This window comes from Bidens hawaiensis, unplaced genomic scaffold (genome assembly GCF_021521415.1).
Source record: "Bidens hawaiensis isolate Kalapana, Puna unplaced genomic scaffold, B.hawaiensis_p1.1 tig00010302_1, whole genome shotgun sequence".
Classification (NCBI taxonomy): Eukaryota; Viridiplantae; Streptophyta; class Magnoliopsida; order Asterales; family Asteraceae; genus Bidens; species Bidens hawaiensis.
In genome coordinates this window covers 307,057-378,407 of record NW_027491781.1, presented here as the reverse complement: position 1 = coordinate 378,407, position 71,351 = coordinate 307,057, and the positions used below count along the sequence as shown (strand labels likewise).

At 37.6% G+C, this 71,351-nt stretch overlaps 5 protein-coding genes and 2 pseudogenes across 8 annotated transcripts; 3 read left to right on the top strand and 4 right to left on the bottom strand.

The window, feature by feature from the left end:
• The first annotated feature begins 18,461 nt into the window (after positions 1–18,461).
• On the top strand, positions 18,462–21,969 carry LOC143534742 (transcription factor SRM1-like). The gene is made up of 3 exons (XM_077029161.1): positions 18,462–18,490; positions 20,467–20,893; positions 21,547–21,969. Exons 2-3 carry the CDS (start codon positions 20,505–20,507, stop codon positions 21,932–21,934), a joined length of 777 nt encoding a protein of 258 aa, XP_076885276.1. The 5' UTR covers positions 18,462–18,490; positions 20,467–20,504; the 3' UTR covers positions 21,935–21,969.
• Positions 21,970–22,941: 972 nt separating this feature from the next.
• On the bottom strand, positions 22,942–31,254 carry LOC143534727 (callose synthase 7-like; annotated as a pseudogene). Its single transcript, XR_013135596.1, has 16 exons — positions 31,132–31,254; positions 30,310–30,461; positions 30,106–30,215; positions 29,846–29,993; positions 29,735–29,790; positions 29,389–29,572; positions 29,210–29,312; positions 28,998–29,118; positions 28,619–28,737; positions 28,129–28,212; positions 27,920–28,032; positions 27,606–27,835; positions 25,744–26,541; positions 25,414–25,464; positions 23,966–24,151; positions 22,942–23,451 (listed from the first exon to the last, which is right to left on the bottom strand). The product of XR_013135596.1 is annotated as a callose synthase 7-like (transcript).
• Positions 31,255–42,428: 11,174 nt separating this feature from the next.
• On the bottom strand, positions 42,429–46,270 carry LOC143534763 (callose synthase 7-like). The gene is made up of 11 exons (XM_077029177.1): positions 46,141–46,270; positions 45,387–45,718; positions 44,821–44,873; positions 44,660–44,720; positions 44,428–44,509; positions 44,314–44,363; positions 44,136–44,222; positions 43,918–44,022; positions 42,923–43,017; positions 42,759–42,840; positions 42,429–42,678 (listed from the first exon to the last, which is right to left on the bottom strand). The coding sequence occupies exons 1-11, from the start codon at positions 46,253–46,255 to the stop codon at positions 42,514–42,516; spliced, it is 1,227 nt and encodes a 408-aa protein (XP_076885292.1). The 5' UTR covers positions 46,256–46,270; the 3' UTR covers positions 42,429–42,513.
• A 6-nt stretch (positions 46,271–46,276) lies between these two features.
• On the bottom strand, positions 46,277–50,707 carry LOC143534726 (putative callose synthase 6). Its single transcript, XM_077029149.1, has 14 exons — positions 50,518–50,707; positions 49,133–49,233; positions 48,949–49,061; positions 48,780–48,870; positions 48,282–48,389; positions 48,079–48,201; positions 47,891–47,980; positions 47,699–47,790; positions 47,491–47,614; positions 47,120–47,254; positions 46,955–47,031; positions 46,593–46,686; positions 46,331–46,453; positions 46,277–46,282 (listed from the first exon to the last, which is right to left on the bottom strand). The coding sequence occupies exons 1-14, from the start codon at positions 50,705–50,707 to the stop codon at positions 46,277–46,279; spliced, it is 1,467 nt and encodes a 488-aa protein (XP_076885264.1).
• Positions 50,708–56,054: 5,347 nt separating this feature from the next.
• On the top strand, positions 56,055–58,435 carry LOC143534741 (WD repeat-containing protein 26 homolog). The gene is made up of 3 exons (XM_077029160.1): positions 56,055–56,954; positions 57,498–58,124; positions 58,204–58,435. Exons 1-2 carry the CDS (start codon positions 56,088–56,090, stop codon positions 57,780–57,782), a joined length of 1,152 nt encoding a protein of 383 aa, XP_076885275.1. The 5' UTR covers positions 56,055–56,087; the 3' UTR covers positions 57,783–58,124; positions 58,204–58,435.
• On the top strand, positions 57,822–58,407 carry LOC143534725 (WD repeat-containing protein 26 homolog pseudogene; annotated as a pseudogene).
• A 3,080-nt stretch (positions 58,436–61,515) lies between the features above and the next one.
• On the bottom strand, positions 61,516–64,666 carry LOC143534740 (F-box/FBD/LRR-repeat protein At1g13570-like). 3 transcript variants are annotated; one of them, XM_077029159.1, is made up of 4 exons: positions 64,575–64,666; positions 62,278–63,076; positions 61,997–62,164; positions 61,516–61,922 (listed from the first exon to the last, which is right to left on the bottom strand). In XM_077029159.1, exons 2-4 carry the CDS (start codon positions 63,070–63,072, stop codon positions 61,653–61,655), a joined length of 1,233 nt encoding a protein of 410 aa, XP_076885274.1. In that variant the 5' UTR covers positions 63,073–63,076; positions 64,575–64,666; the 3' UTR covers positions 61,516–61,652. The 3 variants fall into 3 exon arrangements, with proteins under 3 accessions (XP_076885274.1, XP_076885273.1, XP_076885272.1); XM_077029158.1 differs by having other exon boundaries at positions 62,278–63,148; positions 64,575–64,660; XM_077029157.1 differs by lacking the exon at positions 64,575–64,666 and having other exon boundaries at positions 62,278–63,184.
• Between the last annotated feature and the right edge of the window lie 6,685 nt (positions 64,667–71,351).

Genomic DNA, 71,351 nt, shown 5'->3' with positions numbered 1-71,351 from the left:
TATACCTGCCAAGGTATGGACAAAATAGACAAGATCTGACCAAAGCAGCCCATGAACCAATCACAGGGTGACAGCTCACCGACAATAGTACGAGGAGGAGCACGCTCCAGTACAAAATGTCACTATCAGCCGCTGCTTACCCACCAACTCCCATCGTGGCACGTACATAGCCCGTAGTTGGTAGAAAAGGAATATTATACAGCTGGCCGTGCCTGCTTGGAAACCTACCTTCGGCTATAAATACTCCAACACCTTGGAACGGTAGGATCATCTTATCTTCTTTCTAGCTATTCCTCTCAATATACACTTATATTCAGAGCAATCTAGTCTGATTCTCACGCCGGAGGGTGGTCACAAGGAGGAACCCCCCCCCCCTTCTCAGTGACGAGCTCACGGTGTCTGTTTTGCAGGTCAAGAAGAATAACCATCTTTGCCGGACCTAACCCTCGTGGGAAACATCTACTTAACCCTAAGATTATCCGTAATCTGCCGGGGACATTTAGTGTTTCTTCATTGGCGCCATCCGTGCATTAAGCTAGAACTAATTCCTTTTTCTCAGTTTTTTCAAAATTTCTGGAAATATGGTTAAGTTTACTCCGAGGCCAAGGCCACCGAGTGACCAAGAAACCCCGGTAACCACAACCCCAGCTACTGGGGGGAATACCGGTGAATACACGGTTTTTACGAACACTACCCCAGCTACCCAAGCCGGGGCAAGTGCAGTAAACAGTCCTCCCCTGGGATTCATTGATACCCAGGTGGAGAAGCAACAAACGAGGCTTCCCCGCCAAACACTAGATCAAGTTAAAGCTTGGGCGGAAGCACGTCAGAAAGAATTCCAAGATGAGTTGGATGAACGTTTACGTTCACTCCAACAGGCCAACGACGAATTCGGAAGCACTCGACAACAGCTCAACACGAGCAATGATTGCGAGTATTCGAATGACGATTGGGAAGAATCTGACAGTGACGCAAACCCTCGTCATAAGGTGAAAGGGAAGCGTAAAGAAGTAGACTTCCGCTCGAAAAGAAATTTTGGAGAAACTTTCAAGCCAAAGAGCGCGGGGGGAAACCCACGTGACTTCTCCAAAACTTTCAGACCGACTGTTGCAAATGCGGAAACGTCCAAGTTTGCAAGAGACATTGCGGAAGCAATCGCTCCAAAAAGTGCCAAACAGATGTCCAACATAGGCACTTATGATGGCGTATCCGACCCAGACGATCACTTGAACAGATTCATAGCGGGGGCAACCGTCAGTAATTGGACGGAACCCACGTGGTGTTACATGTTCCAAATGACGCTCATCGGGGCAGCCAAAGCGTGGTTTGATCGTCTACCGGTCCACCACATCTATGATTGGCAGACTTCCAGCCAAGTTTAGCCAGCACTTCAGTCAACAAAGAAAATATACTGAAGAGCAGTGGACGATCCTCAACTGCGTCCGAGAGGAAGACGAATCTTTGCTAGACTTCATCACTCGCTTCAACTCAAAGAAGCTAAGTCTAGGCACTATAAGCGAAGATCTTGTTCGCACCGCTTTCATCCAGGGCGCCGAGTACCCAGAGCTTATCCGCACTTTGACGGGTAAAGATGGCATGCCATCTACGTGGGATGCCATCATGATGGCAGCTAAACGCTTTGCCGAGACGGAGAAGCAACTGGGTAGAAATCTTCCCCAGAGCATAAATCTCTACACGCAGAGGACCAGAGAACATAATGTCCGTACCGCCCGACATAACAAAAAGAGGAAGCTTGGTATTTGGCAGTCAAGGATAAACTTTGACACCTCATCTAACTCTCGCCCTCTATTAGGCGGAAGGGACAACACACACTCGTCCCGGAATCCCAGATGGACGCCACTCACAAAAAGCGTCACCGAGATATTTGCCACCGAGAAACTCCCGTTGCCAAAGGCTCCAATAATCCGGCAGCGTCATAACGCTGATCAGAGCAAATCCTGTGACTTCCACGGGACAAAAGGCCACCCCACAGAGGAGTGTACGTCTTTGAAGGATATCGTCGAAACATTCGTCAAAGATGGAAAACTTACACACCTCGTGGCGTCAATCAAGAACGGAGGGAGAAATGACAATCGGTACAAGGGCAACGGACGAAAGCCCGTCGACATCAGCATCCACATGGTTCATGGCAACGTCAGAGGAAGAAAACGACGAACGACAGAGCCAAGTGCGTGGAAGGAAGCTGAAGTGCGCTCCCCGCGTGTGCCAGGAGGGCCCAACAAAGAAGGCCCCATAGTGATCAAAAGCCAGCTGGGGCACTACATCACCTCCCGCACTCTTGCTGATAACGGCGCTTCGTCAACGGTCATGTATAGGCAGTTCTTCGACAAGCTAGACGACGAAGACAAAGAACGCCTGGAAACGGTCTACGCCTCAATGGAAGGGTTTGATGGCAGCACAAACACCCCCTTGGGTATCCTATCTTTCCCCGTCACTCTCACGGACGAGAAGTACTCCCGCACAGAAGACGTGGACTTCGTCGTAATGAGGAAGCCACACCACACATACGACATCCTCTTCGGGAGGGATGGGATGGCAAGATTTAATGCCGTGGTGTCTTCAGTCCATGGCATGATGGGGTGGCCAACAGCTGAGGGTGTCTCAATGATCACGGGTATTCCCCAGGTATGCATCGCATCTATCTCATCTAACCCCAAACCAAAAATGGCTAAACCAACCATTACCGAGCCAGAAGAATGGGCCTTCAATGGCAAATACCCTGACCAGGCCGTTACCATTGGCCCAACAATCACTGATCCCACACGTACCTTACTCAAACGCTTATTGCAAAAAATGCTGACATCTTTGCGTGGACACCAGCTGACATGACTGGTGTACCCCGAAGTAAGGCGGAGCATAAGCTCAAATGTGACCCGGCTTTTCCGCCAGTCAAACAAAAGCGTCGCGTAATGGGTGCGGAACAGGCTAACGCGTGTAGAACCCAAGCCAAGGAACTCCTTGACGCAGGCATCGTACGCGTTAGTAAATATCAAACATGGGTTGCAAATCCTGTCATGGTACCGAAATCAAACAAACAATGGCGCATGTGCATAGACTTTAAAGACCTGAATAAAGCGTGCCCCAAAGATTGTTACCCATTACCCGAAATTAACCTGAAGGTAGATTCGTTAGCACTGTTTCGCCTTAAATGCTTCCTTGATGCGTATAAAGGGTACCATCAAATCCATATGGCCGTTGACGATCAGGACAAAACCGCATTTCGGACGCCCGATGGCACATTTTGTTATCAAATGATGCCATTCGGACTTAAGAATGCCGGGTCCACATACTAACGCCTGATGGACAAAGAGTTCCATGCACAAATCGGGAGGAACTTGGAAGTTTACATGGATGACTTGGTCATCAAAAGCCTTGAGCCAGAAGCGATGTTGAAAGACATCGAAGAAACTTTCAACACGCTCAGACGGATAAACATGAAGCTCAACCTGAGCAAGTGTTCTTTTGGGATGGAAGAAGGGAAGTTCTTAGGAGTCATCGTTACCAAAGATGGCTTCAGAGCGAACCCTGAAAAGGTCGAAGCCATTATCAAAATGGAATCACCTACTACCATCAAACAGACTCAGACACTGAATGGACGACTAGTCGCACTTAACCGCTTTTTGGCAAACCATGCGGATAGGTCGTTCCCATTCGTGTCAACATTGAGAATTGCTTGAAGAAAACGCACTTCAGCTGAACACTAGAAGCGGAAGTAGCTTTTCAGGAGATTCGGTCATGCTTGATCGAACTCCCAACGCTCACAGCACCAGAAGCGGGGGAGGAATTAATTCTCTACCTCTCCGCCACAGACAGAGCAACCGGGGCAGTCTTACTAGTAGAACGAAAAGGCATCCAGATGCCCATCTACTATGTAAGCCGCGTCTTAACGGACGTAGAAACCCGGTACTCTACCCTGGAAAAATTAGTCTTAGCGCTTGTACAGGCTTCACGCAGGCTAAGACGATATTTCCCCAGGTATGCATCGCATCTGTTTCATCCAAACCTAAACCAAAGATGGCTAAACCAACAACCTCTGAGCCAGAAGAATGGGCCTTCAATGGCAAATACCCTGACCAGGCTGTTACCATTGGCCCAACGATCACTCATCCCACACGCACCCTGCTCAAACGCTTGTTGCAAAAAATGCTGACATCTTCGCGTGGACACCAGCCGACATGACTGGTGTACCCCGAAGTAAGGCTGAGCATAAGCTCAAGTGTGACCCGGCATTTACGCCGGTCATACAAAAGCGTCGCGTGATGGGGACTGAGCAGGCTAACGCGTGTAGAACCCAAGTCAAGGAACTCCTTGACGCAGGCATCGTACGCGTTAGTAAATATCAAACATGGGTTGCAAATCCCGTCATGGTACCGAAGTCAAACAAACAATGGCGCATGTGCATAGACTTTAAAGACCTAAACAAAGCATGCCCCAAAGATTGTTACCCGGTACCCGAAATTGACCTTAAGGTAGATTCATTAGCACCGTTTCGCCTTAAATGCTTCCTTGATGCGTATAAAGGATACCATCAAATCCACATGGCTGTTGACGATCAGGACAAAACCGCATTTCGGACGCCCGATGGCACATTTTGTTACCAAATGATGCCATTCGGACTTAAGAATGCCAGGTCCACATACCAACGCCTGACGGACAAAGAGTTTCATGCCCAAATTGGGAGGAACTTGGAAGTTTACATGGATGACTTGGTCATCAAAAGCCTAGAGCCAGAAGCAATGTTGAAAGACATCGAAGAAACTTTCAACACGCTCAGAAAAATAAACCTGAAGCTCAACCCGAGCAAGTGTTTCTTTGGGATGGAAGAAGGGAAGTTCTTAGGAGTCATCGTTACTAAAGATGGTTTCAGAGCGAACCCTGAAAAGGTCGAAGCCATTATGAAAATGGAATCACCTACTACCATAAAACAGGCTCAGACACTGAATGGACGACTAGTCGCACTTAACCGCTTTTTGGCAAACCATGCGGATACTGTAACATCTGCCCCGATCCGACCCGACCCAGGTACCCGTTTCTCTGACCCGATCTCTTTCTTTTGTGATTTAATATTTATTTATACTTATATTTTACTTTTAATAATAATAATATATTTTCCTTCCCGCCTCCTTCTCTTTCTTTCTTTCCGCCGTCCCGTCCCTCTTCTTCTCTCTTTCCGCCTTCTTTTCCTTCTTGTCGCCGTCCCGCCCTTAAGCCTTGAATCCTTGTCCTTTGTTCCTTCCCGCCTAAGGTTGTCTGCGCAGCTCCACGCGCCAGACTCCTTACAAGGAAACCTGCGTGAAGACCACCTGTTACTGCGATACGCGAGACGAACTGTCCCCGCAGCGCGCTAAGGATTTTAGTTCTTCCCGCGGCGCGCTATGGATACCGTTCTTCCCGCGACGCGCTAAGGAATATAGTTCTTCTCGCGACGCGCTTAGAATTGAAGTTCTTCCCGCGGCGCGCTTAGAAATATAGTTCTTTCCGCGGCGCGCAAAGGTTGGTTCTGTCTGCCTTCGCCTTCGCGCTCTCTTGACCTTCTGTGTCTGCCTTCGCGCTCCAGCTTTCTCGCGCTAAGTCTTGAGTCTTTTCTTCTGTTTAATCCAGCCGTTTACTTTTGTGTTGTCTTATCTTCTGTGCTGTTGACCTAATCTGCTTTATGTCTGAAAAGCCACTTTTGGCGCAGCATGCGCACCAACCCCATTGGTTGACAGAAAAAGTGACTGACATTATCTTTTGAGATCTGCTTTTCCATGCTTTGACCGGTACCTTTATCTGACCCGCCCATGCCTGTTTACTGTTACCTGTCAGCTTTATCTTGCCCCCTGCAGCTGCCATATCTTTTGATATCTTTTACTTTTGGAATCTTTTACTTTTTGGAGATCTTTTCCCCTTTTCTAGGGATTGTGTTCCCTAGGGTTTCTCTATAAATAATAATGTTAATTTCCTAACACTACACACACAAAGCACTTAAACTCTCCTGCTCTCTCTTGCTCCTTGCCGTTGTTCTTCCTCTGCCGTCTCCTCTCTCTCTTTGCCTCCGTCTTCCTTCCTGTTCTGCCCTGCTTTTCCGGTAATATATATTATATATAATAATTTACTTATTAATTATGCTAACTTATAATCAAGACTTAAAACAAATCATTAAAACAATAATCTTATTTATAGGTTAACTTGTGTTTGTTTAAAGTTGGTTCTTGCTTTATCTTACACCGCATCGTTTATCAAGTGAGTAATCTCGTACCTAATCCCTTTTATTTTTAATGTTTTGGGATGTTCATGTGTTCGTACAAACTTAGAGTCTTAAACTTGTTTATGAACTTTAGTCGCGCAGTATCCCATGTGTTGAGGACGTTTACTTGGCTGTTTATTTGTATGTGTGTATCATTAACCGCTTTGTTCGGCCTATTCCGCAGTTTTCATGGATCCATTAGATGAACACGGGAGACCTATCGTTTACGGTTTTCTTTGTTTACACTTGCACAGATGTTTTCTCGTTTTTGTGCTCATTTGGGAGCACGGATTGAACTATGAACTATGATCTATTTAGGCTTGATCACAATCTGTTTACACCCTTGTTAAACACCAGACATACACGTGTTGCGCGCAGATTTATTGTTATCTATGTATTGTATTAAACTTGATTTCTCACCAACACGCAAGTGTTTGACGTTTTATTTTAACACATGTTCAGGTTTGCAGTAGCTGTTTTGGAGTTCGAGGACACGTAGGAAGTTTTCTTTATTTTGGACCTAGATTAAAATGTATCAAGACAAGTTATTGCTGTTTTATTATTATGATTTTTAATATAATGATTTATGTTGATTTATGCTATCTTGTGTTTACTCTGCGCGTGCGCGAATGAATATATTTATTAAATATTGACACCCAATAGTGTCACGAGTAATGAAACAATATGTGGCGCCCCGATGTATAATCCGCCTTTGGTCGGAGTGTTACAGATAGGTCGTTCCCATTCGTGTCAACATTGAGAAATTGCTTGAAGAAAACGCACTTCCGCTGGACACCAGAAGCGGAAGCAGCTTTTCAGGAGATTCGGTCACGCTTGATCGAACTCACAACGCTCACAGTACCAGAAGCGGGAGAGGAATTAATTCTCTACCTCTCCGCCACAGACAGAGCAACCGGGGCAGTCTTACTAGTAGAACGAAAAGGCATCCAGATGCCCATCTACTATGTAAGCCGCGTCTTAACGGACGTGGAAACCCGGTACTCTACCCTGGAAAAATTAGTCTTAGCGCTTGTACAGGCTTCACGCAGGCTAAGACGATATTTCCAAGGCCACCCAATCACCATTCTCACCAACTTCAAACTTGCAAACGTTCTAGGCAAACCCGAGTTGTCAGGGCGCCTAGCCAAATGGGCAATTGAATTGGGAGAATACGCGATAAAGTACAAGCCAAGACCAGCCATAAAAGGCCAGGTCTTGGCCGACTTTATTGCAGAAGTCCCCGCTTCGCGGGAAAAAGAGTGCCAGGAAGAGGCTCAACCCTCTCCGGCACAGGACATGGATGATGTCTGGCGACTCTATTCTGATGGAGCAGCCAACAACGAGGGTTCAGGCGCAGGGTTGAAACTAACTAACCCAGCAGGCCAAGAGTACACTTACGCTATTCGGCAGGATTTCCCAAGTACGAATAACGAAGCGGAGTATGAAGCATTCTTGGCCGGATTAAGAATTGCGCGTAAGATGGGGGTGAAAAACTTGGAAGCCCACGTGGATTCCATGTTAGTAGCCAACCAGATAAACGGGACGTACACGGCCGTGAACGACACGATGGCCCTGTACCTCGCACAAGCAAAAACCCTTATGCGCGATTTTAACGATTGCAAAGTTATGCACATCAAGCGAAGCGAAAACAAATCTGCGGATGCGTTAAGCAAGCTTGCATCGTTATCCTTCACCCACTTGGGAAAAGACATCCGCGTTGAACTTCTTGGAGCACCATCAGTCCCGCACAAGGAAATCTGTGTCATCCAAACCGGCACGGAAACATGGATGACACCAATCATAAATTACCTTGCAGCGGGTATACTACCAGAGTCGAAGACACATGCAAGAAAGATACGCTGTAAATCACTGAACTATCAACTTGTTGACGACATACTTTACAGGCGTAACTTTCTTGGCCCACTCCTCAGATGCGTGGACGACCAAGATGCCGACTACCTCCTAAGGGAAGTACACGAAGGCATATGTGGAGTAAACGCAGGTCCACGCGCAGTTGTAGCTAAGCTAAACAACGCGGGATACTTTTGACCGGGGATGCACACGGATGCGCCGGCCTACATCAGAAAATGTAGATCCTGCCAGCTTTACGCACCCAACACGCATCGCCCGAAGAACGAACTTGTTCCAGTCACGTCGTCGTGGCCATTCCAGAAGTGGGCCATCGATGTGACAGGCCCATTTCCCGCAGCAGCAGGGAACGTTCAGTTTCTAGTGGTAGCCATCTACTACTTCACCAAGTGGATAGAAGCAAAACCCCTAGCCCAAACAACCGCAAAACATATCAAAAAATTTATTTGGGAATTTATTATTTGTCGTCTTGGACTTCCACAGAATTTGGTAAGCGATAACGGCACCAACTTTGCTGACCAGAAGCTGCAAAAGTGGCTGAAAGAACTTCAAATCACCCACACCTTTACCTCAGTGGCACACCCCGCAGGGTAATGGTGAGGTGGAAAGAGCAAACAAGAGCATCGTCGACGGCATAAAGAAAAGACTCTTGGAGCATAGATCCGGCTGGGTGAACAAAGTTCCACATGTCCTTTGGGCGAACAGAACGCTAAAAAAGGCAAGCACGGGCGAAACCCCGTTCAGCCTCACCTATGGAACTGAAGCCATGGTCCCGGTCGAAATTGGTCTACCCTCACCAAGAGTCATAACTCAACCAGAAGACAATGATGCGGAAAGACGGTTAGACCTTATGCTAACCGAAGAACGCAAAGACTTAGCCGCGGCGCGTGAAGAGAACTACAAGCGACAAATGCAAAAGTACTACAACACGCGGGTAAAACTCTGCAACTTCAATATCGGAGACTACATACTGCGTAACAACGAGGCTTCGAATCAAGAGCGCCCAGGAAAGCTGGCCCCGATCTGGGAAGGGCCATACATCATTAAAGAGGTTTTGGGAAAGGGCGCATACCGGCTCGAAAGGCTCGATGGCACTCCCATCCCAAGAACATGGAATGGAGCTCAATTACGCAAATGCTACATGTAGATCAATTTCAAACTTGTAAAGAAAAGGCCTAGAGCCACTTTTAATGAAAATGATTCTCCTTTATCACATTCTGTTGATAGCCTTACCTTTATACTTATGAACTGACCACACTGATATGCCGGTGTTCACCGCATAAATAAGTGTGGGAGGAAGTAAGTCATTGCGTGTGGAAAGCGGCACAACCCGCATAAACACAAAAACAGTAAATATTTCTAAGGGGAAGATGAGGAAAACCTTTACGCAGGTCAGATATAGGTAAAATTTGGTCATCCTACTAAGTGAAAGTGACTGGTGTACCCGCATAATCATGATAAAGGAAACAGAACATTAACCTATTATCCAACACGCGTCGAAAAGTTAACTTATTCAAAACACTTAGAAAATTGCTAAGTTAAACTAAAATATGCATGAGAAATCATATAAGGTTTACAGGGCAAGGCGTTAACAAAATATTTATATTCACAATAAAAATTCAAACATTACAAGAATGGCTAGGTATCTACCCGCCTACAAAATTACAAATCTATCCTAACGGTTGGAATGGATCTCAAAGTTCAAGCTTCAGGACCACTCCCTCCAAACCCACTCGAACCCACACCATCAGTTGTCTGCGGCGGTTCGAGGAAAACCTTGAGAACAGCTAGCCCGTCATCAGCAGCCGCAATTTCGTTCACCTTCTCCACAACCGGATGCGGGAAGGCAGCAAACTGGTTCACAGCTTGGTCGTAGGCAGCTTCAGTGTCTACATCGTATAAAGGAAAGTTGGAAGGCGGGATGCCCTTCTCTGCAAATCCTAGACCAAGCAGGAAACCAGCCTTCTCCCCGTCCTCATGAGAAGCATTGAGGGCTGCACTCATGGCATCGTCATAAGATGTGTTCGCGAAAATCCGATGCACAACCTACAAAAAAAATATATATCAAAAACTTTTCTAAGTATAAAGAAAAGTGTAAAGCAAAGAAATTATGAAGCTATGCGTACCTGCGGCAACGCTTCTCATAGAAGCCATTCCTTAGTGATCAGAGCTTCTTGGAGGGTAGCTTAAGCTTGATCGCGGGTGCGTTCGGCTTCATTCTTGATGAGGTTGGCAAGCAACACATCCTTAGCAGCAGCCTCTTCAACACCCTTAAGCTTACGCTCAGTGTGATCAAGCATACCCTTCTGATCCAGGAGCTCTTGGAGCTTCTTGGCGTCTTCCAGGCCAAAGCATCATGAGCCTGCTGAAGCTTCTCTAGTTTGGCTTTAAGCTCCTCATTCTCGGCGCGCAGAGGCTCAGCAATGGCTTCAGCTTTGGTGGCCCTCTCGGTCGCGTTACGCGCAGTTTCCTTGGCCAACCTAAGCTGTTCGTTAACAGCTTGGGTAGCCTTGGAACGGGCCTCGTGCCTGGCCTGAACCTCGACCTCAAGGTCCTTGAAGTCCTTCTCATTCTCTGCAGCGGTGGCAGCAAGCCTCTTATTCTCCTCCCGCAATGCTCACGGCTGAGCCACTTCCAGGCTACGCGCAGTCTTTAATTTGTCGTTTTCACGACAAAGCAACTCGACGCGCGGCTGCATCCGGGCAAGGAGGATTCGGAGCTCATTGGATAGCCTACCCTCTTGGTAGCTAGCCATTGCCTCCCCCAACGCACCGCTTGGGGCGGCATGGCGTGCCCAGTTAACGCAATCCGCAGCCGTCCTGAGGGTCGTTCCCCGGCGGATATTCCACCGTGGAGCATACACCTCATTGGAATCCGAAACTGCAAAAACAAAAAACAGTTAGAAAAAAAAAATGATAAGAAGGAATAATAGGCCAAAGTAACCCCACGCACCTGTAGGGTCGATAACAGGCCGGTAGCCGCCAAACCCATCACCCGAACCTAAGGGATATCCATCCAAGAGGTCAAGGAGATGGGAAGGAGGCAAATATTGGCTAGAGGTCCCAACCCCGAACATACCTGAAGAGCCAGCCATGGACGAGGTAGTCACTGGCGCCGGAGGAGGCATGGTAGAAGCCACCGTGGTGGAGACCATCGGAGGTGAACTCATTGGAGATGAACTCACAACCGTGGTCGCCGCTGTGGAGGAGCTTGCAGAAAAAGTCACCGCCGGCCCAGTGAAAAATGTGGTAAAGATGGCACTGACGGCCGGCGGAGATGACGTCATAACTGGAACAGTTGCCTCAACAGAATGAGCAACTGAACCAACACCAGAAACAGGCGCAGCCGCCTGGGTCATCGCCTCAGATAGGTTGACCAAACCTATCGTCGTGGGTCCGGAACTGCTCCCTCCCGCACCGCTCTGGAAGGCGGATGCGTCCACTCCTGCGTGAAGACAACAAAAGATAAAAAAAAAGGCGGAAAGAAATGCGGGAAAGGTAAACATTATACTTACGGGTTTTCTTAATCTTGAAAGTTCTGACGGGCGGAGACGAACCCGATGGAACTGGCCTCTTCACGCCAGTCACCGTTGCAACGCTTGGTTGCCCAGAGGTGACGCCGTCTCAATCTCCGAGACAATAGTCTCACCACCACCGAGGTTCCCCGCCGCCTCCTCACTTTCAGTCTCGGAATCAGACTGATTCCCCAGGTCGACGACGGAGGTAACCTTCGCCTTGCCCTTCACGCCAGGAGCCTTCTTCTTCCTCACGAAGAAAGGCCCGTCTGCGGATCCCTCAACAGAAGATGACAAAATTAGAGGAACTCCAGCAGAAGTTTGAGCATGAAGAGGGCGAGGATTAAAGAATCCCTTACCTGGCCGAGTGGCGCTCAAAATTTCGTGGCCCGGCGGGTAGATCTCTACGAATCTATCCGCCGTTTGCTCCAGATGGGCAACTCGTTCTCGTCAAGATCGCGAGTACCCAGCCGGGCGGGACCACCAAGTCTCCCGTGGATGCATGAGCGATTGTAAGTCGTTCCCCTCTGAAATAAAAAAAGATTAACAGTTAGAAGAAAAACCCTAAATCAACACAAAATATGGAGCATACCGTAAGGAGTAAAGTTCAAACCGTATTCGAGGATGATAGGTATTTGCGGCGTCTCAGAACCGGCATCCTTCCATACCCGGCTCATCCCAAGCATCACCATCCCAGACTCCGCAAAGCGGTAAACCGGAGTCTGGATCTGGGAGATCTTGGCGAACCATTCCGTCTCCTGGTAGTTGGAGGCGTGAAGGTTAGGGAGTGCCCTCCCGTTCTTGAACGTCATCGTGATGGGGACGACGCGAGCGGAGATGTAGAAAAACTCCCGCTTCCAAGACCGAAGACTGCGCTCGGTAGCGCAGATCTTCAAACCCTTGATCCGAGTGACCAAGGTATACCAGCCCTGGATACACCTCCAGGAGTAGAAGGTCATCAGGCGGTCGACGCGGGGCTCGATGCCCCGAATGTGGCACACCCATTCAAAATGGCGAACCTTAGCGATCGCCATCGGGTGCACCTCCATCAAGTGTACACCTTGTTTCTCCAGAACACGGTACACGAACTTCGTTAATGGGAATCTGAGATTCCCATATATGAAGAATGAGGCATAAACCCCTATCTTTCCCTTAGGGGCATCATACATCGTCTGGTGGGGCTCTGGAAACTCAGGCTCGTAAGGCTCGAGCATGAACTTCTTGACGATATAGTGATACAAATCGACAGAAAGAGTACACTGGCACTCGCCAGCAGTACTCTTATCGTCCTTATCAGACGTGGACGTCGGGTTCTCGAGGTATACATCAGACTCCTCGACGTTAATCTCGGGATCATGTGTAGAAGACATTTTTTAAGGTGTGAAAGAGAACGATTTCAGGAGAATGCTCGACGGAATAGTTAGAGTATTCGCCGGAAATCGCTTAGAAGAAGAAGAATGAAGTGAAAGTATGGAATGGGATACACCCTCTTCCCCCTTATATACTCATCACAATGAATGCGATGAATTTAATGCGGGGGGGAGAGAAAACGCAGGTGCAATGAAACGGCGACACGTGGAAAAAGCAAGCTAGCAACAGCTGTCGAAAGGACGCGTGCCGTAAAACTCGCGCCCACGCGCCTGAAAAAGCGTCCGGATTGACCACATACTGTCACGTCGTCATAACTTCCTGCACGTCCTGAAACCGTCAGAAGAAACCGTCAGGAGACGCCAACGTCACTTCAATCGTTGGGGCTGTCCTTATCCTTTCACCAACTCTTCGAATTTCAAAAAGGTTCAAAAAGATTCAAAAATAAGAGGGAATATACCCCCTTACCTTGGGAAGCAAAAAACCGTAAGACACGCGCGAGTATAGTGTCAAGGCGAAACCCTTCACATACTTAGCACTTGCAGGGAATTGAAGCCAAGAAGGATTTTATGGGCCATGCTTGCGGAAAGGGAAATAACACCTCCGCATGGCGGGAACGTTGAGAACTAAATTGAAGCTTCAAGGTGGAATTGGTGGTTTAACATAACTGATCACTATGTCCAAAACTACCAAAACCTCGTGAATAATCTGTACAAGTGAAACTCAACGCTCCCGACTTGCGAATGAGGTTAAACACCTACCTGCATCATAACCAAAGATCAGGCAGAAAAGTCGGGAATTTCTGCAAGTGACATTAGGAAAACTGCGGGAAGAATCCCCGCGGAAAACCTTAGAAAACAAAAACTCCTCTTTAAAACCCCTTGCTTAGAGTCCAAAAGTTCACCTCACTTATTGACAATTCATGAGAGGAACAATGGACTGGGGGGACTTGAAGAGGTAGGTCCCCGCAAAGCCCAGTTGGACCCGCAAGACACACCTTGAAGAGGTACGTCTGCGCAAAGACCAACTGGTTCCGCAGGACCCACCATGCTCAGAGAGATGAAGACCTTACACGCAGTAAGCCAGCTGTTCTCGCAGGAAAGCCTCCCTTGGTACAGTACCCTGCCTGTCCCCGCAGTTGTGGGTACAAGCCAAGAAGGAAAGCCACCCGCACTAACAGTAGGGCTACACGCATAAGGCACTAACTCTTAATACTTCAGTAATGTCACCTGAAGAAGGAATGAGCAGGGCGGGAATATTCTCGCCCAAAAGAGCTAGTCCGTACGCTTCTGGAAGATCTTTTTTACTATACCTGCTAAGGTATGGACAAAATAGATAAGATCTGACCAAAGCAGCCCATGAACCAATCACAGGGTAACAGCTCACCGACAATAGTACGAGGAGGAGCACGCTCCAGTACAAAATGTCACTATTAGCCGCTGCCTACCCACCAACTCCCATCGTGGCACGTACATAGCCCGTAGTTGGTGGAAAAGGAATATTATAAAGCTGGCCGTACCTGCTTGGAAACCTACCTTCGGCTATAAATACTCCAACACCTTGGAACGGTAGGATCATCTTATCTTCTCTCTAGCTATTCCTCTCAATATACACTTATATTCAGAGCAATCTAGTCTGATTCTCACGCCGGAGGGTGGTCACAAGGAGGAACCCCCCCTTCTCAGTGACGAGCTCACGGTGTCTGTTTTGCAGGTCAAGAAGAATAACCATCTTTGCCGGACCTAACCCTCGTGGGAAACATCTAATTAACCCTAAGGTTATCCGTAATCTGCCGGGGTCATATAGTGTTTCTTCACATGTTTATTTTTGGTATGTTTTACAGATTGTGAATACTTTTATTAGTGAATATTCTCATAAAGTTATTTCTAAATGTAAAAAACGTTTTGAATTTAAAAAAAAAGTTAATGAAGTTGTCATACCTTTAATTTAAAACTTTATTCCTTATATGTATATATTTGTATTTGTATTTTGTTTATATTTACTATTATATTCCCTAGTAAAAAAACGTATCAAAATAAACATCCAGTTTTAATTTTTACTGATAAATATTGACTAATTAGACCGTTTCAAAAACGTTACTAAATTCTTTTTGACACCAAGTGAACAATAGGCAAGTCATTACTTAGGCTATCAGGTTTTGATGCTTCTTTACTTCACACTTTACATTGACATGTTAGCGACACATCACACCTCACTCTATTTCACAATACCAGGGAAATGGTTACCAATTTACCACTATAATTCTTTTTTAAATAAAATAATAATTTTATACATTTAAAATATTTAAAAAAACGTAACATAGTATTACATATAAAATATTAAATAAAAAACATAATCTTTAATAATATTAAATTATATTATTAAAATGTTATAATATATTTAAAATATTAAATAGAAAAACATTATATTAATTAAAACACATAATACTAAAAACATATTCATGTTAATATATACTATCTAATAAAATATTAGATGCAAATGGTTAATTACCCACAAAAGTCCAAAACCCACCCACCGTCTCCTTCTTCCCCAAACTCACCCACCACCCCTATCAGTTCGTCACCAACCGTCTTCCACCATCACATATAGTCTTATAATATTACAAAAATGATATATTTTTTTGAAGATTGTTGAAGTGGAGCGGGGTTTTGAGCGGTGAATTTTCCAAAGAGATCTTGCCGTTGGGTGATCACGATGCCGCCGGCACCGCCTGCCATGTCATCAATTAAACGGTTATTTGGCATCCACACCCATCAGCCTTAGAATTTTTAGACGTAATGATACCCTCCAAAATATTTTGGTCAACATATTTCATTTAAAGATGCCACATGACACGATTTTAGATTGCCACGTACCCGTATAAGATGTACTTGATGCCCAAAATCACATGGCATTTGTTAAACGGTTCATTCAATAAAATTAAAAACTGAAAAATGAATATTTATTAGTGAAAAAAGAAACAAATGTTTATTTTGGTATGTTTTAATTTTGTGAATATTAAGTTTATCTCAAGTAAAATGAATATTAAGTTTTAAATTTTAAAAAACTCTCTGAAGTTTTCATACCTTTAATACAAACTTCTATTAAATATTTATATTTGTTATGTATTTGCAATTATGTCTATAATCATATTTTATTTATATTCATATTTAAGATTAAGAAAATTCAATAAAATAGACATTCATGATTCAACGGTTAAAAGTATCAAAATAAATATTTACTTTTAACTTTTTACCAATTTACATTAACTAAATAGACTGTTTAGATAATAATAACACCTGAATTCTGTTGACATTGTGTGTCATACAGACCGCGACTGTCAACTTGAAAACATGTTACTTTGAATCTTTAGACGTAATAACACCCTAAAGAGTATACCAGCCAATATACTAGCCAACATATTTCATTATAAAATGCCACTTGACATGTTCTTAGGTTGTCTATAGTACCCGAGAAGGTATATCCCCTAAAGGGATCTTAGATGTCATTTTCTTAATTGTTCATTTCAATCAATTTTTATTAGTTTAGGATAAAAAAAAGTTAAATATTTATTATTTTGGTAAGTTTTATCAGCAAAAAAATCTATTTATGTGGATTTAAGTAATTTTTAATTATTTATGCCAGGTATGAGTCTATATTTATTAATGAAAGAAAAATCAATGTGAATATTCATTAATGAAAGAAAAAATAAAAGTGAATATTCATTGATGAAAGAAAAATAAATGTTTATTTTGGCACGTTTAAAACTTGTGAGTCTTTTTAGTGAATATTCTCCATGAAGTTGTTATAACTTTAATTTAAAAATTCTATTTATCCAGTAACAAAAAACTAGATGTTGCACTCTAATTCTTATTCTGTAACTATTTATATATATATATATATATATATATATATATATATATATATCTATTTTTATTTACGCTTATATTTCTATTTTATTATATTCAATTGAATAGATATTTAACTTGTTAAACGTATAAAAATAAACATTAACTTTTAATTTTTTTACCTATATTCATTAATTAAATAGACCATTTAAAAATAACATTGAATTCTTTTGACACCGGGTGAACTACAGGCGTGCCACATCGACAAAGTGAAAACGTGTTGAAGTTTTAGACGTAACAATAGTTATAAAGAGTGCCCGATCAACAAATTTCATTAAAATACGCCACGTGACACGTTTTTAGATTGCCAAATTACACGTATGAGATGCATTTAATGCACAAAAAACGTGTCGTTTATCATAGGTTCGTTAAATAAAAAATTAAAAAGGGAATATTCATTAGTGAAAAAAATGTTTACGCTAGTATGTATTTTGTGAATATTTATTAGTGAATATCCTCTTAAAGTTACTTCTAAAAGCAAGAGAAATTGTAACTTTTGAATTTTAAAAACTCTTTGAAGTTGTCATACGTTTAATTCAAACTTTTATTCCTTTCATGTAAAAATTTATATTTTTTTATATTTACAGTTATGTCTATAATAACATTTTTTATTTACATTCATATTTAAGAATAAGAAAACTCAATAAAATAGACATTTAACTGATCAAATGTATCAAAACACACATTGACTTTTATTTCATCAATTTACGTTATCTAAACAGACCACTTAAAAAACAACACTTGAATTTTTTTGACACTAAGTGCCGTACAGGTCAGCTAACAATTTGAAAACACGTCACTTGAAACATTTAGGCACAGTAACAAAGCTTTGACGAAAACGTCGGTGGCCAACGTCAATACATATAAAATTTTTCATAAACCAAGGTAGCCGTGCTCAAAATTTTTGGACGAAAACGAGTAAATTTACACTACGTATAAATTTTAGGACGAAACTTATAAATTTACACTACTGAGCAAAAAACATAGGGGACCGAAGCCACCACCGGCCACAATACAAGATTCCCCTCGTTTAGGCATAATAATAGCCCAAAGAATACTCTCTACAAACAGCATATTTCACCAAAAGATGCCGCATGACACGTTTTTAAGTTGTCTATATTATCCGTGATCATAAATATCCTTTTCTTAACAATATTTATTAAAAGAAAAAAAAACAAAGTGTCAAATATTTACTTGTATAAATTAAAAATATATTATTATGGTAAGTTTAATAAACAAATAGTCTATTTTAGTAAATTTCATTATTTTTAACAAGTATGAGTCAAAGGGTAGTCAATTAGTCATACACACACATGAGTATATACAAAGATTCCATAATAATAATAATAAATAAATATCTGATTTGAGCTCTAGCTGACGTCAGCAATCTTCTCCTTTTTACTGCAAGTTCACATTTTTACAATTTATTATTATTATTATAATTATTTATATATAAAACCGATCCACCGCCTCCTTATTTTCTTCTTCACCAAAATAATAATTTCAATAATTTTTTTTAGGGTTTAATAATCAAAGGGTTTGCTGTTCAATTGACTGATTCATACATCTTCTGATGATGAACTGGTAATTCTTATTCTTCTTTATAATCTGTATAATCTATGTAATTTGAATCAGTTTTAGGGTTTAGTTTTGTGTTCTTAATGATTTTGATCATTTATTATTATTATTATTATTATTATTATCATTTTTCTCAATTTTGTTCATTGAATCTTGATTTTTCTAGTAATTATTTTTTTGTGATATTTTTTGGGAATTATTTGTCAAAAAGCTTAATTTTTTATTGATAAATCTTGAAATTTGGTAAGTATCAAGAACCCATAAATTATCTGTCAAAAACCCTAATTTTTCATTGAATCTTGATTTTTTTTACTAATTATTTGTTTTATTTTTTTTTACTAATTATTTGTTTTTTTTTTTTTAAGATTATCTGTCAAAAGCCCTAAATTTTTATTGATAAATTGTTGAAATTTGTTAGTATTTAAAACCCATAAATTATCTTTCCAGAAACCTAATTTTTCATTGATAAATCTTGAAATTTAGTATCCAAAACTCAGTAATTATATGTCAAAAGCCCTAATTTTTTAGTGATAAACGATGAAATTTGTTAGTATCCAAAACCCTATATTTTATGTAATCAGATGTTATTAGGGGTTTACATGAGGAATGAATCATCATCAAGTGTGCATTAATCTTGGATATTATTGTTATTATTATTATTATTATTATTATCATTATTATTATGTGTATCTGTTGCTATTATATAGTTAGCTCATCATTTTGTGTTATCAGCTTCAGTTGTTTACATGCTTTAATTTATTCTACACAAGTTCATTTCTCGATATATTATCGGTCGATTTTGTCCCTTTTGTCTAATGTCTTATTTGGTGTATTTCTAGATTCAAAAAATGTGTAGAACACAGGGTAGGTGGAATTTTTTGTTGTTTTTAATGATTTTGATCATGTTTCTTAGCTAAATCGCGCAATCCCATTAATCAAAATTTGATTATTTTCAGTAATTTTTTGTTTGATTAGGATGAATGTTTGCTGTTAGCTAGGACACAATCCAAAACCCCGTTTTTTTCCTATGGTGTCGGTAGTTTCGGTGCTTGGATTTATAACCGTCCAGCGTCAAACTTTTCGATCGGTCGGGTCGGGTTGGGTCAAGTAATAATAAAATATTAAAATGGCCAATAATCCCTAAATTTCAAATTTTAGCAAAATAAACAGCCTAAATAATTGGGCAGTAAACTAATGTTTGTAATACCAATGGGTTCGTTCGAAAATATCGTGCTATGCGCTCAGAAAACGCGAAAAAGATTGGTGTCGGGTGAACCCGGCACATATAGTGTAGCCCATGTAAAAATGTTTGCTTTTAGTTAGTATCCAAAGCCCTAATTTTCATTTAATCAGCAGTGGTCAGGGCTTTACATGTTGAATGATTTATTCCATCATGAAGTGTGTAATTGTTTTATAGGGCGCGTTAATCTTGAATATTTATGCTATTTGTATCTGTTACTAATACATTTTTCATCATTTTGTGTTATTGGTAGTTTACTGTTACTACTCACACTTTATGTTATCTGTTTATGGATCATGAGAGAACTTCAAAGATGTGAGAACACAACTTTTAAACAATATATTTTTTTTAATTTTCTCATTTTATAGTATCTTATTAATCTTTGCCAAAAAATAAATAAATAAATAAATAAAAATTTATGCGTAACGAGTTACATGTAATCTGTAAACTATGCATATGTACCTCGAAAGACATGCATATATGTAACTTTGTGAGCTACTTATTGTTATTTTTTTTTGTAATTTAACTTTTAACCTTTTTACCAACCTTATAATTAAAAGGAATAAATAAAGGTTTAAAAAAAATGATTGGTTGGTAGTATTTATCTTGGTTTTCTCGTAACGTTGTGATTTTCTTATGAATCCTACACTGTCTGGATACTATGCTTCACATGTCGTTTGTTTGATCTCGAATATTTAAGAGACTTTTAGACTTGTATACTTAATTATTATTCTTTTTGAAGTTAGGGAGACGTTAATCGGATTTAGCTAGTGAAAGATAATGAGTGGTAATAAAGTCAAAGAGTCAATATGGTCAAGAGAGCAGGACATCGCTTTTGAAAATGCGCTTACAACGTATCTCGACGAAGATGACGACGAACGTTTTAAGAAAATAGCTGCTGAGGTTCCCGGGAATAAATCAGTTGAAGAAATCAAGAAGCATTATGAGTTGTTGCTTGAGGACGTGGACCGGATAGAGTCTGGTGTTGTTCCTCTGCCTGTGTATAGTTCTCCTTTGGATGACTCCGAAAGCCATGCTGGCGATGTAGGGACCAGTAAGAAAGGCGGAAATGCGGGCCAAAATGTCAACGGGTCGAGTCATGGTGGTAAGGCGGCAAAGGCTGAGCAAGAACGTCGCAAAGGGATCGCATGGACTGAGGAGGAACACAGGTTATATATTTTATTCATCAGTTATTATATTATAAACACTAGTTTCTCGTTCGCATGTATCGATTTAATAAAAGATTTATTAAAATTTGTGAATAGGTATTTTAGTTCTAGCATAATATTTTTAAAAATTATAAAAATTATATTACCTTGATGATGATTTGAGTAAAATGATTACGAGGTTTTATACCTTTACGCGTTAAAATACACTTTTGGTTGACTTTTGACCCACTCCTTATTAGCTATTTTTTTTAAAATTAACGGGTTGACTACTTGACCCTTAGAGATAAAGCATGATCCAAATCGAACCGTTCATGGGTTAATGACGATATTTGCATGTTGACCCAAATTGACCCGTTCCCTTTTTACCTATTTTTAAAAAAATTAACGGGTTGACCCGGATAAAGCATGGCCCAAGTTGACCCGTTCGTAAGTTAATGACGATTTTTGCAGATCGGCCTAAATTGGCTTGTTCTTTTTTTTACCTTTATTTTTTATTTATTTATTTATAAACTGGTTAAAGAGAATTTTGCGGGTTGACCTAAATTGACCCGTTCACTTATTAGCTATTCGTAAAAAATTAACGGGTTGACCCATTGATATAGAGCATGAACCAAATTGACTGATTCATAAATTAATGACATTTTTTTTTGCAGATTATTTCTTCTTGGTTTGGAGAAATATGGAAAAGGCGACTGGCGGAGCATATCTCGAAACTTTGTAGTGACCCGCACACCGACTCAAGTCGCAAGCCATGCACAAAAATACTTCATTCGGTTAAACTCCATGAACAAAGACAGGCGCCGGTCCAGCATCCACGACATCACCAGCGCCAACAATGCTGACGTGGCAGTCCCCCAGCCGCCAACAAACGACTCTCCTGGTAAACCAACCCAACCACCAACCATGTATGGTGGAACCGCAATCGGTCAACCAGTGGTTGGAACTCCGGTTAATCTTGTACCATCACCACACATGGCGGGGTATGGTGTGGTCCCCGGTGCACCAGCAAACATGGACCCGAGGGTGTCTCGTCGTAGGTGATTAAAGATGGGAAAAATGTGTAAGTAGTTAGCTGCTAGGGTTACGTTTTGTGGTTGAACTTGATTATTAGAAACATTTTTTGTTGAAGCCTTTTGAGATTAGTTTGATGATCATAGTATTTTGATTATATTCAAATAAGACAATGGATGAATGTTTTGGTTACTTTTATGTTAAGCATGGTTAAATCATGATTCTCAACCATGAGGGGTCATGTGTTTATTGATATTATGTTATGTTTATTATTGTTGTTTTTTTTTTGTTTATTATATTTTAACTTTTTTGAAGGTATTATTTGGTTTTACTTGCTTTTAAAGAGTATGCAGAGTCGCAGAGATGCACATGTATCATATTTAGGGGTGTAAAAGAGTCAAACCACTCATGAGCTACTCGAATTGACTCACTAGAAGCTCCAAACCAGCCTAGCTGAAATAAACTTGAGTTCAAGCTTATACATAAGCTTAGACGTGAACAAATCGGGTATTTTTTAAACCTGGAACCGGGTAGAAACCGGTTCCGGGTATGGTCAACAAAAGTCAAACCGGGTTCGGGTAGGAACCGGTTCCAGGTATAGTCGTGTGACCCGGTTTTGACTGGTTCCTCTGGGTTTTTTTTTTCGGATTATGACCGAATATTTCCGGTTCCAGTTCTACCGGTTCCGGGTCAGGTCCGGACCCGACCTTTTTGTGCACCTCTACATAAGCTTGTTTAATAAAGGAGCTTATCAAGCTCGAGACAGCTTGTGAGCTTTGCTTATTAAGCTTGAGCAAGCTTGTATGTCTGTTATTTTTTTTTGGTATAATATTTATATAACAATTATTATTTAAGTGTAAAGTTATAATAAAATTAACTAAATAACATACATTTTGTTATATATGAAAAGTATAATTGATTAAAAGACCGCTCACGTGCTGAACTCAGGCTTTAGAAATGGAGCTCGAAACTAGTTGAGCTTAGGCCTTGTTGAGTCGTATTGAGTTAAACGATTCGGGCTTCTCTTGTTTACGCCCTTAATCATTCTAAAGTATCATTTTTACACTTTTTTATAACTTAATTCAAAGTAATTTTTTTGAAGGAAAAAATCGGCTCAAAACCGCTTAACAATCAAAACTAGTAAAACACTCTAGTTAGCCGTTCGACCAGACGATAAACCCCTACCAAGAAGCCAAGACTTGTGTGTAAAACATTTGAGATGTTAAACTAAAATTAATAATAAGTGTTATTGTACTAAAGTATATTAATAATAATTACAATTTACAAGTAAAAACCAAAACTATGTTTCAAGCAGACCTTGCCTTGTCTTTCTTCCCTGCAAGAATCATAGAGATCTGCAAGCCTCTGCTGAATGCTTGATTAAACAGAAGCCTTGTTTGGAACTCAGACACAAATGGGAACCATGATAATATAACAATGGGCATAAATATGATCAACCCGAGTACACACTCGTATACGCGCCCCATCTCCTTTATCGAGTCCCATAATCCTATGGCCTTCACACATGGCCTGCATGCTTGACCAATCTTCACAAGCAGCATTATATCCACATCAGCAAACAAATTTATGTTTATATATATATATATATATATATATATATATATATATATAGGCAGGTTCAAGAGGGAACTCAAAATAAGTGGGGAACTGAGAACTCTTTATTTTACATGCAAAAAAATTATATAAAGCTCGATTTCACATGTTAAAAGTTAGTTTTAGCATAAACTTTTTAAGACTTTTTGCTTATAAATACATGTAGAAGACATTCTAATAAAAAAAGCGAATTTTGTAAATATTTTTTAAACTGAAAATTAAAAAAAAGTTTTTTTTTTTTTTTTTGAAAAGGTTTCTACATGTTTTTATATGTAAAAAGCTCTTAGAAGATTATGTAAAAATGTGGTTTTTACATGAAAAATGAAATTTTTAGTATTTTTTTACATGTAAAATAAAGAGTTCCCAGTTCCTCACTTTTTTTGAGTTTCCTCTTGAACCTGTCCCTATATATATATATTTGTTTAGTAATGAGAAGTTGAAACTTACCAGAAGAAAGGCCCAGCCCGTTGGCAAGAAGGCGAGAAAAGCAGCGAATATGTCGCTTAAAGTGAGCCCGCATACAACGAACAAGACGGTTACAGTTGATAAGAATCCTAGGAACAGAAAAGCCTTTAAGATTCTAAACATAAGTTGAAAATCTGTCCCGAATCTTCGTCTGCCCATTGAGACCATCTAGTAAATAAACAGAAAAAATAATATCATCAGCAAAATTACACGTTAAACCATTTAAATATGAACGAGTCAAATGCCGCCTACAGGCTACAACCCTCTAAATGGTTAAGTTATATACCTGAAATAATATATATTTTGTGCAATCATATTTAACAAACTAACTGCTTACATAAAAGTTTATTTTTGGATAGTTTATAGAAAATACTCATTTGACATTCTTGACAAATTTCCTGGACTGCCCATATTACCACATGTAAAGTAAATGTATTCTACATAGTAGCGTAAACGAGCCAAGATGCTCTTGAGCTACTTGAGATTGACTCGCTAACAGCTCAAACTGAGCCAAGCTCAAACGAGCTCGAGCCTAAAAATACATTTGCTTAGGAACCGACCCGAGCACGAGCTTCACCTTGTCGAGATCAAGTTGGCTCGCGAGCCTAAACGAGCCTATTATTTATACAATTTTTATTTAATATATTAAATATAATTTTATAGAATAATGACTATTATATATAAAACTATGATAAAAATAACTGAATAATATATACAATGCAATATATAAAAATTATAATTAATAATATATACAAAATATAACTAAAAATGTATATTAAATTAACTATACAGTAAACGAGCTGAGCTCGATATTGAAAACTACTCTCCAGCTTTAGAAACTATTCATTAAAAAGAATCAATACAATAATAGAGCTCAAAACTAGCCAAACTCGAGCTCTCGTAAGTTAAACGAGCCAAACTTGAGCTCTCGTAAGTTAAACGAGCCAAACTCGACTTCTAGTAAGTTAAAAGAGCCGAACTTGAGCCTAGACGAGCTTGGATGGTCGTTTACACCCCTAATTCTATCATTACACATACCTTTAAACCAGGAAGAGCAGTTAGTTAATATATTAAATACATAAGTATATATATACAATTATGATAAATATAACTAAATATATATATTATGTATAATAATAATAATAATATTTAATATGTATACAAAAAATAATTAAAAATTATATCAACTAGTTAATTAATAATAAACGAGCCGAGCTTGAGCTATAAATATAGAGCTTGAAACAAGCCAAGCTCGAGCTTTAGAAATAGAGCTCAAAATGAGCCAAGCTCAAGCACTCATAAGTTAAACGAGCCATGCTAGAGCTCCTTTAAGTTAAACGAGCCGAGCTCGAGCTCTTGTAAGTTAAAGGAGTTGATCTCGAGCTCATTTTGGCTCGTTTACACCCCTATATTTCTACCATGATGCATACCTTCAAGCCAAGAAGAGCAGTTATCATAACCAACCAAGAAAGCCCATAAACCTACAAGCGAAAAAATTTTCAACGTAAAACAACAACTAAAAAACGAAAGGGCGTAACGCGAAAACACAAAAACGGGTTTGGATCAAATGCAAATTAAATTAACGTGCTAACTGTGAGAATAAAGTAGTGTAATTATATATACAACATAATGTAATTACTAATTACAACGTAGTGTAATTACACTACGATGTAACTGCATAATTACAATACTTGTATATATAATTACGCTACTTTATTCTCACAGTTAGTACGTTAATTTAATTTCTACGTTACACATACCAGTATACTTCTGCTACCGCGAGCAATATTAAGGTGATACACAAGCCCATACTGATAAATAAAAAACCTTAAAGCAAGCATAATTTCCATCAACCTCCCTCTAATATTAGTATGCTTCAAATGCTCTTGTTCTGCATCCCACCATGACTCCCAACTCTTATCCTGCGCGATACCAATCCCGCCACGATTCCCCATCCATCGTTTCCAGTCCGTCAAATCCTCAACCGTCTTTTGCCAGTCGAATCCAGAAGGATTAAACACAAATGGAGCAAACAACCATGATGTCACCAAAAACCATATAGAAAAAGTTATAAACAAATATAACTCAGAACTCCTATACGATTCACCGTAAACTTGATATATAACCAGTAACATCCCCAACTCAATCCCTTTAACAAAATGACTTCTTGAATACAATCTATAATTATCCGTAAACTTTGCATGGAAGATAACGAACCCACGGCCTGTGGCTCGGTATTTTGACCCACCGTGTAATATTGTTTTTCCAAAGTAATGTACTTACGTTCCTAGCTGGAATGTGAAGAAAACTGAGGCTAACTGAAGCTGCATTATTATGAAGTCACCGAGGGCGCGTCTAAATCCGCTTTCTAAACCGACTTCCATTGCCATTGGGAGTACTAAAAGTAATCCTAGTTGGAAAACGAATTGGGTGGCTAACGCTTGTTCTAAAGCTCGGTTACTGCTTATGGTTGCGTTTTCCATTATTTTTCTTTCGAGCCCGCTTAAGACCATGTATGTTCGCCCGTATAAGAATACGTATACCACGAGTACAGTGACCTGGAATACAAGAATCAGAAAATGCAATGATTAATATTGTGTGATGAAACATAAAAGGTATAAGTACATATAAGGAGGTATAATGTTATATATAATGAGGTTTTAAATAGATCAATGGATTAGAAAAAGGTCAGAGGCTAGGGGTGTGCATGAAACCGAAAAAACCTATTCAAAACCGAAAATCCGAAAAAACCAAACCGAATTAGAAACCGACGGTTCGGTTTTAAGTTTTATTAAAAACCGCAATATTGGTTTTGGTGCGGTTTTGTGTTTTGTGAATAACCGAAAAATCTGAACCGAAATATCCAAAAAACTTGAAAAAACCGTAATAACCCAACCAAACCGAACCAAACTGTAATCATTAAAACCGAACCGACCTATAACTATTTGTTTAATTCTTCATGTGATTGATAATAATAATAATAATAACAAATAATATTACTCTATTTAATGTGTATCGTTTATGTTGAAATAATACTTTATGGTTGAATCGTTTATGTTTTATCCACTTGAATATTTTTTTTTATATTTAGCATTTGCTATTGAATTTATGACATTTTCTTTATAACTTTGAATATAGGCATCTTTTTTAGCTCTTAATATTCTATGCACAAATAAACAATATTTTGTTAATCATTATTTAAAAAAAAAATATTAAGCCCAATTCAATATCTTGGGTCAAACTTTTTTGCCCAAAATACGAGTAGAAAAACCAGAAAAACCGATTTCAAAACCGAAAACCAAAAACCAAAAAAAACCTAACGGTTTTGAAAAACTGAAAAACCAAAATTTTGGTTTTCGGTTCGGTTTTAGCCCAAAACCGCACTGTACCGCACCATGCACACCCCTAACAGAGGCAAAATGGTCATTTTAGAAACTAGTTTTGAGTTACATCGAAGGGTAAAATGGTCATTTTACCATGCATTTTGCATATTTGAAATTCAGTTGAAGGGTAAAATGGTCTTTTAGTGCAGTGGCCTATTTGAAATTGTTCACAAATTTCAAATGGCCTCCTTATTACCAAAAAAAAAGTAATAATAAAACACTTGATTCATTCACTATACCATGCTACTAAAGTAGAAACCAACTGTGGTGAAATAGAATGACAGCATTCTATAAAAGTCAAACCGCCTGCCCAATCGGTAAACATCCCGACTAAGCGTTTGTTCACCGTTTCCATTTGCAACTTTGGCTTCAAACTGAGATATTTGATTCATACCAACATCTCGGCCTTTACCAACTTGAATATATTCATGATGAGTCACGTATCCTCCAACCAGAGTCGAATTATAACCTGTAAAAAACTTGTTAAAAACTTAAAGTAACTATGCAAAAAAAAAAAAAAAAATCTCTTAATTAGTTATTAAAAATGTATTACCTGAAAAGATGTCCTCACTTAAGTTAATAACCTTTGAAGCTTTACTTATACCACCCCTTGTTATGTGGAAGATTCGGTCAAATATATCAGGGTGACCATAATGAAACCGCACCCTGTGAAAATCATAATGTATAAAAATTAAAAAAATATATATTATGTACAGAAAATCATAAATTTATATTTATGAACAAGTAAATAAATGATCATACCTTAGAGGGTCAGCCAAAATCCTTTGACCAATTGTCACAAAACTCGTCTCTTGATTGGACATGAACCATGCGAGTGATGAGACACTGCATATTAACAAAGAGACTGAGTACAAAAACATATGCGCGCGCGCGCGCGCACACACACACACACACACATATATATATAAGAACTCTAAAAAAGTTAAGAACTCTTAGGAACTCTAAACAACCAAACGTGTGTGTAAAATTTATGTACTAACAAATTTACATATGTGTAAAACAAAACATCGATATGTATAAAACTAATTTTCAAAATTGTAATCGTAAATATAGATATAAAAATGACAAAACAACACTCAAATGACATTAACATACAAATTTTTTTATAAAAAACGTTAGTTTTCAAGGGTTCTTTCAAGTTCTTAAATAATTTAACGGTTCTGTAATGATACTCATCCTATATATATATATATGTATGTATGTATGTATGTATGTATGTAAACACACCAACCTTCCAGTAAAAATATGTTCTCTAAGTCCGAGTATAGTTGGTCTACGTTCGCCACGATGATCTTTATAGAATTCCTCCAAAACATTTCTCATTTTAAAAGCTTCCTCAAGGTAATTATCCTAAACATATAATGAAAGATACTTAGTAACATGTAGAGACGAAACGATACGTGTTTCTGGACGCATAAATATTTAACCTGCAAAAACATTTTTCCTACTTCAAAACATATTTCATTACAGATGTTATTATTGCAATAGAATCTGAAATTTGAATAAAACAACTTAGAAGAGTTTATGCAAAAAGTAGACCATGGGTGACTTTCAACTTATTTGACCCGCGTTAAACACAAAACGACAAAAAATGACCCATTTGATGTTACCTGATTCATGTCAATAGTCTGCAGGGCCCCCACGAGTGAAAATAATTGCATGATTTTGATTTTCAGGTTTCCCTTCACCAATCTCGGTAGGTGGACCGGGAAGCTTGATACGATATATTTCCTAAATTAAAAATTTTATATCGTTATTAAACTTTACTTCATTAGAAACTTATCACTTATACTATAATATATATAGTTAGGTAGTTAGTTACCTCATCTAATTTATCCCCACCCTTGACCAGAACCGAGTAGTAAACCTTCTCGTTAGCGGTATCCCCTCACTCGTCTATGTAAGCCACGCGTAAAGATGGATATCTGAAACAACCAAACGATCGATCAAGGTCTAGTTATAACATACAAAAAGTTAATATAAATAAAAAGGTGAAAGTACTTAAGCATTAGATCAAGTATGTTAGCATAATAACTTTGATCTTTACCGGGACTTGCTTTCTTTTGAGCACCGTAAATCTGGCATGAAACAACATATGTAAACTTCAAATCTACTAGTGCTTGTGCTTGTTCTTTGAGAGCCCGGTGTTTATTCATATCAACTGTTCGGTAGCCGTTAAAAATTGCTGCAGTTGAAAGATTAGCAGTTAGTTTATTTACATCAAGTCAACACAGGTTTTAGAATTCAGATAACCAAAAAAAAAAAACGGTCAAACAGGCTTATAAGTTATAAATAAAAAAGTTACTCGTTTTGACCCGCATATTTAGCAGCGCTAGATTATACTAACCCGTGTCATCAGCAGAGTCTAAGAAGCATTGAAGTTCAAGTGCTTGCTTGTAGTAACTGAAAAATAAATAATCATATAAATAAATTTTCAAAATGAGACGATAAATTTAACAAATCATGTGAACAAAATATGACAAAACCTGTTCTCGAAAGTGTTTGTCCTCTGTAAGAAACCCAATGGCGTGTTGCTTCTCGTCTGTCTTCTTCGGTAGCTCCTAATTTTGGATTATTAATCCGATCCTCGAAATTTTGCCACTCATCTGATTTTATTTACATGTAAAGTCAGTAATTTTTTTTTATTATTATTATTATTATTATTATTATTTTAAATACAATCCTTTAGTTATTCAGTCAAATGAGATCAAGAATCACCTGGATATATCTTCTGAAGACAAAACAAAGTTGAAATTCCGTCTTCGTTTTCCTTATGAAGATCTTCTTCAGAATATAGAACATCTTCTTTATAATATGGAGTCAGCACACTGTTTTTAAACAATGTGATCAGTTTGCATTATAAGTAACCAAGTTTAACTGTTTAAGTTGCATAATACATATAATGTGACTCCGGTTACGGACCTAAATGACATCATGTTATGAACTTTTGGAGCCTTTGGCATTTTCATATACAAGGAGTTTGTGAAGAAAGTGATTCGTCTGCGGGCCTCTAAATTCATAGGCACGTTAATTGCGGATTCCTTTACAGTGAGAAGCAAATGCAGCCTCTCTACCTGTATGCACAGATAAAATATTACTTAAACATAACATAAAACTATTTTATTTATTAAAGGATATATATTATATATATATATATATATAGGATTAGGATCATGTGAGAACCATTTTGAAATTGAGAACTTTGAGACCCATTTTGGACCACAAAAAAAAACTCTTTTTAAAAAAAATTTATAAAACAAAAAACGCGAAAATAAAAAAAGTAAAAAAACCAAAAATTTTTATGTTTCATCCCGGTTTCATAAAAAAGTAAAAAAAAAAATTAAAAAAAATATCGGTTTATCAAAATTATACACATATGTATAATACTTATTTTTTTTATTTTTATACATGTTATTCTTTATACACATATGTACAATTAAGATAAATGATTATATACATATGTGTACATTATGTAAATCGAGATTAAATACAAATATACATGTGTATAATTAGGTTTTTTTTTGTTTTTTTATGAAACCGGGATGAAAAATAAATTTTTTTGGTTTTTTACTTCTATAAAATTTTTGTTTTTTTTTTCATTATATAATATTTTTAAAATATATTTTACGAGGTTTTTTGTGACTCAAAATAGTTCTCAATTTCAAAAAGTTCTCTTATGATCCTCAACCCTATATATATATATATATATACCATATTGCTAAAAGTGTCAGGTTGTTATTATACCTTCTCCTTCCAAGATTTAATTTCAGTGAGTCGGATATTGATACCATCAAAACTCTGCTTTCTGTCATTGCCGCGACTATTATGATATGTTTCAAGCCATCTAAAAAAACCCGTAAGTTTCATCGTATAAGTGAAACTGATTGTAGAAAGTGAAATAATAAACAACATGTCACATATCAGAGATAAAAATCCATGTGATATGCATGCATGCCAAAACTTACTCACGACCATTAAGCATAACATCTTGTACAATAACCTCCATAAGATTTTGAAGGTCATTAACGATTACAGGACCGTTTCTCTCCACATCATCATAATCAGTTAGCTGAGACTGAAAAAACATCCAATGGAGAGTTAAAAACCAAGTACAAAATAATAATAAATCACTAATTATTACAATAAAAGGCTTACCAGATGACTTAAGAATTTCACCAACTTATCATTGAGTGATGGCAATCCACTCATGCAAAATGCACTTAAAAACACTCGATTCTGAATGCTATTATCTATTATACGGCATATATGACTGAAGAAACGTGGATCGACTCACTGGTAGGCGATCTACTTTCCTCGGGTGTGATTATGCTATTTCACCGATGGATCTCTGGGATCTGGATTCTTCCACCTACAAAATGAACAGCACCGTAAACTTACCCCTCAGAAAGGGACAGAGGGGTCCTCTTTGGGGTAACCCTCCGGTGTGAGAATAAGTGTTTGTAGGAGAAGATAATAATATGAGAGTAAGGAAATTGGAGTGTATTGCTTAATATAGCTGAATACTGTGTAATTGAGTGTGTCTCCTTGTGGAGTTGATGTGGTATTTATAGTGCTAGGGTTTCCAATGATTGGGCTCAGACCCAATTAGGGCCTTGTTGGCCTCCTCCAATTGCTTTGCGCCACGTGTCCTTGGGACACCTGGTGCTTTTTCATTGGTTATAATCACGTGGTAGCACATGGGTTTTGCTGAGTTGTCCACCTTTCATTGGCAGCTGTCAACATCAGCATATTCTTATTCCTTAAAAAGATACCTTCTGGAAGGTTGTCTGACGTGCACAATCAAGGTTGCCCTAATCCTGATTTGGATAAGGACGAGGTTGATTATGTGCAAGTGTGATATGCGCCTATCCTGAGGATGCGCGAGGTCTTCTCTTTATTCTCACGCGCAGATGTTTCATGCGCAAATGTGATATGCACGAGCATGTGATATGCGCCACGCGCGGATGCGCCACGCGCATATGTGATATGCGTGAGCATATGTGATGCCTGAGCATCTGTGGTGCCTGAGCATATGTGATGCCTGAGCATGTGATGCCTGAGCATATGTGATATGCGTGAGCATATGTGATATGCGCCATGCGCATAGGTTTTGGCTTTGTGCCTTCATAATGTCTTGATTTCAAGCCTCTTGTCTATATCTTGTGGGTTGACCTGCCTCGCTCGGTGTTGAGGCGGGTACATACCTTTTCAAGCCCCCCCAGTTTAATGTGTGTCTTGTCTCGCGCGAGCGAGATAAGATAGATATTAGACTTAATAGTTTGCTCTTTTAGTAGGGGTTTGTCTTTTTCTTCTTATGGTTCTATGAGCGCGATTCTGATAGAATTACTAATGAATCTTTGCTCACTCAAATGTTTGTAGAGCCGGCGACCCTGGTGGATCAACCTCAAGCACAACAAGATGCCGAGGCTGCGCCGGAGGTCGCTTCGAAGTCCCCTGTTTTACCCTCGAAAAAGGGTAGAATGGACTTCATGGCGATGTTTGCCTCGCGAACGGAGTTGCGCCAAGGTACGTATTGTGCTTTTATTTTCTGACTTTTTTCTTTTGGATCAAGTCATGAACCATTTCTTTTTGTTGATTTTTTCATAGGAGTCATAGCTGGCGTACAAGCTGCTGGCGGCACTCCTGGCGCCGGTGCCAGCGCCGTTGGTTCTGCTCCTGCTCCTGCAAGCGCTGAATCTCCCCTCATCGGGATTACTAAGGAGCAGGAGGCCGTTTTACGCGCCGACCTGGCGGCGTCGAGACCTCCCTCACCTCCTCCTGCGCACAGCCCTCCTCGCGAGACTGATTTTGGTTCTAGGTCGCAGGAGAAAAGGCCTGTTTCAGAGGAGGATGAGGAGTTTGAAGTTGAAGACTCCGACGGCGGCCGCGCCAGCCCTGCAGCGCCACGAGGTTTCGCGGCGCCGTCTTCTCGTGGGCCTGGCGCTGACTTTTCTGCTTCGTCCCCGCAGGTATAGGTTCGTTTTTGCTCCGCTGCGCGGACTTCCATATTAGTGTTTTGATGACTTAGATCATTACTTTGTGTTTGTAGGAAGCCGATCACATTTACCGCCCGAGATGGAACATTACTGAGGACAGCTCATTTCAGTCCATGGGTGTGTGTGAGGACTTCTGGGCTCATTCTGTGCCTCCAGCTGAAAGGAGGTTTCAGGAGGGCCGCGCTCGCGATGACTTGCTCAACGATCATCTGTTTGCTGGGTCGGCTTTCTTTGCTGCCTCCCAAGAGCTTCGCTATGATTACGTAAAGGTACGTGATGCTCTTGCGGAAGCCAAGCAAGAGGCTAAAGTGTCTGCTTGGCATCTTTCTGATGCTCGAGAGAGAGCTGAGAAGCTCCAAGCAGAGCTCAGTGAGAACAGAGCAAGTGCCAACACCGCCTTCGTGAAGCGCGGGCATGAGCTACAGGCTGCGCGGGAGAAGCTACAGGCGGCCGAGGCGGACGCGGCCAAGTACGCGCGTAGAGTGCGTGACTTGGAGCTTGATGCGGAGGCGCGTGACCAAGCTCTCGTCCAGTCTATAACTGACAAATCATCACTGGAGAGTGAGGTTGCGCGCCTGAAGAAGGAGCTGGCGGCCGCGCAGGCCGAGAAAGATGAAGCCTTGGCGACGGCAGCGTCTAGCCAGGAAGCACTCGAGCTTGCGCGAGCGGAAAAGGAAGAAGCCTTGGCGGCAGCAGCGTCCGACAAAGAAGAGCTGAAACAGACTAAAGAAACTGTTGAGTTGTTAAACTCTCAGATTCCTGCTCTTGAGACGTCTGTTGCTTCCCTCGCGCAGGATCGTCAATGGCTAATCTCACAGGGTATGACTCGTTGCGCTTACGCGATGAAATACTCAGACGAGTTTCAGGCCCTTGTGATGGATTGCAACGCTGCCGCGCGCTTGGTGGGTCGAGCTGAAGGGTTTAAGGATGGCTATGAATATGGCATGTTGAAGAAGAACCCATCCGACTACCCTTATCAGAGCGACGTTGCCTGCGCGGACATGGCCGCGATGGGGGAGAAGTATTTGAATACTCCCATTCCCATTCTTGCGCAGGTATTTTAACCTTAATGAGATTACCTTGACTTATTTTCCAAGTCTTTTTGTACTCATATTTTTCCTTATGATTTGCAGATATCCGCGCTTGCTGACCAGCCCGATCTCGGCGCACTAAAGAAATTACTTGACGAGTGCGAAGGGGCTAGTGGCAGCGATGATGGCGCAGGGAATGCTGCCCCTGCTAGCGGCTCTGGCGTGGCCAAAGGATCCGCTCCAGACACTGTTGTGATAGAAGACTCCATTCAGGACGAACAACTTGACTATGGTCAGTTTGGAGATGACGAGGAGCGGGCTGCGCCAGATGCTAAGGGCGGTGATGAGGACTATGAAGAGGCTGACGTCGACGTGGAGACTTGAGAAGCCCTTCATGTTTTTTATTTTTATTTGTAGTTTTGTATCTCATCATCTTGTAAACTTGTAAATTTCAATGCTTTGGAATGAAATTTTGTTTTTCCCTTCTTCGCATCTTGCGCATTCCCCATTCATCTCTTTATATTGCATGTTTGCTTGTTGAATATAAGATATGCTTGCACGTTGAAATAAGAACAAGGTTGTAAGGAAATTATTATACTTAATCCTTGTCATATTGTAAGTGATTTTGCCATATCTTGATTATGTTGACACGTGCCTTGGCGTTTTCATTATTCCTCTTTTGCGCGACGTTATCGCGCATTTATTATATGGAATTATGAGTTTTTTAGCCTTTACGTATCAATATGTGTTACTCAGATATCCATTACAATTTCATGCGCGACCTCGACCTGAGACCTTGACAACTATGTTTTGGCATTTGCTTTGCCTTAGTTGTGCTTAGGTATTTTTATGGTCAGGCTGCGCAGCATGTAGGATGGATGTTGTGAGTGACTTGAGCTAAGGCTCACATTATTGGGCTAAGGCCCTGAGCTAAGGCTCATATTATTGGGCTAAGGCCCTGACGTTTTAGAGTTAAGACTCGTTAACGCGTTTGAGCTTGAAGCTCGCGCATGTATGTTTTACTTCGTTTTATTTCGTTTTGATGTCAATACAATGTTGTCATATTGCTCAAAATTAATAAAGGGAAGTGTGAAACATGTATGCAAAAGGTAATAGAATCCACATTAAGAGAAGATAGCGCGTATCATTATTCATAATGGCTTAAAAAGCCTTGATTACAAACTTGACATTTTTTACATGAAACATTTTCTAAGCTATGCCGCGTTCCATGCGCGCGGGATCTTCTTTCCATTCAAATCTTTTAAAGCGTATGCGCCTTTTCCCAATTCTTCCGAGACTTGATAAGGTCCCTCCCAATTGGGGGACATTTTTCCCGGGGGTATCGCGTGGCTAGCTTCATTGTTTCGAAGGACAAAATCATTTTTCTTGAAGTGGCATTCTTTCACGCGCTGGTTGTAATATTTTTCCAGTTTTTTCTTGTATTTGGCTTCACTGATAATAGCCGCCTCTCTGCGCCCTTCAAGTAAGTTGAGATCCAACCTTCTTTCGCGCTCGTTATCAATCTTGCTCATCATGAGCACTCTATGGGATGGGCATCCAATTTCTGCTGGAATCATTGCCTCCGTTCCATAGGTTAGGCTGAACGGGGATTCGCCATTGCTGGTTTTGCTTAATGTCATGTGCGCCCACAGGACATTAGGTAGCTCGTCAACCCAAGAATGGGATTCTCCCTCTAACCTTTTCTTCAGCCCATTCAGCAAGCTTTGGTTCGCGCGCTCCACTTGGCCATTTCCCTGAGGGTGGTACACCGAAGTGAAGATTTGGTTGATGCGCAAATCCTTGAGCCAGTTGGATATCTTCCTGTCAGTGAATTGTTTGCCATTATCGCTCACAATTTCCATGGGCAAGCCAAAACGGCATATGATGTGGCTCCAGATAAACTGCTTCATCGCTTCGGCTGTGATTTTTGCTAGTGGCTTGGCTTCAACCCATTTTGTAAAATAGTCTACTGCCACTACCAAAAATTTTACTCGCCCTTGCGCTTGCGGTAGGGGGCCCACAATATCGATGGCCCATTTGTGAAAAGGCCATGCGGAGGTCACCGGAATCAAGTTGTTCTTTGGCCGCATGGTGTTTGGCGCATAGCTCTTACATGCTTTGCATTTTTGGATCTCTTTTAAAGCGTCCAAGTACATGCCTGGCCAATAGTAACCTGCGCTCATTGCCTTGGTAACGACCATGCGCGGGCCAGCATGTATTCCACAGATTCCTTCGTGTATCTCTCTGATCACATAGCTTGCTTCCTCAGCATCAAGGCATTTCATGAGCGGTCCAAGATAAGAGCATCGATATAGTGTACCATCAAGCAGTTCATAGTTTTGCGACTTGTGTCTTATCTTCCTCGCCTGTGCGTGATCGTCTGGTACTTTTCCCTCCTTCAAGATTTCCATTATTGGAGTTATCCATGATGAAGGGGTTGTATGAGTTACAAGGACAGACTTCGCTCCCACCGACGGGTTGCTCATTACTTCTACTCTGACATCTTTGCCAAAGTGATCGAAGCTGGTTGATGCCATCTTGCTCAGCGCGTCGGCAGATTTGTTTTCACTGCGCGGAATATGAATGATTCTGAAGCAGTCAAATTGCTCGATGAGCTTTTTCGCCTGCTCTAGATACAGAGGCATGGTGTTCTCCTTGGCATCATAAAGGCCATTGACCTGTGCTGCTACCAAGTATGAATCAACATGGGCCTCTAGCTTTTTAACTCCGAATTTGTGCGCGATGCGCAGGCCATCCAGCAGGGCTTCATACTCAGCTTCATTGTTGGTGCTCTTGAAGTCCAACCTGATGGCGTAAGTATATTCCTGATTCTCTGGATCCACCAGCTTGAGGCCTGCGCCGGATCCTTCGTTGTTTGAAGCTCCGTCGCTGAACAATCTCCAAACATTTTCTTCATCATTGGCTCGCGGAGGGTCTACCTCGCGCTGAGCCTCTTCAATTTTTCCTTCGGGGATTTCTGCAATGAAATCAGCCAAGACTTGTCCCTTTATCGCTGGACGGGGCTTATAGGCGATCGTGTGCTCTCCTAATTCCAGCGCCCATTTTGTTAGCCTTCCCGAGAGCGCGGGGCGCCGCAAGACTTGCTGGATGTTGTAACCAGTTAGAACTTCAATAGGATGACCATTGAAGTATCTATGAAGCTTGCGCGACGCTTGTGTTAGTGACAAAACTAACTTTTCCATGATGGAGTAGCGCGTCTCAGGATCTGTCAGCACCCGACTCACATAGTATATTGGCGTTTGGATTCCCTTGCGATCCACCAACAATACTGCGCCGATGGCGCGCTCTCCTGCTGATAGGTACAATGTCAAAGTTTCACCAGGAAGTGGAGCTGTGAGCGCGGGCAGATTTATCAAACATTCTTTTATCTCACTGAAAGCTTGCTCGGCCTCAGGAGTCCATTTGAATTGGCTTTTTCTTTAAGCAATTTCTCAATGTGTTGACAAATGGGGTAGATTTGCTTGCATGGTTCGCTAGGAACCTGTTGATTGAAACCAATCTACCATTCAGCTTCTGGACTTCTTTCATGGTGGATGGCGAGGGCATGTCAAGGATGGCCTCCACCTTTTCTGGGTTCACCTTGAAACCATCCTTGGTGACCATTACACCTAGAAATTTTCCCTCTTGTACGCCGAAAGTGCATTTGCTCGGATTGAGCTTCATGTTAACTTCCTTTAGGCGCCCAAGGGTTTCTTCGATGTCTTTGAGCATTTGTTTTTCCTCCCTGCTTTTGATCACCAAATCATCCACGTAGACTTCTAGGTTTCTTCCAATCTGCTCGCTGAAAACGGCATCCATAAGTCTTTGGTAGGTGGCTCCCGCATTTTTCAAACCAAAGGGCATTTTTGTGTAACAAAAAACACCCTTGTCGGTTCTGAAGGCGGTCTTGTCCTCGTCTTGTGGTGCCATTTGAATCTGGTGATAGCCCTTGTAGGCATCCAGGAAACATTTGAGCTTGAATGGCGCCACGGAGTCCACCTTTGCGTCGATGTTTGGGAGGGGGTAACAATCCTTTGGGCACGCTTTGTTGAGGTCCTTGAAGTCAATGCACATCCTCCACGACCCGTTACTTTTCTTTACCATCACAGGATTGGCTACCCATGTCTGGTATCGTATCGGGCGGATGATGTTTGCGCGCAATAGATCCTCAACCTGCTCATTCATGGCCCTCGCCTTCTCATCCCCCATGACTCTCTTCTTTTGAACAATTGGCTCTACAGACTTGAACGTGTTGAGAGAATGTTGCGCCAGGTCTCGCGGAACCCCAGTCATATCAGAGTGTTGCCACGCGAAGACCGACATATATGCTGTGAGCAATCTTTTCATTCTCAACCTCGTGTCGTCTGATATCGTAGCGCCAATTGTGATTGTCTGCTCCGGGAATTTTGGGTTAAGAATCCATTCCTCTGGCGCGTTGTCTGCCATTGGAAGTTTCATTCTCCCTTCCCGCGGCGTACTTGTCACTGCACACAAATGATCTCGGTATACAAAAGTTACACCTGTTGGTGTTGGGAACCCTAACGCGCCGTGCGCTGGCGACGGTATGGCGTTGAATTGGGCAATCGTTCCCCTACCCAAGATCATATTGTGGCAAGAAGTGGTGGGCAAGACCAAGAAGTTGACAACTTCGGCTCGCTTGTGTTTTTCATCCCCCATGGTTAGTTCAAATTGTATTTGACCTAGGGGATGAATGATTTCATTCGAAACACCAGAGATTGGTGCATTCACAATTTCAAGCCTTGCTTGGTCTGCCGGATCCAGTTTTCTGAAACATTGCTCATACATGATGTCTGATTCGCTGCCAGTGTCCACCAGGACTTTTGACACTTCATAATGAGCAATGTGTGTAGTGATGACCAGAGGACTGCTGATGGAAGGGCCTCCCCTGATTCTTGGGAAGATTACTTGTTGCTCGCGCCAATCTCCTTGGATTTGCGCGCTTCTCTTTCTTGATATTTGCCCTTGCCTTCCTCCCTCGGCTACACAGATTCTTTTGTACTTTTTGCTGGCTGAGGCTCCTTCTGATTGTTCATTTTCTGGTCTTGAGTTTTTCACCAGGTGAGCCAGCTTGCCTGATTTCACATCCTTTTCAATTGCATCCTTCAAGTGGTGACATGCATCAGTGTTGTGTCCTGTGGACTTGTGAAACTCACAGTACTTGCCATTGTTTGATGGTCCCTTGTAGTGTAGTGGCTTGGGGCTTTTGAATTGGACATTCTCAGTGCTTAACACCTGTGAAGGCGTTTTAGTGACGGGAGTCCATATTCTTGGCAGAGGTCTGTTAGGATCTCTGCCGCCTTCCCTCTTGTCACCCTCCCCGCGATTACGAACGTCTTTTTGGGGCTGGGGTGAGCTTGGTTGCGCCTGCTTTTCTGCGGAAGAAAAACTGGTTGGTTGCAACCTGGACCATACAGAGTTCTGTTTGCCCCTTCTTTCGTTGCTGCGCAGTGTCTCAGCTTGATGCGCTCTTTCTCTTGCCCTATCTTGGGCAATTTGTTTTTCATTTCTCGCGAAGACTCGCGATGCTTCCATTAGTTTGGCCCAAGTGGTTGGCATGCCATCTCTGCTTACGAGAGCTCGGCGGAGTTGATCACTGCGCGCGCCTTGTATAAAGGCCACGCGCAATAGTTGCTCAGTGATACCTCCGATTGCCAGAGACTCCTGATTGAAACGAGTTATGTAGTCTTCAATCGTTTCATCATTCCTGCGCACGCAGTGCATGATGTCATCAGGGTCGCGCGTGTGTCTGCGCTGCTGTACGAAGTGGGCTTGGAACTTTTCCAATAGTTCCTCGAACCCATCGATTTGCCCAGTCGGCAAGCTCTCGAACCAGACACGCGCCGCGCCCGTGAGGCAGCGAGCAAACATGTGATACCATGTTGGCATCGTCCAGCTTTCTAGGTTTCCAGTGTTGTAAAAACCTTGTAAGAAATCGTCTGGATCTGTTGTGCCGTCATATTTGCCCAAACCACTTGGCATCTTGGTTTTGTGCTGAATGGGGGCCTTCGCGATGCGCTCAGTGAATTTTGAATGTTTCACCAAGATGGCTGGCCTGTACGGTGTGGTTACGTCCACTTGCCCTCTAACTGGTGGGCTGTACGGCGTGTGCAGATCCAGATCGGCTTTGGCTCCAGGCGCCATGTTTACGTGCGCGCGGAGCTGTGAGCCTCCTGCATGAGTATCTCGCGTCTTCCTCATGCTGTGCACTTCTTCATCACTAAACTCAGCGTGTGCAGTGTGAACAGAATGACCATCTTCCGGCGCGCGCGCCCTTTTTGTTCCATAAACGTTTTGCTTGTCAAACGCTAGCCTTTGTGTTAAGTCGGCTGACTTTTTGTGTTTGACCAGCTCATTGTACTTGTCCATTAGACGTCGTTGCTCGTTTATGAGCCATTCTTTGGGGTCATTGGTTTCATCTTCTGGACCCATTGGTCCTTTTTGTTTCGCGCCGGCAAGATTTTGTAACGTGAGATCGTCTGGAGGAGTTTCAGTCTGGCCATGAGGAGTTGTGATGAAGGGACGGTTACTGGTGGCGCGCGTAGAATCACGCGGCACCCTCAGAAACTGCTGTCCCTCATTAACATCCTCACGTTCAATATCCTCCAGAACTTGATCAACGTTACGAACGCCAGAAACCATGGTGAAAATTTGTTTGTTTTTTTTTTTTTAGAGATCTGATGAGATCTTGTTGCCGTTGTTTCCCACGGATGGCGCCAATGAAGAAACGTGGATCGACTCACTGGTAGGCGATCTACTTTCCTCGGGTGTGATTATGCTATTTCACCGATGGATCTCTGGGATCTGGATTCTTCCACCTACAAAATGAACAGCACCGTAAACTTACCCCTCAGAAAGGGACAGAGGGGTCCTCTTTGGGGTAACCCTCCGGTGTGAGAATAAGTGTTTGTAGGAGAAGATAATAATATGAGAGTAAGGAAATTGGAGTGTATTGCTTAATATAGCTGAATACTGTGTAATTGAGTGTGTCTCCTTGTGGAGTTGATGTGGTATTTATAGTGCTAGGGTTTCCAATGATTGGGCTCAGACCCAATTAGGGCCTTGTTGGCCTCCTCCAATTGCTTTGCGCCACGTGTCCTTGGGACACCTGGTGCTTTTTCATTGGTTATAATCACGTGGTAGCACATGGGTTTTGCTGAGTTGTCCACCTTTCATTGGCAGCTGTCAACATCAGCATATTCTTATTCCTTAAAAAGATACCTTCTGGAAGGTTGTCTGACGTGCACAATCAAGGTTGCCCTAATCCTGATTTGGATAAGGACGAGGTTGATTATGTGCAAGTGTGATATGCGCCTATCCTGAGGATGCGCGAGGTCTTCTCTTTATTCTCACGCGCAGATGTTTCATGCGCAAATGTGATATGCACGAGCATGTGATATGCGCCACGCGCGGATGCGCCACGCGCATATGTGATATGCGTGAGCATATGTGATGCCTGAGCATCTGTGGTGCCTGAGCATATGTGATGCCTGAGCATGTGATGCCTGAGCATATGTGATATGCGTGAGCATATGTGATATGCGCCATGCGCATAGGTTTTGGCTTTGTGCCTTCATAATGTCTTGATTTCAAGCCTCTTGTCTATATCTTGTGGGTTGACCCGCCTCGCTCGGTGTTGAGGCGGGTACATACCTCTTCAATGACGTATGATCCTACAAGGTAACAAGTTCAATAACATATGAGTTATAAATAATAATAAAATTTGGTTTTAAATAATCCTAACGATGCCATATTGGCAAATAACAGTCTCAACTTCACACTTGGCTGGCGGCGTATTTTTTTCCAACGGTCTGCGACTAACGGATAGTCTCCATTAGTCTATTGCTTGCGTGGCACACCTCGCGCACCATTGGAAAAAAAAAATAAACCTTTAGTTGGGACTGTTGTTTGCCAATACGGCATAGTTGGGATTATTTAAAACCATATTTCTTAAAAAGAAACAGATGATTATTGCCACGTAGTGCTGGCACACATATGTTTATTGACAACTAGGCGTGCCACGTAAACATCAGACTAACATAACTCCGTTAGTAATAACAAAGGTGGCATAAATATAGGGCCTACCGCTTGTCTTCGTCATCAAGAAGACCCAATAATATATCCTTAAGTGTTTGATAACACTCCATAATTGCTGAGTACATGTAATCATCATTATTGATCTTTTTAAAGAGGTCTGCATCTTCTTTTCCTTTAAAAACTTTGGCCATGTCTAATGCAATTGGGATCTTAATATTAAGTAGAAAAGAGTCAATACATAATAATAATAATAATAATACAAATTTATATAAATATAAAGGAGTTAAACCTTGCTGGCTAGCAGGAATGGTGGCCATTGGATAACTGAGACAACACTTGTTGTATATGGTACAAGGAGTAAATCTCTCTCACTAATAAACAAAACATATTATTAAAACAATGCACATTGATTAGATTAACTTAGTTGAGGCATGAAGTAGAATTAGATTAAACCTGTTGCTGATTAAATCCTCCGCTCGCATTGAATATATGAACTCGTTCCACACTTGTAAAAATTTTGCTATGTTCTTTCTTAGCAATGAATCATCCTCCTCCTATATACCATTTTCCATCAAGACAAAGTAAGACTAAAATTAGTAGAATGGGAAAAAAAGCCGTTAGGCGCACTTAAGGCGCATAGGCCTCGCCTGGGGCAGGGCCGTGTCAACGTTCTTGGAGGCCTAAAGCGAACTAAAATGTTGAGGCCTTTTTCTAAAAAAAACAATTTGATATAAACCCTCTTCCATTACCCGGGCTTGGGATCGGCAATAATAAACTATTAAGTTTATAGTTTGCGGAGTTAATTTTTTTTTCTTTGTATGTAAATATATTTATATGAAATTTAGTTCTGAGTTCTATCCATCAATCAGGCTTACATAACTCAGAAGCAAAGAATTGGGCCTGACTTTAGCACATTTAGAAACATATAGTATATAGCTGCAATATTTTGGAGGCCTAACAAAGGTGGAGGCCCAAAGCAATGGCCTGACTTAGCTGGCCCATGGACCGAGCCTGCCTGGGGCCTAGGCGCGAGGCGCAAAATAAGTGAGGGCCTAAGACAAAAAAAAACGCACTTAAATATAAAAATATATAATAATTATGTATTAGAAAAATAATATTATTCTTCATATATAATAAACAAAGGCTATTAGTACCAAAAAGCTCTAAAAGAGTCAATATTCAAATGTAATTTCAAAACTTGAATAACAAAATGTTCAAAACATAAAAACCAAAAGGTCAAAAAGTAATAAATAGTAAATGTTCAAATGACTACTGTTCTTGACCCGTCATCAATGCCATTAGAGGTGTTGTGGCCTTCAAGAAGCGAGGCCCTAGGAACTAGAAGCGCAGATATTGGGCCTGGCCTGGAAAATGGGCTTAGGCGCAAGAAACGAGGGCTTTTAATAACTATGGTAAAAACTAAAAAGAAAACATATTGTAGAGGATACTGAGGGATCTTCTTTGAGTTCTTCTGTCTGCATTGGTACAAGGCGTTCATAGAAAGCCTCAGGGACTGAATAAAACCGCGACCGCAGCATCCCAAGTGTTCGAATCTAACAAATATTGGCAGAAAGTTGATATCAAGTCAAAATTATTGTGTTACATAATAAAGAATGTGTCAAGTTACCAGTCTTAATAGAAATCATGTTGACAGTATTAAAATAACCTCACCCAAGTGGCTGAAAGCACCATAGATTCCACCGATCACGGTGGCATATATCGCATACCATATTTGTGCATCCATGAAATAAACCTAGAAGTAGAAATATCTCTTAACTTTTAACCGCTTGCGTGAAATCCAAGTAAAAGTATTTCTAAGGATACTTTCATACTTAGTTACTTACCATGACAATTGGAGCCCAAATAGCAATAACAACACCAATATTATGAGACACTATAATAAAAAAAATGAATCAGGTTCAGGAAATTACAAAAATGAGATTAAAAAAATAATTTACCGTTTGGAAAGAACTCGTGCCACTCGTATATGTTGATTTTCATGTCCATAATTACTTTTGTGGGTGCAACCAGTGGCAATATCTATCATCAATATATGAAAAATGAACATAAAAACTACTTACAGATATACAGTCATAGAGCTTATGAGGTTATTAATAAATGTCAAACGCTTAGCGTAAGTAATTGTGGGCATAAAGACAGTATGACATGATAAAAGAAGTAAAGAACAACCTCCACATAGTAGCTGAATGAAAACTTGCTTACTAACACCAGCATCCAATACAGTGTGTACCTATAAATGTCAAGTGTGATATGTTTAAAAGCAAACTAAGTACGCACACGCACGCGTATATATATTAATATGCAGACATCAATTAACTCTTCATTCTTACTTCAAAAGCGAAAACATGTCTTCATGCATGCCTCTTCCAACATAGAGCTTTGGCTGAAAAAAGTCGACAACTTTGAAGTCAATTCCGGTAATATTTTTCCACTAACAAGAAAAATGGGTAAGAATCCGAAACGTTTCGAAAGTCACCCAAAAACGATTCAAATGCATAAAACCTTCTAAATCATTTTATCTCGGAAAATAGATTGTTATTGCAATAGTATAGCTTTTAGTTATACCCACCTATAATATGTATTCATATGTTACATATTAAGTGTCCTGCTTGCGGTGTGCGCATATAATGTATATATGCGTGAGCCCTCGGGGGGCAAAAGTGAAATTGCTATAATTTTGACGTTATTTTACTAATTTCGTGAAAACAATGTTAAAAGTGGCGGAAGGATAATCATGCATCATGTGGTGGCATTGATAGCCGAAAGATAAGGGTACATGCACCAATCGGCCGAGAGTGCTATGTGCGATTAATCAGACTCTACCATAGCTTTGCTATTGGTGTGATTTACTGAGTACGATGATGATACATATTATAAAAAAACGGAAGTTAAGTACCTGGGCCCACCACATTATAAAAACAATTACACGCGAATTAGAACGTTCCATGTATCTCCTCAAAGGTGGTAGCAGAAATAGCAAGGCAGACAATGCATTTGGCATCAAATAAATTGCAACAAGATAGTAATAAAGCGATCGGTCCCCTTGATTTCCTCCCAAATTACTAAAGAACCTCGCAACTCCGGTTGGATTCTTAACGGATCCTGAATAACCGATGGGAAGAATCACTACCCAAAATGCCGAAAATGTAAGTTTGAGAAGATAACGAAGTATCTGAGTGTTTTTTAAGCTTCTCCAAGCATTGTAGCTAAGAATCACATCTAAAGAAGCTGCAAAACATAAATGACCAAATAAATATTCGGCCCGTAAAAGAGAGTTAACGAATGGATCATGTGAACGACTGAACGAGTCATATGCGTATAATCAAAAAGTTAAGCTAGTGTATTCTTCATGCATATAACCTTCTAAATCATTTTATTCAAGATCAAGATTATTATTGTAATAATAGTAATGTTTTTGTAATCATAATTTACTCATTAGCTACCACAGTCTGTACACCACCACCTATTTATTTTAGTAGTCTCAGTTTATTTTAGCAGTCTACAGACGTTAAAAAACAAACAGTCTTCTTCATGCAGACTGTAGAGGTTTGGTTCACCTCTTCTTCTACAGATGTGGTCCGCAAACTGCATACATTCTACCTTTGAAAAAACAAACAACACCTTACGCATTAGCTATTTCATAAAAATACCTTGGAAAAAGTTAAGGACGGCTGAAGTAATGAATATGCTCAGAATACTCCCGAAGACGTCATCATCAAAAATTCCGAAAATTGATCCATCTCCATGCCATGCAATAATAACCATAGCCTGCAAGTGTATATAAATTTAGTCCTGATATAAAAACATTAATAAAAAATATTATAATGCTAACATATATGCCTGAAAAATTAATATAAGAAACATCCACATTCGATCGAAACTCCTGTAGAGGTGCAGAAACGTTCGCACTTCAACAAAATTTGTTTTAGGTTTCCTCTTTTCAGATATCACATGGTTGACCTCCTGCAAAATAATAATAATAATAATAATAATAATAATAATAATAATAATAATAATAATAAAATGAAATCATATGAAATAAAAGGCTGCTTATATAAGCATTTTCAGTTTAATACTAGAAACTGTAAAGTCGAACTAATACCTCGTTTTCCTGCATTTTATTATCAGACTCAGAACTAACAAAGAAGTCAGAATCGCGGTCCATTGGCCACCCTAATTTAAAGCATTTGTCTGACCTGTAAAGAGAGATATTAAAGTTTCTATTAGAAGTGTCAAAATGGGCAGTTAAAGCAACACGTCAAAATCGGTAAGGTTGACCCAAAACACCTTGGAAAGTTAACGTACAGACTAAAAAAACTTGCTAAATGTGCGAATCAAGTAGCGTAATTATGTTTATTATTTGAGTTTAAGTAGTATGTTAAATGCGAATACAAAATATATATATATATATATATATATATATATATATATATATATATTAGTTCAGTTATAGAGGTTTGTTACCAAAAGTATTCGTTAAGGTCATCATAGTTTCTCCAAGACGAATGACTTGCTTTGCCGCCTCGGTTTCTCATGGCTTCCTGTCATCATGTAACAACAAAATGTTTAATAACTCTCCAAAATTTTTATAACCATGTTTAAATAAAAGTGGAATAGAATTTTTACTACCTTATGCATAACCTCGTAAATAGGCACCACAACATTGTTCAGAAAAAATTCTTCTTCAACTGCATCTGGTTGATATGTCGCCCCGCTAACAGATTCCACATTAGCAAACAAAATTCCATGAAGTTCATTTGCCATCTAAATATTCAGTAAAAACATGTGGTGAATAACATCTCACAATCAATATTGCCTTAATAATAATAATAATAATAATAATAATAATAATAATAATAATAATCCCATTTTGGCTTAGTAATCATTCAGTATCTGTTCAGTTGACTTTTGAGGTCAAATCATCTTCATATTATGATACAAGCTTTACTAGTATAATAACAGAAAGTGCATAAACTTAACTTTGAGGTAAATAAACATACATTGTGGAAAATATAGCTGATACATTCGGGCATGAAACGGATATTTGAAGCTTCACCCCATATAAGTAGATAGAGCCCGATGTATAGAAGCTCTAACTGCTGCCTATCGGCATCAGGTCCAAACCTATGTAATAAAAATAAAAACATAAAAGTATACTATAAAATATTATATAAAAGCTACAACTTTGAAATACTGAGAATAACTTACTTGAGGTTTGATGTGCAGTGCAAATAATCACACCATGCATTATAGTTCTTGAACAGTTTTTCCATTAACGTTTGTACCGTGCGGCTATCCAACTATAAAATATGCAAAATGATAATTAATAAGTGCAATCAAATTCAATAACTTGTGATATGTTTTAATATTTAATATTTAATATGCTGGTGGAAGCTTTACCTCCTTACAGTCTTTTAAACTCTTGGACCTTGTATCGATATTTGCAAGTAGCAACGTTAAATGTTCTCGTTGATTTGCAACGTTTCCTTTCTTCATTTGTGAACATAATTATACGACAGAAACAAAATTGTCTAAAGTAGAACAAAATTATAAAAGCTGGCTTGAACATGAACAAGAACAATATTTACCTGAAATCCAAATACTAAAGCTAGCCACTCGAGTATATCGTTAACAGCTCTGTCACTATCCATGGGATTTTTAAGCAGTGGAAGATTAGCCACATTTTGGAGAGACCGCAGAGCCGCTTCAATCTAAGATATTAAAATTAATAAATAAATAAAAATAAATAAAGGAAAAGAAAATTAAGAATTTTTATTGATCTAAACACAACCTCAGCAAGCTTCATAATTGCTGGTTTAACTCCAACCGCATATATAGGAAGAATGTTATAGTGTGCATATTGTTCATTTCTCTCTACATGTTTGGCATATCTTTGAGTCTGCAAATATATTTTAGTATGTAATATTCCATAATAACTATAATTATAAATATTAGTAAATAATAATAATAATAATAATATTACATAATTAGATTAAAAAAAAAACTTAGACGTGGCACTTTCGACCCGTTTACTCATGATGGGTCGATTTGGGTTGTGGTTTATTTTATTTTACTTCAAATGTTTCAAATCATAAAAGTTAGTTATAAGGGAATGTAATTTTTGAGTATTTATTGTAATAATATTGTTCTTGCAGTCATAACCAGCCAGGCCCGGCCCGGCCCGTTTGACCCATACAAAAAGTGGACCATTTTGACCACAACCCACCCATATTGTCACCTCGTTTAATATATGTATAACTGAGATATGTGTGTGTTAGATCAGTTATACCTCAGGTTCGACTTTTTCTTTATGTAACACCACCGTATTCAATACATCATATAAGACCGCCGCAATCTGTAACATCTTAGCCATCTCCTCACTTTGAAAGATAATAAATATTAGAATAATAAAAAAATATATATACTGAAAGGGTGTTAATCATGAACAAAAGACGCACGGTTTCTTTGTAGATTGACCCTCTACGATATTTTTCTCGTAGAAATTTTGGTAGTACATCTGGATTTCTTTAGGATCGCTTTTTGCTAATCGAGGTTTCGTCTCTACTTCTTCCTGCAACACGAAAATAGTCGACATTTCCATAATGAATATATAAAATGGATTATTAAACCAAATCTATGTACCCTTTGAAGTCTATGCAGCAAGTAGGTCTTGAATTGGCAAACACCACGTCTAGTAGATTTCGGGTCCATCCTATGCGCCTTCTCAAATGCATGAAACCGGCCTAAGTCAACAAAGTCAAACATGTTGAGTACATTATGTGCAGAGTCATACATTGCACTTAACAGTTAACACCAACTGCTAGCTTGCAGGATTATTTTTCATCTTCTAAATGATAAGATTGTATATATATAACACCTCATCAATTGTATTGTGAATGCTCTGTGTTTCTTATAACTTGACAAATCAAAAGTTTGAAGTCAGTAAATTACATGAACTATTATCCAGATTCAAATGGAAAAAATTATTTGGAACACTAGAACTGTATATAGGGGTATGCATGAAACCGAAAAAACCAATACGAAACTGAAAAAAACCAAACAGAAATAACAGAACCGTAACAAAAAACGAAGGTTTGGTTTAACACTTTCGCAAAAACCGAACTTTTGGTTGGGTTTTGCGTGTTATTAGACAAGTATATTCACCCTCTTAACTCGTGTTATTAAAACCAAAACAACCGAACCGAACTTATAGATTTTCAATGTTTATTTTGATTTAAGTAATTTATACTAATTTAATATATGGTTAAACCCAAATATTTAAGCCCGAATGTATAACTAATTAATTAACTAACAAAAATAATCAGGCCCAAATTCATGATTTTTAGCCAACTTCACCCCCCCCCCCCCAAAAAAAAAATAAATAATAATAATAATTATTATTATTATTATTATTTTACAAGCCCAAATGGCAAAACTGGACAGCTTTCAAAAACTTAAAACACAAAAAAGATTGATGGCAAAACCGAACAAACCGAAACTTGATGGTTTTCAAAAACTCAAAAACTAAAGTTTCGGTTAAAGGCCATTTTTTCCGCCCAGAATTTTCAAGTCCGAATGGCAAAACCGAAACCTGACTGTTTTCAGAAACAGAAAAACCAATATTTCGGTTTAAGACAACTTTTTTTTTTTCGGCCCAAAATTTTCAAGCCCAAATAGCAAAACCGAATAACTGAAACTGAAGAGTTTTCAAAAACTACAACAAACTCAAAAACCAAATTTCCGGTGTTTGGTTCAGTTTTAGCCAACTTTTTTTAATTTTTTTGGCATAAAACTTTCAAGCCCAAATTGCAAAACCGAAAAAACTCACACTTAACACTTTTCTTCAAAAACTTAAAAACCAAAATATCGGTTTTTTGTTCGGTTTCAGTCCAAAATCAAACAAACCCATACTAAACAACTTTCTTTAAAAACCAAAATTTCAGTTTTTTTTTCTCGGGTTCAGCCAAAAACTGTAGATGAATAATATTCAAATTAAAGATGTGAAATAAATAAGTGTAATAACATACATAAATAAGCAACCCTGGGGTTATCCTTCTCGACCTCATTCGCAGCCCGAAGGATAGGAGCAACTGCAGCAAGTGTACTCGGCACAACCTCACTGTCGTGCGCAGCGTACGGATCAATCAACCCCGAATTCCTCGACATCCTAGTCCTTGTCCTAACCTGACCATCTTTCGTTCCACTCGTACTCGCCATCATTGTACACATAATAATAATGATGATGATGATGATGATTTAGATTCATTGGTATATATTGGGATCTTTTGAGTGTGCATTTTGGCTTTTGTATTTTGCTTTTTGAAAGCCTTTTTTATTTTGTTATGAAAAGTGAGAGTTAGCTTACAAGGTTAAGGAATGACTTATGTTTGTTTGTTTGTTTGAATAATAAACTAACTTTTGAAAAAAGATATGATGACTGGACTACCCACCAATCCATCATCTTTGCTTTATGTTCTCTTTCCCGCCTTTTTTTAATAATATAATAATATGGTAAATAAAAATGTGTAATACCAAATTAAATAATCAGGTTTTGTGTTGTTATATTTAACCAGCAGGTTATGCTCAAACTCGACTCGTTTTAACTTAGGAGAGCTTGAGCTAGGTTTATTTGGCTCATGAGTCTTTTTTTCCTTTCAAATTTGAGATTGGCTCATTTATTATTTTTAAAATTTTTTTTGAACGGCGAATTTTCACTGTTAAGTTAGATCGCAACTCCTCAATGAGGAGTCCCACCACCCAACTCATGCTAGACTATGTTGTCTTAACCGGGCCCATGCTGGCATCCAAATTTGGCTTGGCGTTCCCCGAGAAAATTTCCAGCCACTTGACACATACAAATGTTGTACCCTCCACAAGAGAAGCCTCTCTTGAGTAAATACACTATAATAGAAAACTCGGGGGCTTCAAGATTCGAACCTGACCCCTCAAAAAGGATAGACACTTATCCGTCATTAGCATAACCACTCCACCAAAGATGGAAGGTTATTTATTATTTTTTAGTTACTGATATGGTCTGAATAATACATGTTTTTGTATAAATGATTCCTACACTTTTTAGGTTAGTTTTTATTTAATATTATCTCTGACTAGTTCATAAATCGACCTTAAATTTTATAAATGAACTTAAAAATATTTATACAAAAATATGTATAATTTAAACCACGTTAAATAGTTTATATATGTTTTTAGTTATTTTTATATATTATGTGCAAAACTTTAAACAAGCTTAAGTTTGTCTCAAGCTTGTGTAATACCTTAAAAAAGAGCCGAAGCTCGTGTAGTTCAAATAATACAAGGGTAAACTAGCTTCCCAAACAATGCTTGAGCCCGGCCTCGAAGACTAAACAAACTTTATTTGAGGCTTGGGCAATAATCGAACCCACACTATGTGGGTCGGGTCCAAAGACACCAATACTTAAAAAAAAATTAAAAACGGTATATTAAAATTTCTATGAAACTCACAAGAATTAATTAATGAAACCTATACTATCAAATTAATTAATTTTTATATCTGATAGGAAGTATTTGTACTTTAATAAAGCACTATTTTGGTATTGATTTTTTTTTTATTATTGTTGGATTTCATGTTTATAAAGAGGTCATAGTAGGTGGGTTTATTTACGTGGCGATGTGTGACTTGCATGAATAAAGAAAGAAAAATGAAATTAAACTACTAATTAAAAAATAAAATGAAACTGTTAGCTTTAATGGTGAATCGTATAACAAAAAAATTATTAAATGACGCATACAAAATAAGAACTATTTGTTGAGATTAAAAGCCAATGACAAACACTTTATTTAGGTAAATGATAATCAAATTATTTTTGTTATCAACCACAAGGTCATGTTTATCTAAAATGATATATTTGAGCATAAATATTGGTTAGAGCATGGTGTAAATACTTATTATTTTGTTTTGTTTGCTACTTGTTTAAGGAAAAGCGTCAATAATATGCATTCATGACCGGTGATATCATGACTGGAACAAAAGGAAAGATTGGTTGCTCATGTAGGTAAGCCCACTAATTATGTTTCTTGTCTCGTCCCGACCAGCGACCGACCCGAAAAATACGAACACCGAAAAAATGGACCCCGTAAAAGTCCTGGTTCCGCCACTAGCTCAGGCTCGGCTCCTTTCAAGTTTTTTTATCGATATGATCTCAAAAGGCTCACGAGTGGCTCGACTCGTTTGCAACCTTGTGTTAAACATAACGACTTGTCAATTTGTTTGATTATATTTTAATTGGTTTTATCAACTCACCAACAACATTAGCGTGAGGATTATAGCTCGTCAACTCGGTTGTCACATTTAAATAAATGAGCTAAATGAATCGTGCTACATGATTGTAAGCGTGTACGAAATATGGTTGATGTTTTTAACACAAATAGATATATGGGTCGTGTGCGGGTTGACAAATCAATTTCATAAAATAAATATATTTATATCGAATAACTATGAAAGCATGTTCATATGCAAGATTAGATTTATTTGTTTGTCACTCGACATAACTATTGTTGTATGAAACTTGTAAAAATAAAGCCAAATATATAAGTTCATGACATAAACATATTTTATCCATACAATCAATTTTAAAATCAGCATATACAAACCACCTAAACATTGAGATTATTCATTAATTAAAACATTTATACAAGTAACACATTTTAATTTGGTTTATTCTTAAATTTTGACAAACTTATTTTTTGCTTAAAGTTATAACACGTGTGAAGATCTGTTTAATTATAAAAGAAAGATTGTAAATCAAATTATAATTTTCATTTTTCAAACTGATTTTTTTTGGTCGTATTGATTTTCAACATAAGTTAAACATTCATTATTTTTGTATGTATTTATATTTTTAGAAGGGCAACATGAAAGTATTTCTAAATCTATATTTAAACATTAAACCACTTGAGAATAAATATATTTACTATGCACTTTCATACAATTAGGATACAATTTATGTCTGGTATTGGATAATGAAATCTATTAAGTTTGTAGATATTTATTATTGTAATTCGAATATCAAGTTTCTATTTATTTAAAACGGGTTTTTTACCCGTGCATTACTGTGTAAGATAATCATTGTATGATAAGATAACGTGTAGTGGGCATAAAACTCACTGTCAAGTCACCAAGACAAGCGCTACACACCATTATGAAGAGAAGGAGATGGACACAAATGGGGGAGGCGCCATTCCAATGGCGGACGTTAAAGAGGGGGAATGCGTAGTTAGGCAAGGCTAGTTAAAACCTTTTTGTTGTTATATTTTACGGGTTTAGAGTTGTCTGGAACAAAGTTGGTGCTTTTGATTAATTATTGACTACAAATGTACCATCTTTCTTTCATGGTAAGACGCAATAGACAGGAGATTCCTTTGATGGCGAGAATTTCCTTACTTATATGCTAGTTAAGCTACAATGTGATTAGCGTGGGTTAGAGCATTCCCAACGCTCTTCAAACCGTCACATCAAATTCCAAACATTTTTAAAAAACTCTCACTTTCTTCCCCAACGCCAAATTTACACAAACCCATTAAAAATTATAAAAATCATATATACAATATGTATGTATATATGTGAGACGAGATAATGGCCCCACCTCAATCGTTCGCTTAACTGTTTGCAGAGAAGAACCCACCTGTTAGACCCTGGCTCTATAACGCGGCTCGTCCGCATGCGCCACATCTTCTCAGGACCCAACATGTGGCGCACATTATACATGTTCTTAATTAAAACTCACTAAATACATGACACTAACATGACGTTTCAACCAGCACATTTTAGTTAGCCCGGTTCATTTCATTAAACACAATAATAATTAAATTTGTATATATGATTCCTAAGGATTTATATAAGCCCAATTCAATCTCTATAAAACCAAACTAAAATACGATAATCTTTCAATCATAATAATAATAATAATAATAATAATAATAATAATAATAATAATAATAATAATAATCTTTCAATTGAGTGGTCAACAACTGCACCGATTTCTTCTCCTGCAGTCAGGTATCGAACCCTAAACCTTCAATTGCAAAACCCACTTCCATCTGTTTGTATGTTGTTTGTTGATGAACATGTGTGTTAAGTTTAGAAGCTAATTAAAGTTATAATAATAAGTTTGATGTACTAGTTTTTTTTTTAAAATTTATGGGTTTTAATTTTTGATGATCAGTTAACATTTTGATTATTGTTATTATTATTATTATTATTATTATTATTATTATTATTATTGAAATGTTTGGAGTTGTATGCATTTGAAAGTTTAACAAGAAAAGATTTTTATAACAATGAAACAGAGGAATTGATATTTAATGTCATTGATAATCTAGGGGTGTTAAACGGGTCGTGTTTGCGGGTTGGTCTGTCTATCCTGACCCGGACCCAAAAATATTCAAGACATTTCAACCTGAAAATGAGCCGCGTATTTGTGGGTTGACCCGATCACCTGAACACGACCTGTTTGACCCAATTTTTTTATTTTTGTTTTTTGGTTTTCGCTTATTAATATTTTAAATTTGCATTTTTACAACAAAAATTACAAGTTTATATAAAGGAATTACATTTTAAATAATTAATTATGAAATCTTATGTCAATTTTCATTTTAGTTTTAAATTTTGGCGTAAGATACCCAACTAATTACTAAAAAAATGGGTTAAACGGGTCAATTCATGAACCCATGGGTTGACCTAAACCCAACCTGTTTAGCTAAACGGGTTCGCATGTTTGAAACTAACCCAACCCGAACCTGAAAATCTTGTAAGACACGCGAACCTGAACATGAACCGCGGGTTGACCCGCACACGACCCGTTTGACCCGATTTCTTTTAAATCTATATTTTTACAATAAAACAAAATACAAATATATATAAAATAATTACATTTTAATTATAACATCTTGTGTCAAAATTATTATTTTTTTAGTTTTAAGTTTTGGCATAAGATACCCAACCGGTTTAATTTATTACACAAAATATCATCGTACTCAGTATATCCCACCAATAGCAATGCTATGGTAGGGTCTGAGGAGGGTAAGATGTAGACAACCTTACCTCTACCCCATAGGGATAGAGAGGCTGCTTCCGATGAGACCCCCGGCTCGATAGTAGTTTTGCATCAAGCCTAAACTACTATCGAGCCGGGGGTCTCATCGGAAGCAGCCTCTCTATCCCTATGGGGTAGAGGTAAGGTTGTCTACATCTTACCCTCCTCAGACCCTACCATAGCATTGCTATTGGTGGGATATACTGAGTACGATGATATTTACAAAACACATTTAAAAAAAATGTTAAATAAATGGGTCAACCCGCAAACTCATCGGTTTGACCAAACCTGACCTGTTTAGCTAAACGGGTTCGCAGGTGTGAAGCTACCGCGAACCCCGTTTATACCAAACCGAAACCCACGAATTTCGTGTTAGGTTTGTGTTTTTGTGTCATGTCGCAAATTTACGCACTTTATACTCGAGTTTGTGTTATTTAACTTATTTTACTTTCTAACTTCTTTATTCAGGAAAAATTATTTGCAGCTAAAAAATCTCTGTGTTCATATGGATTGATCAGCAATTCATGAGAGGTGTAAATGATGAAGAACCGCCTTCAAAACGTTTAAAATCATCCTATAACGATCTTTCAAACGGAAATTTACTAAAATACCCTTCATCTCGCTCAATGGGTTCTTCACTGGCCCGGCCCGTAAATGATGAGTTAATCGGTTCAAAAGGAGTTAAAAAAGTCAAATTTGTTCGGATCATAACCGAAGCATTATACTCTCTCGGGTATAATAAAACCGCTGCTTATCTTGTACAAGAATCAGGAGTATCTTTGCATTCATCGAAAGTTACTGTTTTTATTAAACAAATTCTTGACGGTCGTTGGGACGAAAGTTTAGCTTCTTTGCATAAGATTGGGATAGTAGACGAAACCGTTATTATACTCGCGTACTTTATAATATTACAACAGAAGTTTTTAGAGCTTTTGGATGATCAAAAAGTTATGGACGCTTTGAACACACTAAGGACCGAAATAGAACCTTTTTCAGTAAACCCAATCAGGGTCCGAGAGCTTTCTTCCCTCGTTTTGTCCCGTTCATATCGGGTCAACAATGGTCAAGATTTGGTCAAGTCAAAGGCCAGGTCAAAGCTACTCGAGGACTTACAAAAGTTATTACCTTCAACAATGATGACACCGGATAAAAGATTGCTGCAGTTAGTAGAACAAGCTATTGACTCGCAGCATGTTATTTGCTTGTTTCATAATTCTTTAACCGGTGAAAATTCGTTATTCACTGATCATCGTTGTGGAAGAGATAATATTCCTGCAAAAACTGTGCAGGTTCTGCATGATCATCGTGACGAAGTTTGGTACTTGAAGTTTTCTAAAAACGGGAAGTATTTGGCTTCGTCGTCTAGTGATTGTTCTGCAATTATTTGGGAGGTAATAATTAAGTTTGTTATTATTTAGCTAATCATTTTTATTCTATAAATCAAGATATTTTTTTTGAACAGCCACACTTTTATTTAGCTAACTCATTTCATTCAAAGATTTAGATTATTATAGTTATATTGTTTCCATAATCTGTTTTATTTCGTTTGTTAATTGTTAAAGAGAAATTTGCATAAATGGTTCTTGTCGCCATGTGGCGCACAGTCAGCAAATGGTGGGTTTTGTTTTAGGGGTGTAATGGTGTTGTAGCCCTATATATATATATATATTATATCACACACACACACATATATAATAATAATAATAATAATAAGACATGGATAGCAGGCGATAAATATTCACCCCCCCCCCAAAAAAAGTCGCCCCAATATCGCCTGGGGGCAGTGTTTACCAATTTTATCGCCCCTTGTCGCCCTTTATCCCCCCCCCACCCCCCACCCCCACCCACCCACAACTACGGAAAGGCTTATAGAAAGTTTAATAATCTGTTTAACTATTTGGCCTATTAATATCTTCTATCTTTTGTTGTTAAAGGTTAATCTGGATGGTAGACTCGTGTTGAAGCATAGATTAACGGGACACCAAAAGCCCGTTTCAAGTGTTTCATGGAGCCCGTGTGATAAACAAATCTTAGCATGTGGTCTAGAGGAAGTTATAAGGCGTTGGGACGTTTCATCGGGTGAATGTCTGCAAGTTTATGAAAAAGGTCTTGTCGGTTCGGTTTCTTGCAGTTGGTGTCCAAATGGAAAATATATTTTCTCGGGTTTAACGGATAAAACCGTAATCATGTGGGATTTGGATGGAAATCAGACAGATTGATTTGAAGGACAAAAAACTATTAAAATCTCGGACTTACAAATGACGGTTGATGGGAAATTAGTAACGGTTTTTAAGGATAATATGATACTTATTCTTGACAAAGATTCAGGGGCCGAAAAGTGGATCAAAGAGGATGAAACCGTAGTTTCGTTTACATTATCCGAGGATAATAAGTTGTTGCTGGTTAGTCTTGCGAATGAAGAGTTACACCTTTGGAATATTCATGGTGAAATTCGACTTGTTTCAAAGTACAAGGGTCATAAACGTTCTCGTTTTATCGTTAGAGCCTGCTTTGGTGGATTTCAACAAGCGTTTATCGCCAGTGGCAGTGAAGATTCGCAGGTATTATTTTTTTTATTTTTATCGCGCAATGAATATATTTTTGTTATTAATCGCCTTAACTTTTATAACGTGCGTGTAGGTTTACATATGGCACAAAAGATCCGGAGAGCTTATTGAAACACTAGGAGGTCATTCGGGTGCTGTAAACTGTGTGAGCTGGAACCCGGTGAACCCACATATGCTGGCTTCGGGTAGTGATGACCGAACCATACGGATTTGGAGTTTAAATCATGTGGGCCCCGGTTCTAATAGTCGCGTTAGTTATTGCAATGGAGCAAGTTAAGGATTTCATACTCGTAATTAAGAGAGGTACCAAGAACTCACGTTTTTAATTCACAAGGCTTACTTGTGCTTAATACGTTTTTAATTCACATTTACATAAAATAACAAGCTACTAAACAAATGAGTATCACTTATGGACGCTTCCATCAGTGAGGGTATGTTAGTAATATGGGCAATGTTAATTTGTTTGCCAAGTGATTAGTGAGGGTTTACCAATGGACAAATTTGTGAGAGATTACCTATGACTATTCTCTGGGGAAGACAATTTTTTTTTACGCTAGACAAGTCTTCTCTAGTGCCCGGCAAGTCTCCAATGGAGTAGACACTGTCACTGATGGTTTACTGAGGAAAACTTTAAGATATTACCGACAGACTTACCCGTTGGTAACTAAATTTCGAAAAAAACGATTAACATTTAATTATATATTTTGAACAGTTAAAACAAATCAAAAAATTAATACACAATTTAATTATATATTATACATTGCCTGATGGTTTATTGAGGAAAACTTTAAGATATTACCGAAAGACTTACCCGTTGGTAACTAAATTCCTATCAAAACAAATCAAAAAACTAATACAAAATTTGAAAATTAATACGAAATCTGGAAATTTATACAAAATCTCTAAAGTTGATACAAAACTAGAATTTAAAATTAAATTAAAATAATTCTCGTAGCAATGTCTTGTTTTAGACTCAGTTTTAGAAATCTCTCGTGATGATTTTGTCTCAAAGTAGCTTTTAGCACATCTCGTGAAAAACATGTCGAAGAATCTAAGAGAGGGTTCAAAAAGGTCTTGCAGAGAGATGAGTGACAAGTCTTCGAAGAAGCGAATCATTGTATTTGAACATGATGACAAACACTCATGTAGTCAAGGGGTGACGTGAGAAGTGTTTATGGACAACGTGTGTGGTATAATCGTTTATCTTACTGAATCCCATGATTTTCGTATCAGCTTGTGTGATACGTCACTCTTTGTATACTGCCACGCGAATCACGTCCCTTATTTGCTTCTTTATGTGGATGACATAATCCTAACAGCCTCAAATCAGTTTTGAAATATGATGTTTTATAAAGTCTGAATATAATGTTGCAACACCCTTATATTTATCTACGTTCGATGTAAGTTTAATTTAAAACACAGTTTTCGTGTGATAATGTAAGATCCCTCTTTGATGGTGTTCTTGGGTGGTTAGGCATTAAAATTAGTATGGATCGTTGATATGCTGTCCTATGGTATTGAGGGTTGTCCCAAATGTTGTTAAAAAAATACATATATGTTGATATTGATGGACTATAAGCCCTTTGGTACAATAGAGAGCTACCTAGACATTTATTTTTTACATTAGTATTTTAGTATTTTATTGAGTAATCCTTAATATATAAACAAAGAAAATAAAAATTTATTGGTGTAATTCATGAACAAAATTATTATGTAGTGTATGCCTAGAACAAAAAATAGTCCATATACTATGAATTAGTATACTTCTCTAGTTTTCTCATTCATAGAAAATATGGTAAAAACTCAAATGCAAAGATTCATTACATGATTACAGATATAAAACTAGTTATGTGATATAAAACTAGTTATGTGATACGTTAAACAGTTGACGGGTATAAAACTAGTTATGTATGTTCTTGATAACAAGATTTATTACAATAATAATTCAATCTTCACTTTACCATATTTTTTTTTCCAATAGCCTTAAGGGACGAATACACCGACGTGTTGCGTGCGACTCAAAATGCACCACATTGCTAATAACAAGATGAGTAGAGCTATAATAAGGCTACATGCATGACTGAATTTGAAAAATGATCGGTGTAAACGAGCTACATTTACGACCGGATTTAAAAAGATTTTGTTACATCAAAACTCTTGAGATATTTACAATAAGATTTCTACTCAAAATAGCCGGATTTGGGTTAAAACTTGTCCCTTAAGCTATGCACGCGACTAAATAGCAATCCATATCGATCGAGCCCATATTCTAACTTTTTCATGATCATAAAGAACATCAAGTTAAAACACGTTCAAAGCTCATAAAGTGTGTGTGGAATTAAAATGTGCACATGATAATGTTAACCTACCTATGATTATGCATAATCAATACCCATAAACTAAGTGCAATTGTAAAGGAAAGACCATAATTAAAAAAACAAGTTTCACTTAGATAACTCAAGGCTTCACCACATAAATAACAAATTTATACAATGTTCTATATTCCATGATTGTAATAACAATCTTGTATTCCAAAGTAAGAAGCAAAATGTCACCTTAATTCAAGACAACGAGGCACGGTATTCATATAATTATGCAGGAAATAGAAGGCAAGTTTAAACCAACTAAAATTAGGAAAGATGGATATCAACTACAGGGGAAGCTTGATATAGGTTCAGCACCTTCTTGGCAAACTTCGACTTTTCATAAAACGTAATTTCAGCACGAGGACGAATAACAATCCTTTTTAAGAAAGGGGAACATGCAAGTAAATAGTTTAACAACCATACTTCATTCTCCGAACCTTTCGAATATTCAAACATCACACTTCTTAGCTGCAGCTGCTCCGTTGTATTGTAGCCTATTGGTGGACATGGCCGAGCATACTGAAAGAATAACCAGTATTCAAATACAAAACTATATATGAATTATAAGATGAGCAGTATAGTATACATACCCCGTTACATGCCGTGATTTCAAGAATCTGTAGATTCGGGCAGATGCTAATCAAATCAAAAGCACATGATAACTTTATACGATCGTCTAAGCATATGTTTAATAATTTAAGGGCCTTGAGGCTGGGAAAGACTATAGCGAACCTCTTGTTAATAACACGCTTTATAAACTACAAGAAAAGAATGTTATCAGATTAAGAAAAAAAGGTTAAACTTCGACGACACAATTTTGCATTGTAAATTACCTTGCAACCGCAAAAGTTCAACTCAAGCTCTTGAAGTATTGGAAGAGAAGCTAGAATCGGGTAGGAATTGGTGCCGGGTATGGTCAACAAAAGTCAAAACCGGTTCCGGGTATACTCATGTATTTGACCGGGCTTTGACCAGCTCCATCGGGTTTTGACATTAGATAATCTCATATCTAATGTGATTCATTACAAAGTAAGAACCCAAATATTACATTAATTCGAACCAGACTAACACAAACACATGTTCATTTCCACTTACACAACGAGGTGACAAATTCATACAGGAATTAAACGAGGAAGTCAACACAACACAACTAAAATTAGAAATCGATTTCAGCTACAGGGGAGGCTCGATGCAGCTTCAACAACTTACTAGCAAACTTCAACTTTTCATACGGCTTAATCGTACTTGACGAGTGGGGCCGAATAACAATCTTTTGTAGGAAAGGGGAACACGCAAGTAAATACTTGATCAACCGTAATTCATTCTCTGAGCCTTTCAAACATTCAAACGTCACACTTCGAAGCTGCAACAGCCCCGTTGTATTGTAGTCGTCCACCTGGACCACCTGCGTAGGTGAATCAGCACGCTGCAAGAATAACCAACTAGTATTCAGCTGCAAAACTATACATGAGATTATAAGACGAGCAGAAAGATACACACACTGTTACTTGCTGTGATTTCAAGAGTCTGCAGATTCGGGCAGCTTCTAATCAATTCAAAAGCACATGATAACTTCATGCCTTTGAGTAAATCTATGCAAGATAATTTAAGAGCCATGAGACAAGGAAACGCGATTGATAACCCCTTGTTAGCAACGCCTTCTATCAACTACAAGAAAAGAATGTTATCATATTATTATTAATAAATAACGATAATAATAAATAAAAGAAACTATGTTTTTTGTAAATTAACCTTCAAAGACATAATTTAGCATTAATTACCTTGCAGCCTAGAAAGTTCAACTCAAGCTCTTGAAGTTTTGGAAGAGAACCTAGAAGCTCAATGATTGTACTGGAAGTAGAAAAATTCATTGTAGTGTCAAGATTACGCAATGATAAAGATAATATTTTCAGATTTTCAAGCCTTGCAATCTCATCTAGCTTTACTTTGCATGATTTATAAACATTGTCTAGTTTCAAAATCTCAAGTAAGGGGCACAAAGTAATAACCCCCCCAAGTTCACTGTCCGGTCCATACACCTCTAAGCTCAATGGGTTTGGGAAACCATGAAAAGTAGGTGGCGGATTGAAACGACAATCACGAAGTTTCAAATGCCTCAACTCTAAACAAGAGAAAAGATGGGTAGGCAACTTATATGGTGTTTCATTACAATGCTCAAGTGTGAGGTCCTTAATTTCTTTTCTGGACAAGAATGAAATCCAGTGAATGACATCTTTATCTTTATTAACTACCAATTCGTCGTCATATACTTCGAGGACACACTTTGTAATGGTTCCTCTAAGCTGAAGAAGAATCCTGCCAATAACTCTCTTTGGATTTTCAGCTTTTGTAAATCTTAAATAGCTAAAGAAGTCCTCATCGAATACGAGTTGGCTAATAAGCAGGGTCCACTTAAACCTCCACTTTCTCGCCAAGATAGAGGTCCTCGCAGCATTTTGTAATGGCAAACGATCGAGAATATTAGTTAGCACATTATCAGGCATTGTGCTAATGAAATCTTCTTCTTCTTCTGGTGCAAACATGGATTTTTCACGTCTCCCCTGAATCGGTTCCATGTCTCTAATCATCAACACATAAATTCCATATTAGGGGCTAGCATAGCTTCATTTGTTTCGAATGCTTTAACCAAACCTAAAACAAACTTCTACAGAAACAAGTGATGAAAACACATGATTATTCTAATTACCTTTTGACTGAATTAATAAGGCGGAAACAGTGTCCGTCCGATGATTGTGTGTGAGTGCAAGTAACGGAATCAATCAATTTCACCAAAAGAAAGGTTAACAATTTCATGGACCTTCAATTCCCTCCCCTCCCCTGTTTATTATTTTCATTTTTATTTACATCTTGTTTTGTTTTGTTTTGGAGCTATGACGCTTAGAGGTGCACAAATCAGGTTTTTCTAATACCTGGCTCCGGGTTTGGTTATGAAAAATTTGAGATAGGTGAACGAAAATTGCAGCAATGTTATTACAAACCTTAGATTAGAATAGGCCTGTAAACGAACCGAACGTACGGTGAACTGTTCGGCGGGAAGTTCGTTTATTTAATAAACGAACGAACATGAACAAAAAAGTTGTGTTCTTTTAATTAAATGAACGAACATGAACACATGTTCCTTTCGTTCATTTATGTTCATGAACGTTCGTTTCTGTATGTTTATTTATGTTTGTTTATGTATTAATATAAAATAATTAATATTATTCGGATGAGTCATCTAGTTAAAGTTTTATATTTGCTCATTTGTGTTCATTTAAGTGTTTTCATTTATGTTCATTTATATTTGTTTGTGTTCATATATGTTAATTTATCTTTGTTCAGTTATATTCGTTTAGATTTTAAACAAACGAACATAAACAAACAAAAATGTTCATTTTTTAAATAAAGGAACATGAACATAAATATTTGTTCGATTAAGTGTTCATGTTCGTTTAAAGTTAAATGAACGAACACAAACATGCCCTTGTTCGGGTTCGTTCAATTCGTTTACATTCTTTCGTTATTCACATTGATGAATACATTGGTCTCAATCTCTAGGCTCCGCCGATTTTATTTGTGTTCGTGAACACGAACATAAAATCTCGTTTGGTAAGTGTTCGAGAATCTTTCGTGAACACATTATTTCCTTACCGAACGAACACGAACAAAGGCTTGTTCGTGTTCGATCGGTTCGTGTACAGCCCTAATTAGAAGGCCTGATTGGTTATAAAAGATAGTTTAAATTCAATTAAAAACGAAATAAATAGTTAATTTGTAACCATAGGTTTCAGATACAGTGTTACAGAATACATATTATACATACAGAGTGAGCTACCATAAATAAATATCTAAAAGTTTGTTGACAGAAAATGGCATTTTAAGCTCGCATACATAATATTAGACAGAGTAAATGAAAAATAATTATTACAGTAACAATATTATTATTATTATTATTATTATTATTATTATTATTATTATTATTATATAAACCTTAGATTCAGAAACCTAACGATTGAGCATCGGTATCAATCAATCAATCAATCAATCGAGTAAAGTAAACTCATAGAATGATTCTAACCTTGAAATGAAATGAAGAAATTAGCAGCAACACAAACATCAAAAGTGGCGGCCGATGACTTTGACCACAAATTACCAAACCCTCACTCCCCTGTTTTGTTTGTTTACTCTTTTTCTATATTTATTGTTATTTTGTGTACGACGCGTGTAGAAATATTGATATTTTCGAATAAACACATGTCACTTGAAAGAACAACATAAGTTGTTATATGTTATTCGGTATGACAATATACTTAAAGTTGTAAATGATATTGGTACGATAACAAATAACTGTGAAACACAAAGATAAACCCAAATAACATTCAAATTACAATATTTGAAAACATAATCAAAGGTTAAATTTGTAAAATTTATAAGCTACAAAAAATTTTAACATCACTCTTCGCTCTTGATAAAGCTACATAGAGTTGTCTATGTGTAAACACCGGGTCTTTGAGATATATGTCAACTTTTGCTAGAGATTGACCTTGACTTTTGTTAATGTTCATTGCAAAACAGACTACAACTGGAAAAACTATCTTCTCTTCAATTTAAACGAAAGTTTCTTATCTGAAGGTGTTAGACCACAACAAATTATATAAGTGTGATAACCAGTATTAGTATCTGAAATAACTTTTACTTCAACAAAACGCCTACCCAAATTAATTACTCGCAATTTAGTTTCATTACATAAACCGTTATTTTGATCCATATTGCTTAGTAACATTATTGACACACCGACTTTTAAAACCAATCTATGAGTCAAAATAATTTCGGTCTTTTTGATTTTATTTAGCATAATGTATTTATGAAGTTTTAGTTCAAATTAAAATATAAAAAAATAATTTGTATCGTAACACCCCAACCCGGAACAGGCCGACGTTTCACTATTACAGATATCATAACAAAATTCGAATAAGCCTAAGTCAAATTATATTTACTCAAATAACCGAAAATGAATAGTTTTTAAAAAGCTTAAACTTCATTATTCTCTCTCATCACTAATTTCCCCGAGTCCCGAATTACCTGAAAACAAAATAAGAAAAAACAAAACAAGAAAATACGGTTGAGCCAAAAATTTGCCCAGTAACGGAAAGAACAATAGTACAGGTAAGGACAGACGTAAGAAAATAAATATACGGACTTTAATTTAAACTCGAAACCAACATTTTTACCGAAACATATACTTAATAAAATTCGGAGGTATGATCCGACACTTGACAAGAACATAATCAAACGCATACGGAAACATATCATAACATATACACACGTCAAACCACGTGACTACACATATAAAAAAAACTCAAAGTCACGTGAAACGGAAGCACCCACGAGCCGAAACAGAATAGACTGGTACACAGCTAGCTAGTCCATGCACCTATGAGACGGTGAGCGTGGCGTACACCCATTATTCCATCTCCACAAAACAAACTCAAACTCAGAGCTAAGATCGATCTATACGCCTCTAGGGGCCGAAGTGCTACGTAAGCACTAACTAGAGACGCCGTGAACTTTTATTATTCACTATCACGATAAGTGCATGCCGTTGACGCCTATACGACATTTCAGACATGCTCGGGTGACAGAGTACAAAAGCTAAAAGCATATAACTAAACATTTAAAACCGGAACATGCAACAAAGAGTACAAATAAATAATCTATTGCATGCTATATTATTTAAAACAACTGAACTCAAAATATAACTGACGCGTAATGAAAATCCGTACTATAAAGTAACGGATTAGAATTTATATTATGAGTGAAAGAAACCAGAAACCGTACTACGAAGTAACGGACTATAATTAATACTAAGAGTAAACGAAAACAGAAACCGTACCTTAGTAGTCAATAAGTAAGCACGCAAAGTCGAGCCAAGTTAAGTTGTACTAACACCTACATTTTATTTATAGCTTAAATTAAATTTACAAAACTTAGTTTAGTTGTTTTATTCGTTGGTACCTTCTGCTCCGGCGACGGAGGCGTTTAATATATTTACTTTGCCATGATGGTGATTGTGTTTAGGTGTGTGTTTGCTTGTGTGTTTTGAGTTTCTACCCATATTATCAAATTAAATAATGATAAAATAGTTTATTTATCAAGTATTGTGAATACGATTTTAAGAATTGTTGTTTCACACCCTTTTGAACAAAACCATGCACACACGGTATACACATGCATTTACACACATGCTAGCACACACACTTATTACCAATTTACCGCACACACACCATACACAAACACGACAAACGCATGCATCACACCACCACCATCCAACACACACATGTTCTTCGTTTAACCAAAACTAAACGAAACCGCGGTCGCCGGAACCAATCAAACGATATCAAAATTTCTATGATTAAGTTTAAATTAGACGGAGGTTTCTATTTGGTACCTTAATAGTCGAACCAACAATCAGAGTATGAGACGGGCGATGGCGCACGAATGCGGGATGGCGGCTAATATTGTTTCCAACAACAAACGATAGCGGTGGCGGCAGCTTCCGACAAGTTGCGGGACGATGGTGGGGGCTAAACTCAGTCACAAACGGAGGCTGGCGGTGCAACGGGGCCGAAGAAGAATAGCGGTTCACGAAAGCGGAATTGTTGCAGCAGTTTTTATCAAAGAAATCTGAGGTTGAGAGGGTATAAATGGTCGAACAGAAGACGTGTTTCACGAGAGTCGATATTGTAGGTACGTAGATGTATTAGAATGTGATAAGGCATGTTTAAAATTTGTATTTGTATCTTAAAATAATAGGATTAGGTTCCTTGTTTATCTATTTGTTTAAGTTATAACATGTTTATCTATATGAGCTTCCAACAAACTGTTAAAAATACAAACATTTAAATTAATATGGAATTATTTAACTATTATAATATTATTTTAAATATTCGGGTTATTATATGTATGATCTTACTTAAAAACCAAAAAACTGTTTTTTATATAGACCATAACTAAATTTGTGAATTTTGTTGTTAAGTTTGGAAACAATATAAATTGAGTAAACCAAATAAAGTAAAAAAATAATAGAGAAATATCTTTGCGCTTCTAATTAACATAAATTGATTCGTATACACATATTAATTAAAACACATATTTTAATTGGTTTTTAAGAAAATAAAATAGTATTGGATAACTGAAAATTATGTTTCGTATCATTTTTAAAATAGGAAATTGAAAAAAGAAATGTGTAAACATACATTCAGTGTTATTAAAACTTTGTTTATCAAAAATATATAATGTAGTTAATAACAAATATATTAAAAATCGTTTATAAGTTTCTATTACAAGTACCTAATTTTTAGTTAATAACATATTAATTTTTATTTACTATATTTTAGTTAATAAACAAATTATATTAATACAATATAGTGTATTAACACGTTTAAATAAAATGTTACCGTTCAGAATGCTAATAAGTAGTTCTCTTGGTGTTGAAGTTACACGTTTAAAAAAATGCATTCTTAAAAAACATTTAAAGGGTAACTAAAAAAATATTAAAATGACTAACCATTTGAATAACACATTTTATTGGAAGACGTTGATTGACCCCAAAAATTCCGTTTTCTTTAATTTTGAACAAATCTATAATATAATATAATATAATATAAATGAAAACGATGAACAATATAAATATAAAATCAGAATTTTATAGAGCATGATGTTTCAATTTTGCTGACTTAATGAAGGATTTTAACACATAAAACAGAAAAATTAGAAAACTGGGAAACCAAATACTATTAAATTAACTTTAGTGGCAATTATAAGTTATTTATATTTGGTGTTCATAAAGATATTGAAGACATGGAAATTAAAAATATTACATAGGAAACAACAATAACACAACTTACTCTACTGGATATGTAGACTATTGGCTAACTTGAATCGACATAAATGGTCAGAAATTCATTTATGTTAAAGTATCTAACCCAACAATATATTTCTAGAATAGTAGCCCATGTTAGACATGTGTTGAAAACATATAAACAACCATAAATTTCATAAACTAACATTTTAAACCAACACAAATAGTTAACATAAGTTTGTAACCAAAATATTAAGTATTTAACTTGTGTACATAAAAAGTTAATACTTACACAAACTTACTATACATCTAAATTAAAAAACCAAACGAAGACATGAACATGTTATAATCATATTAGCCCAATATCAACTTCTTCGACATTTCACAAAAAAAAATCATTTTGCTTAACAATCTAAAAAACAAAATAAACCATAGCAACCTGATTAAATATACAATTAAAGTCTTAAGATATTATGAGTTTCATTTCAACATTAATAAATAAATAAAGGTATATTTTATTATAAATTATTTTGTAATTAAACTTTTTTTATTTCGATTTAAAGACTTTTTAGTTAAATGTATTAAGTTAAATCGAAGTAATAAATTTTTATTCTACTAATTTCACTAATTAAGTATAATTAAAATAATATATAGATAATTAAAATTAAACCGGTTAATTTTAATTTTATTACATAGAGGTCATTCCATAATTAAAATTTAATTAAAGTAACTGCAATCTGTAGTAAATTATGTTTCAAACTCTTTAACATCATTACTTTATTTAAAATCAATTTCATTATATAATTCTTTTTTCAACTGTATACATTAATCTTGAAATTTATGCGTAACTAAAAATTGGTTAAATATAAAAGATGTAAAGTTTGATGACATTGAATACTATTAAGAACTACAAAACATTGTTGCAAAAGTCGTCAATTTCGGTTTTGTAAAAACAGAAATAAATAAATGTAAATATTATTATAAAAAAACTTTACATTTTTCTTGAAAATTTAGTAACTAAACAATATACTATTAATTTTTTTAATTATCACGAAATTATTGTCAACACTTTGCATCATTACCTTATTTAACAATAAATACATTATATATATTTTTTTTCAATTTTATACATTAATCTTGACATTTATGCCTAATTAAAAATTGGTCAAATATAAAAGATGGAAAGTTTTTATTTTCTATTTAGTTTATTAGTTTATTTTTTAATTTGGCCGGAACAATTTAAACGAATCGGTAATTCTTGACATTTATGCGAATTAAAAATTGGTCAAATATAAAAGATGTAAAGTTTATTGAGATCGAAGAATATTAAAAATAAAAAAGAGTGATCAAATTCGGTTCTTAAAAAAACTTAATGTATAAATGGTTGAAATGTATCATTAAAATTAAAGATGATGAATATTTTAAAATAAATAAGCAATAGTAAATATCTAAGATTTTCTAAATGTACAGTTTGAAATAAGTAATACACCACTTATTAAATTGGTTAAATAAATTAATGAGTTTTTAATACAAAACTTATTAACTTTCGAGTATAATCAAAAGCAAATTATTTAAAATTTTCAGCTACATTAAATTTGTCATTTATGTTAATTAAAATTTTGTCAAATATAAAAAATGGAAAGTTAGTTTAGAATGAATACTATTAAAAACTACAAAAGATTGTTGCAATAGTAGTCAGCTTTGAATTTTAAAAACAGAAATAAATAATTGTAAATATTATTATAAAAAAACATTCCATTTTTTTGGAAGTTCAATAACTAATTGTTAAAACATTCAAGATAAGATTCAAAAATTTTAACAAAGAAAATAAAGATTGTCATTCATATAAAAACGAATTAATTTACATGAATTGTCTAAGCTACATAAAATAAAATATGATAGAAAATTAACAACTAAAATACATTCGTAATGACCAGAACAAACATAATCAACCTAATCTCCATCAAATACTTTTTCCATGCAATTAGCCAATCTACCAAGTTGGCAGCCATAAATTGAAATTACTAAAAATAAATTAATGTTAGATACACTGAACTATACAAAAAAATTAGTAAGAATTATCAATGGATGTAATCGGAATAATTATCATAATAATTTCGATAAGAAAATAAATCAACAATATTTTCGCATATATCAAAACCTTCAGCTTGTCTATTGAATCTTGGAAGGTGCCGGTGAAACTTTGATGACCTAGTCCTATCATGGCTAGAGTTAGTCTTCAAATGGTTCTTAAACTATAAATATGAATAGAGGGAGCCCTCAACATATAAAATTAAAACTGTAAATATGAATTTCAAGAAATCTTACATCAATCAGAACACGTATTTGGTGACCAGGTCCTACCATGGCTCGAGCTAGTCTCCGAATGGTCCTCAAACTTTATGATCCGACCTGCCTAAGTAGCAGCAAGATGTGTGCAACATATAAGATGAACTGCAAATAATACCAGCAATTCAAATAATTAAGTTTCATTCAAGGTACACCAACAATAAGAACAAAATAAATATATTTAAGTAGAACTTACAATACGGAAATTTTAACATGAATCATTCACTTAACCAGTTTGCATACATCCAATTCTCAAGCTAACCTGCCTGCATAACAACCAAAAGACTAAATAAGAACAACATAATTAAATTAATATGTGAATTTCACTTACAAACAATAACAAACGATAGAAATTTGAATACAAAGTCATAGTTATAAGTTATAGCAACTTTAGAAGAGTGAAAATGATGATATAAACAAATGAATACCGAATTTATAAAATGATTGTTGAAATGGTTTTCGAAGTATAAGATGAGGTCAAATAAGTAGTGGAAATTTGAAATTTTAAAAATTGGACATCTAATACTTGAATGTAAGGCCCCGTTACCGGTAGCCCTACTTATATGTTGGATTTACTCATAAACGCAGTTCTAAAATCAGAGTTAATTAAAAACTTTACGTGGAATATAAAACTTTCATAAAACA

What these genes read in the sequence shown, in the direction of transcription:
- LOC143534741 (XM_077029160.1), top strand. Translation starts at nt 56,088, where the DNA reads ATGAGAGGTGTAAATGATGAAGAACCGCCTTCAAAACGTTTAAAATCA. An exon ending in GTTCTGCAATTATTTGGGAG is followed by an intron (nt 56,955 to 57,497) that starts GTAATAATTAAG and finishes TTGTTGTTAAAG; the next exon opens with GTTAATCTGGATGGTAGACT.
- LOC143534726 (XM_077029149.1), bottom strand. Translation starts at nt 50,707, where the DNA reads ATGGCGAGTACGAGTGGAACGAAAGATGGTCAGGTTAGGACAAGGACT. An exon ending in GGTCAATCTACAAAGAAACC is followed by an intron (nt 48,871 to 48,948) that starts GTGCGTCTTTTG and finishes TATCTTTCAAAG; the next exon opens with TGAGGAGATGGCTAAGATGT. An exon ending in CACTGCACATCAAACCTCAA is followed by an intron (nt 47,615 to 47,698) that starts GTAAGTTATTCT and finishes TTTATTACATAG; the next exon opens with GTTTGGACCTGATGCCGATA.
- LOC143534763 (XM_077029177.1), bottom strand. Translation starts at nt 46,255, where the DNA reads ATGGTTATTATTGCATGGCATGGAGATGGATCAATTTTCGGAATTTTT. An exon ending in CGTCCTTAACTTTTTCCAAG is followed by an intron (nt 45,719 to 46,140) that starts GTATTTTTATGA and finishes TATGTTTTGCAG; the next exon opens with CTTCTTTAGATGTGATTCTT. An exon ending in CATTCCTGCTAGCCAGCAAG is followed by an intron (nt 42,679 to 42,758) that starts GTTTAACTCCTT and finishes CTTAATATTAAG; the next exon opens with ATCCCAATTGCATTAGACAT.
- LOC143534740 (XM_077029158.1), bottom strand. Translation starts at nt 63,084, where the DNA reads ATGATTAGAGACATGGAACCGATTCAGGGGAGACGTGAAAAATCCATG. An exon ending in TGAACTTTCTAGGCTGCAAG is followed by an intron (nt 62,165 to 62,277) that starts GTAATTAATGCT and finishes CTTTTCTTGTAG; the next exon opens with TTGATAGAAGGCGTTGCTAA. An exon ending in AAATCACAGCAAGTAACAGT is followed by an intron (nt 61,923 to 61,996) that starts GTGTGTATCTTT and finishes TTATTCTTGCAG; the next exon opens with CGTGCTGATTCACCTACGCA.
- LOC143534742 (XM_077029161.1), top strand. Translation starts at nt 20,505, where the DNA reads ATGAGTGGTAATAAAGTCAAAGAGTCAATATGGTCAAGAGAGCAGGAC. An exon ending in TGGACTGAGGAGGAACACAG is followed by an intron (nt 20,894 to 21,546) that starts GTTATATATTTT and finishes TTTTTTTTGCAG; the next exon opens with ATTATTTCTTCTTGGTTTGG.